Raw genomic sequence first — 72,089 nt, 5'->3', positions numbered from 1 at the left:
ATTAGAACCTCATGAGAAACTTGGAGCCAGAGGATCCAGCAGATTACTGACTCACAGACATTGTGAGATAATAAATATTTTTTGTTTTAAGCTGGGAAGTTTTGGGGTAATTTTTTATGCAGCAATAAATAAGAACTACAATGGAAATAAATTTAAATCTCTGTTTGTCCTTTCAATATTTCTCTGTCTTTTCCTGAAGTCCTATTTGGCAACCAAATCCAGGAATTCTTCCTTTTGGGATATGATTTCTGATCTGTCACATCCTTCTACTGAGGCAAAGTATATCACAATTCTTGAGTTGAGGTGAGGGGAAGAAGCATGGGACTTATAAATTAGGAAAGAAAAAGGGTTAGTATTTAAAAAATACCATTACATCTTGCACTATCATTCTAGAAGATAGTTGCTATTATATCCATTTTGTAAGTGAGAAAATTAAAGCTTCAGAGATGTTATGTAATTTCCCAAAGGTCACGCAATCAGGTTATCAATCATTGACTTCCGTTTCTCTTCATTATATTTCAATACCACTAGAAAAAAGTTGTAGCCAATATTAGAAAAAAGTAAACCTTGCTATTTAAATCTGGCATGCAAGTTTCTATATATGAAGCTGTATACTAAATAAGAAAGATTAATTTAGTGTAATTTGAAGTAACAGTATAACAAGGATACAAGTTGACTTTGGACTTGCTTGACTCTACTTCCTTTTGAAGAGCTAAAACAGAGTGTGGTAATTTTTGCAAATTATGAGGAAAAACACAGGAAAAATTCAGATACTAGACCAACATTTTCACCTTCTTAAGTTGTCACACTTATTCAATTCCTATCCTACATAGTCCTTTGGAGAGACATGATTTAATATTGCTTTCACCTATGAAACCATTCATAACATTTGGTTCTCATCATATTTTTGTTCTCATATATAATGAGTATTCATGATGACATCTCTCTTCATAAAGCCTACAGAATTGATATCAAAGGCAAGAAAATATATTCTTTCACTACACTGATGTATTGAATCTATGACCACATTGGCAATGCAACAAAAATTAGTGTGTTCTGTACATAAATATGTATTTCTTCATACATTGATTCTGTATTAAACACAGTTAGATTGTTTATGTTCCTTATCCATTCCATTATGTGGAGAATTTATTCAGCTGTAACTTTCTTCACTACAACCTGAAGAATGCAGACCGCTCTAAGATATTTAATTAATGGAAACTCCTTCTTTGCAGTCAGATGCTCTACCACTGAGCTATGCCCGCTCTGGAAACTCCTTCTTAAATACAGAGGTAGGAAGAGAAGTGAGGCATAGTTAGATGCTTCTGAGCTTTCTATAAAAGGAGGCCCTGAAAGGTGTTTAAAACATTTACTTATTATATTCATGTAACAAACACATATCGAATTTACTCGGTACCTCATACTATTCTAAAAATTTTGTAAATATTAATTCATTTAATTTTCATGACAGCCCAATAAAGTAGGCACTCTATTTATATTATTTGTAAAATTGAGGAAAACAAGGCACAAAGATTTTAAATAAATTGCCCAAGTTTAGACAGCTAATAAGCAGCAGAGTCAGGAGTCAAAATTTGGTCTTCTGCCTGGAAGGTCTATGCCCTCAACCATTACACTATGCCATGTAGAGAAAGTGAATCATTCTAAAGATGTTTGAGAAATCACATGAATTCCTTTAGTAGCATATCAATAAAAGTGCATAAATATTTTATATCCATATATATTATGCATATCCCATACATATGTGATTAATACTACTGAACAGTCCTGATGGTGACCTCTCATAGGCAGAAAAGCATAGATAAATAACATCTAAATATGGGTATAATGGACAAAAGGTTTGCTTTATTATCAGAAGATGTTATCTTGAGTCTTGACCGTGACTCATGAATTATGACTTCAGGAAAGTAAATTGATTTATATCAGCTTTAGTTTATGTTTTACTCATTATTGTATTATCCATAGTTCCTTGCATACTATGCTTGGGAATGTGTAAATCCCCAACAATTATTTTTGTCTATTTGAATTGATGACAGGTAATACTTGATTATTTGGGGATTATCTGTCATGTGACCTGATGAATTATGTAGCAGTGAATGCTCCCCCATGTTTAACCAAGAGCTAGATAGTCCTTGCTTAGTTTGTCATATCAAAAAGGATATATTGTATAGAGGAACCAGAAAGAAACAAGTTTTACAGGAAAGGTAAATGCATATCATGTCATATATTAGATTCTACATGTTGTATTCTTGAGTTTGTGAATATTAGACCAGCCCATTCTGTGCTGGAGATAAAATATTTTATGACTGCCCAGGAAATTGAAATAGAAAAGGGTAAAACAACCAACTGGGTCAAATTATTACCTTGGAAAGTTTGAAGATTGGGCCTACAGTTCCAAAATACTATGTTCTGGAAGAATTCTAGTACTTTCTTCATCAAAGAATCAAAAAGAAGAAAAAGAGTTCTTTTATTTCCCTTTTAAGATGCTTGTGTTTTTCTTCTGCTATCTGATCTTACCTCCATTTCCAGATAGTTTTTGTCACAACTATAGACATTTACTGTTGGTTTCAAGCAGTGTTTTTTTAAAGTTTTTTAATCACGTTTAATTTTTACATTTAAAATTAACATCTTAGTTCTTATAAGTTTATGATTGCAGTCTTTATTTAATTGTAATTATTTTTAAGTCGTTTGCCTATTACTTTATTATTATTACTATTAATTTTTATTGAGGCAACACTGGTTTATAACATTCTATAAATTTCACATGTACATCATTATATTTTGATTTCTGTGTAGACTGCATCATGTTCACCACCCAAAGACTAATTACCATCTATCACCATACACATGTGCCCAGTCAACCCTTTAACCCTCCTCCCCAAACCTTTTCCCCTCCAGTACCAGGAATCTAATCTCCATATCTATGTGCTTGTTTGTTGTTGTTGTTGTTATCATCTATTTATGAGTGAGATCATGTGGTATTTGACTTTCTCCCTCTTAACGTATTTCAATTAGCATAATACCCTCAAGATCCATCCATGTTGTCGTAAATGGCAAGATTTAATTTTTTTTTAATAGCTGAGTAGTATTCCATTGTGTATCTCTAACACATCTTCTTTATCCATTCATCCCTTGATGGGCATTTAGGCTGTTTCCGAGTCTTGGCTATTATGAATAATCCCGCAGTGAACATAAGGGTGCATAAATCTCTTTGGATTGTTGATTTCAAGTTGTTTGGATAAACCAAGTAGTGGGATAGCTGGATTGTACGATGCTTTAATTTTTAATTTTTTGAGCAATCTCCATACTGTTTTCCAGAGTAGCTGCATCAATATACATTCCCACCAGCAGGGTATGAGAGTTCCCTTTTCTCCACATCCTCTCCAACACTTGTTGTTTCCTGTCTTGTGAGTTATAGCCATTCTGACATGAGTGAGGTGATATCTCATTGTAGTTTTGATTTGCATTTCCCTAATAATTAGCGATGTTGAACATCTTTTCACGTGCCTAGAGGGCGTCTGTATTTCTTCTTTGGATAAATGTATGTTCAGATCTTTTTCCCGTTTTTTAGTTGGTGTGTTTCTTTTCTTGTTGTTGGGATGCACTAGTTCTTTATATATTTTAAATATTAACCCCTAATCAGATATATTGTTTGTTAATTTTTGTGTATGGTGTAGATAATGTCTACTTTCATTCTTTTGCATGTGGCTGACCAGTTTTTCCAACACCGTTTATTGAAGAGACTTTCCTACTTTCCTTTCTCCACATATGTTCTTGGCTCCCTTATCAAAAATTAGCTGTCTACAGATGTGTAGGTTTACTTCTGGGCTCTCGAGTCTGTTCTATTGATATGTGCATCTGTTTTTCTATCAGTACCATGCTGTTTTGATTCCTATAGCTTTGTGGTATATTTTGAAGTCAGGGATTGTGATGCCTCCATCTTTGTTCTTTTTTCTCAGGATTGCTTTGGCTTTTCGGGGTCTTTTGTTGTTCCATATAAATTTTAGGATTCTTTGTTCTATTTCTGTGAAAAAATGTCACTGAGACTTTGATATTGATTGCATTGAATTTGATATTGATTGAATCTGTAGATTGCTTTAGGGAGTATGGACATTTTAACTATGTTAATTCTTCCAATCCAAGAACACAGGATATCTGTACATTTCTTTATGTCTTCTTCAATTTCTTTCAAAAAAGTTTTACAGTTTTCAGTGTACAGGTCTTTCATCTCTTTGGCTAAACTTATTCCTAGGTATTTTATACTTTTTATTGCAACTGTAGATGGGATTGTGTTCTTGATTTCTCTTTCTGCTACTTTTTTGTTAGTGTATAGAAACACAAAGTTTTCATGACTTGGAAGCGATCTTGTCTTAATATTCCCTTTCATTTTTGTAGACATTTCAAGGGGTAAATATTTTAAAAATATTTATACAGGAAGTGCATTTTCTGGTCAAACCCAAGCCCAAGTTAACAAAGGGACACTGTCATGGAAACAATTCTGGTTTCCTGTTGTTGTTGCTGCTGCTTTTGTTGTTGTTGCTGTCTTCCTCCTCCTCCTCCTTCTTCGTCTTCCAACTGAGAATCTAAACTTATAAAGTCAATAAAGCTAACCTAAGCTAAACTTGAAAAATTGATACAGGGTCTCTTGAAATGTCTAAAAAGATCTGAAAATATTTAGAAAATGTTACTTCCAAATCATGACAAGTTTGTTGGAAGCTTTAATATGGATGAAAGTCCTTGCTCTCACATTCAGATAGACTGTAAAGTCTACTTTAACTAGGATTTAATTAATTAAAGAATATTTAACAATTTGAACTCAGGTCCAATTGAAGTTTATTTTACATTTCATATGTTTGCCAATAAGAAACTTAACAAAACTACAAAATTGTTTTCAAGCATTTTAAAGTCACCTATTTTCATACAAACTACTGGGATGCTTATTGCCAGTCATTACAGCTCTTCCTAACTTTAGCCAAACTTTACTAACCTAGATTTCATTTGTTTGCAAAAGAGAAAAAAATAACAATTGCATTTCTTTCAAGTTCTCCAAAATTTGAAATCTTTCTCCCTCTCCAAATAGTTTCAACATTGTTTAGAGAAGTGCCCTTACTTGCATTTGTTTCTTTTGATCATTCGTTGTAGTATTGGAATTGTCCTCAAACTTATTTTCTTCTTCTTCAATTTAGAATTTTCTTCAAAAACCCAAGCTTGTGAAAGCTTCTAAATATATTGTTGTTGGAGATGGCAAAGTTTCCAAGGTTCTAAATTATTTATTTCTGAATAAACATCTACACTATAATAAATATGGCTTACATAAGAAAATTAAAAAGAAAATCTTATGGGATTTTCCATATTTCCCAAAAGTTGTTTGACTTTTCATGTTCTCATTATTCACATGAACATTCCCACTCTACAGAACAATTTCTCTTTAAAAGGAGGGAGAATTGGTAAGGAATTCTACAAATCGCTTAGACGCAGTTATCATAACTCACTCATGTATGGATTAAATGAGAATATTAGAGCGAAGATCATCTCATTTTCAAGGTCTTTTCTTATAGTAAATTTAAGGAAACATGAATTAGATTTCCCTATGATAAGGCTGAAAATACAGACCTGCTTTTTTCCCTGAAACTTATTTTTTTCTTCTTAAGTAAATGTTCAAAATGTACCTGGGTTTGTCTCTTTAACAGATTCCTCATAATGGCTCAATGGAAAGGTTAATCTGATTTATTTCCCGTTTTTTACTATTAGTGTCAGTGCTACTGACAATGTGTTTAATGCTGCTATATGTATGCGACCAACATTGGACTGCAAACTCAAATAGCTGATGATATAAAACATATGTCACTTTGGCATAATGATTTTTGGTTCTTAATAAAAAATCAATTTAAAATGTTAATTAACAATATTACTTTGAGTTTATTGACTAAGATCACCAAAAATATGAATGAGCCTCCTTTGCTTCTTCCTGACCTATTCAGAACTCCAAAGTTTTGAATTATTTTACAGTGTAGAGTAGTATACACTGTGACATCATTTTAAATGACCATCTCTAAAATACTGAATGTTTATTGAAATGAATTATATTTGAAAGAGGTGACATATATTAGATGCATGGGATGGTAGATTAGACATTTATATTTGAGGTCTGATAAAACCAACACCTTTCATCAGCTAAACATAAAATTAAAGATTCAACATTCATTAAAAAAGTAGAGAGGTTTTTGACAAGGGTATCAAGACTATTCAAATGGGAAAAAGACAGTCTTTTCAACAAATAGTGGTGGGAAAACTAGATATCACATTCAAAATAATGAAGTTAGACCCTTACCCTATATCACATACAAAAATTAACTCAAAATGGATCCACGACCTAAATTTAAGAGCTAACTCTTAGAAAAACATAGAAGAAAAGCTTCATGACACTGGGTTTGGTGACAATTTCTTGGATGTGACTCCAAAAATACAGGTACCAAAAAAAGAATCGGAGAAATTGGACCATACCAAAACAAAAACTTTTGTACATCAAAGCACAATATCAACAGCGTAAAAAAAATCCCGTTCAATGGGGAAAATATTTGAAAATTATATATATGATAAGACATTAATATCCAGTATAAAAATAAAAGAACACCAACAATTCAATACCAGCAACAAAACGTGATTATGAAATGGGCAAATGACTTGAATAGACATTTCTCCAAGGAAGATATACATGTGGCCAATAAGCACAGGAAAAGATGTTCAACATCACTAATCATTAGGGAGATGCAAACCAAAACCACAATGAGGGGGGTGATATCAGCAAAATGGAGGAATGGGAAGTCTCCAGCTCATGTCCCCCAACAAAAACAACGGTTTGACAGCCATCCATGTACAAAAGTGCCATTGTGAGAGCTTTGGAATCCAGGTAGAAAGCTAAAAAACCCCAGTGAACCCCAAGACTGAAGATGGCTGCTTTGCAAACCCAAACCAACTTCCTGGTTCCCCTATGGACTTGGAACCAACCCTACTTGGTGGCCATCCTGCAACGAGCCCCATCTTCCATGGGACACAGGAGAAGTCATGTCCATCCATACCCCCTGTTACAGTCCCACTGGTCATGGACCTGACTGCAAGTCCTGAAGCTGCCCTGTAACTTGGCTATAGCCCAGTCCAGAAACATTTCTGCCTGCACGAGCACCCACTAGGAGCCATGCCTATCTGTGCCCCTAATAACAGGCACTCACGCCACGATCCTGTAGCCCAGCTCCAGTCCTGCCTGCCCAGAGACCTAGAGATGCCTATCTCTGACATTGGTAGCAGGCCCACTGAACTCAGTACCAGCTGTGGACCCTGAAGTCAGTCCTGGCTGTGGACCTTGAAGTGGCCCAGAGACTCACTTCCAGCCCTACTCTGCCACGGTCTGGGGGATGTCCTATCCATCCAGGGAACTGGCAGAAGTCACGCCTGTCCAAGTCCCTGGTGGCAGGCCTGCTGACCTCATTCCTGTGTACAGACCCTGAAGCAGCTCTGTGACCTAGCTCCAGCTCCACCCTATCATGGTCCTGGAGGCAGTCCTGTCCACCCGGGCACATACCCGGAGACCATATAGGAGTGCTCTCAGAGACCTAGTAGGAGCCAAAACCATCTGTGTACCTGGTAACAGGCCCATTATCTGTGGACTTCACTGCAGACCTGGAAGTGGCCTTTGAACTGGCTGCAGCTCTGTTCAAGCATGGCCTAAAAGCAGTCTTGTCCAACCAGCGATCCGGCAGGAATCACACAATCTTGCACCCCAGGTAAAAGGCCTTCCATGTGCAAACCCAACAACAGTCGTGTAACTCGGCTCCAACCCCACTTGATTGAGAACCCAGAGGGAGTCCTATTAGTCTAGGAACCCAGCACTGGTAAAGGTAAGTAATATATACAGTCAGCCCTCACCCTCTGTATCAGGGGATCGGGGAGGAGGTCCTGCATCCTCAGATTCAATCAACCACAGATCGAAAGGCCTGGATGGTTGCATTTGTACTGAACGTGTACAAATGTTTTTATTGTCATTATTCCTGAAATAATATAATATAACAACTACTTACATAACATTTGCGTTGTATTACTTATTTTAAGTAATCTAGAGATGATTTAAAGTGTATAGGAGGATGTGTGCAGGTTATATGCAAATATTACACCATTTTGTACAAGGAACTTGAGCATCCACAGATTTGGGTATCCATGGGGGTCCTGGAACCAATCACTCATGGATACCAGGGATGACTGTCGTCAAATTCAGAATACTCTAATACTGTGGTGGTGGAGTGTAAATCACTTTTAACTCTAGTATAAAGGTTAAAAGATAAAAGTATTAAAATAACTATAGCTATCGTAATTTGTTAATGGATACACAATATAAATTGTGACATAAAACAAAAAATGTGTGTGTGGGGGAGAAAAAGTGTAGAATTTTTATACGCAATTGAAATGAGGTTGTTATTAGCTTCAAATAGACTGCTATAACTATAAAATATTTTATGTAAACCTTCAAGGCATATAGGTGCTGCTAATAAAGAGATATTCGCGTGAAGAAATTTCTATGTGTTTTCTTTTTCTTTTTTAATTCCAAAGTACCATTTTCTGTCAAAGGATTATTTAGTGCTAGGTAGCAAGTTTATATCCCTATGTGAATGTAACCTTCCCATCTAAAACTCTGAAATCATTTAGTTTATATTAGTTTTGATCAAGTCAGGAGACAGAAAAAGATGAGAAAATGATTTCAAACAATAATCCTACTTTATTCCTAAGATTGGGATATTTTATGGATGACATCTAAATTAAATTGGAGTAAGAATTGCTCACAGTGATGAATGCCACTGTTTATTCATAGTAACTAGAAATGAGAAAGAAAGTAATTTTTCTTTAAAGGGAAAATCAATAGGCTGAAGGAATGATCAATTACTGAAGACAAAATCCTGAGAAAACTCATCAAGAGCTTCAGCTTCATTATCCTCTTTGAGCTCATAAGGCCTTTGCCCAGAGTGTCGCTAAAACATTCTTCGGAAACCCCTGTCCCACTCACTACTAAATTTGACCCTGAAGGCAGCTAGGAAAGCATGAGTGTGCCTGTCACTCACTGGTGAGCTACAGGTTGTGATTCTCTTTCCCGTGGCCCTTAACAGATAATACCTGACAAGCTATTCATTCATTTATTCATTCATTTAAGAAGTGCCTTGTGAGCATGCACTATGAGTTAAGCAATACGGTAAGAGAATGTAATCAAAAATAAAAGGATTTAAAGAACACCAAGGCAAACAACACCCAACCTAATTCAAGCTGCACCCACTGTGTGCTGGGGATGAGTGAATACCAATGCCTTAGGTTTTTGGCAGCCCTCCTATGTCTACATACTACCCTATCACTGCTCACCAAGAATCAGAGGTACTTATGGCTTTGTGCAAGTCTTCTTCCTCATTTGTCTGTTGTCTTGGCCCCACACCATCAGGCAGAAAGCAAAACCTATAAATATGAACTAGCTCTCATGCAGCTAAGAAAATCTACAATGGAGACGACGGTGCTAATAATGATAAATTTTCTTTTCCCTCTGATTCATAAAATAATTTTATTTTAAAAGACGAGTTTTCTTTTTTTTTCTTTTTAACACTGAACAGATTATAGGTCACAGATTTTGGTTACCCACAAAAGGTATATGTCATTCACTTTATTAGTGTCTGCTTTTGTGGAAAAAAAAAACTCAGTAATATTAGAGGATTTTTTTATAAGAAAGGTAATATATGTAGAATTATTCCATGAAAGGGATGTCATAAAGCATGCATTCACAGACCTTTTTTTTCTAAATAAGTGTATTGCTACCATTATATATGTTTGTATGTAATTATTTGGAAGGCCACAGTTCACTCAATAATGAGAAGAATAAGATAAAATCGTAGTGTGAGGGTAGCCATGGCTTCAAGGAACAACTGGAATACAGTTCTTTTTTTTTTTTCTAGACTACTGATATGTACAAATAAACATATGTAATGGTCTCAATATATACCTTTAAAATTAAATAATAAGAACTAATTTATTCTTATAAGTCAATTTCTGCAACATTTATGTATGGAATTTATTAACATGTAGTCCGATGTGTAGAAATTAGAGAGAGAAGTTTTGGCTTCAGTTTATTCATTTCAACTTTAAAAATTTCAAAAAAATTTTTAATCGTCAAAATTATTCAAATATATGATGGCCTGCATCAAGATAACAGATTATGTCATAATATACTATTGGATGAAATGAAGGCATGGAGTATTTCATAAATGTCATCTTGAGTATGGAGAAAGAAGTGCTTTGTTACCTCCTAAAATGTTTCAAGCATCAGCAAATATTTGGATACATATATTTGGGGCTAAAGTTACTATGGAAGAGTGTTTTGATTAAATACTGTATAAGTAAAGACAATAATAACACTACATAACTCATATATTCCAGTTAATAACTGGAGTACCCCGGTTAATAATAACCCATAGGTGTATGGATTAGCAACTCTGAAACTACTGTATGCACGCCTCAGAGTTGAAGAAATAAGTAAATATGCTGTAGAAAATGAGAATCAAATTCCACTGTCAGAGAAATAATCTACAAACAAGGAAAGGGCAAAGTCCAGAACGAACCTTGTGGTGTTGGCTTGGAATTGGAGCTATCAGTACGAACTCGTGTTTTAGTTAACATATACATATACATGGATAGTTGATAGATCGCAGTATAGATAGATAGAGATATAAATAAATGAATAAATGTAGATGTGTTTGTAGGCATGGGTTATTATACATACATATGTTTCCAAGCTCTACTTACTGAGGAGAACTAGAAGCAGTGATACTCCAGAAGAAATGAGCATACCTTGTACACAGATATTGGTTTCCAAACAACATTCTCCAGTAGAAGGAATCGCAAGTGCTTGGAAAAGTGGATGATTCTAGGACTGGGATAGAGAAAATATAAAATACTTCTGAAACATTTTGCAGTACCAAAAATTAAGGAAATGCTCAGAAAAGGAGGCACATGGAAAGGGCAGAGACAATAACTTGAAAGAATTCCCAATGGATAAAACAGAAACAATTTAAAGAACAAAATAAGTAATTATGGTACTGGACTGAAGCCTATAGAATAGAATATATATCCATGAGGAGCACATAGTGAGATAAATAAATAATTGAATAAATCAATAAATGCAGGAGAAGGAATAGGTCTTTCTTAGTGAAGAATTCCAATTAATAAATGTAGAAGGAATTAAGGAAACAGAAAATCACCACTATAACTCTAACTAATAATTATTGCAAGCAAGATCCACCAATGGATGCTAAAGCTGGTGAGTAAAAATTTGAAAAGAAACAGGATGTTTGCATAGTCTCAAAGTATCACCCCCAAGATATTTTGCAATTAAAAAGGGAATAATTTTAACTTTAACGTGGAGAAATCCATCAGACATCACCTTAACGAAGTGATCAAGGTTAACATCAACAGAAATAAGACTTATCCACTTCACGTATCCCCTGATTTGTTACACCTCTGTAGCATTCCTGCTAAAAATCCATAACCGCAGTCTAATCTCAAGAAAACATCAGATATACCTAAATTGAAGGATATTCTATAAAACAACTGACCATTAATTTTCAAAACTGTTAGTCGAAAAGACTACAAAGGACTCATGAATTGTCACAGATTGTAGGAGACTAAGGAGACATGACAACTAAATTAAATGTAGTATCTTGCAATGACTCCTGGAACAGAAAAAGGACATTAGGGGGAAAGCTAGTGAAATCCAAATTAATTCTGTAGGTTAGTTAATAGCAATGCTCTAATGTTAATTTCTCGGTTTTGTTAACTGTACTATGGTTACGTAAGATGTTAACATTACGGAAAACTCAGTGAAGCACAGGTATATGGGGGAACTTAGTACTATTTTTGCAACTTTTCTATGATTCTAAAATTATTTCAAAATAAAAAGTTCTAAAAATAAGTATAAACAATAGATCTAACACCATATCAGTTGGAGCCTGGTAGTGTCGAAATGAGAATTTGACACAAACCTTTTCATGTCATTAGTTGTGTTATTTCTTTTCCATCTCCTTAGATACCACTTGTTTGTACATAATTTTCAAGTAGATATGAAAAGAATTTCACTTCTTATAAAACATTAAAGTAAATACAAGAAACAGTTTATTTAAAATAGGAGCAAGTTAACTCATACCTATATAGCATATAACATCTCAGAATTACTTTAATTCTTAGCTTGATTATCAGAGCTATATTTTGGAAATGAAGATGGATAACATGGGAAGTTATGCGATTCATCTTTAAAAAGATGAGGTGTTTCATTTTAGTCTATATTTTAAGTACAGCAATAGATATATCTCTTAATTAAGCTCTTTAAAAATTGGCTACTGCAGAGGGCTTACATTTTGTAATGTGACCAGAGAAGGCAATCATGACCTATGTAGTTTAAACAATGATAACAATAACATAGTAATATCAACAAATGGATTGTGCCAGGTACTTTGACATATGATCTACATGTACTATTTAATTTATTGATAATAGTCAAAATTATGAATTGCTCATAGATATTGAATGTACTCTATGTGCCAGATTCTGCTGAATACTTTACAAAACATTTAATTCATCCTCATCACAAATCTGAGGTAACATTGCCCTCCTTCTTACTATACAGATGAAAAAACTGAAGTTTAGTAAGGTTAAGTAATTTACACAAATGACACATATATGACATGGTAGACTGGAAGCTCCAACCTAAACGGTCAAAATTCAAAATGTGTACTCTTAAACCTTATAAAACATTGCCTCCTTATAGTTAACAAGGCTTATCACAGGAGTAGGGGCATGATCTAAGAAGCAGCCCCCTATCTCTAGAACACAGGTTCTCAAACTTGGCTGTGCATTAGAATCACCTGGGGGAGTTGCTGAGTCTCTCAAAACCCAGGCCACACCATGTACCAATTCAGTCAGAATCTCTAGGTGTGATACCCAGGCAATAAATTTCTTTATAAAGATTTCTTTAAATCTTTCCCAAGTGATTCCAATGTGCTGCCAAGTTTAAGAATCCATGCGCTAGAAATTGATTATTGCATAATTTTACAAAATGCCAGTGGGAAAGGACACGGTTAGGCAAGCTAAGCACACAGTATAGAAACTGGAAGTTAATGATACTCATGTTATCTTACAGAAGTTATGATTACTAAAGAGAAAATTTTGTTTTTGCTTGTCTCAACATATTGGTAAACATATATTCCTCTGATGAAGAAATAGAATGCACATTCCATTATGACAATATTATTCTACAATCTTTTAAGAATGAAAAAGAATTAGAGCAAAAATAATTAGAAAGAAGAATTATTGAGGTTGCTAATTATGCAAGTATTTGACCCCTGTTGTCTTTCATCTGCTGTTTATTCTCCACTTGGTAGTCAGTAAATTGAATTACATTATTGTTCTCCTTTACATTTGTTTTCCTCTAAAGCATCTAAATATCACTAAATAAACTATAAATTATTTTCTTCTTTGGCTTGTATACTGGTGTGCTCTTATTATCGTTATGTGTCTCTACAATAATTTATTATCATAATTATTTTTAAAACAGTCTATTTCTGAGCAGTTTAGTGAAAAGTTGAAATGATTATCAAAATCATTTGAGGAAAAGAAAACGGAATTTTAACCAAAATTCACTGTATTCAGCCCAGGCATGCACTTGAATTCTGGAAATAAACTCCTTCAAATCCCTCATCAATATATCTAGACGGAGTATGCATTCATTCTGCAAATGCCTATGGCAAGTATGTCCATTATGGTTTTTACACAAGAAGATACATGTTGATGGAGATAGGAAATGCAAATATTAAGTGTTCTTGTGGTTACGTAAATTGTTGTGATAAATCAATTTGAAGGATTTGAAGGGGCAATATTCCTGAGATAATCTGTGAGACTCTGAATTTGAGCAATGTCGCTTCAGGGCCCAGGTGACAAAAATGAGACAGCAAACCAAAGCAAGGGCAAATCTTCCCAGCTCTGCAGATTCAAGTGCCACTCAGGCTTCTGGTGAACACTGAGATAAAGCATTCTTGGAACTGATGATGTCCCTAGAAAGACACTTTGATATTGGCAGCACTTTGTTTCTTTAAGTGATGTCCTAAATAGTGGCCACTGGCTAGGAGTCATGAGAACAGGAAAGGAGGAGCCCACAGATCGGCTGTGAACATATGCATGATAATTCTTTGTAGTTCACCAGAAACAATTGGCTACTTTGGGGGATTCCTATGTTGGAGTCAGTAGAGGCTCTTGTAAATTGAGGATTAAAATTTAATAAGGAAAGAAGGCCACTGTGACCTCATTTTATACTCACAGACTAGCGAAGCTTAGATATGCAAATTATAACATAAAACAAATCTGGTGAATGCACCTGGGGATACTGTGTTGATTGAAACCTCTCTACGCCTAACTTCTGCCGCCTAACTTCCCAGCACATGAAGCAAGAGCTGCACCATACTTTATGGAAGTTTCAGAGAATAAATTAACCCAAATATGTTCATCACATATTTGTGGAATAGCAATTGTTTAGAAGGCATTACTCTGGAAAGATGTTACAGAATGATTGTGACACTCTCCAGTCTGCAAGATATTCATGTGAATAGTGTATAAGTGAGGTCTCAAAAATGTTGCTTCTGCTTTAACCAAACAATACACTCTTAATAAACCCCTACTATGCAGTGGGCATTGTGCCTGAGGATGAATGCTCACACCCAGAAATTGAGAGGCATGAGAGAACTCAGTCTGCAGCTTGCAATGACCAGCCACAACTTCCACAATGCCAGAATAATGCATAAGCACCCTCTTTCCCTATTACTTAGAAACTTAGATCACAGGAAGGAGAAGGGCAGACAAAGGGAGGAAAGTAAATCAGTAAGAACTGAGGGTTTACCCAGAATGATTAAGGTATGAAACAGTCACAGAGGTTACATTACTTGATTTTGGCTTACAAATTACTGAATTATATTGAGTATGCTGGGAAAGTGTTGATCTATCTATCTGTTTGCTCTGTGCAAATGTGGAACACGAAAGCCATATTGAGTTGCATTATCTGTATATGTAAGTTACATTTTTGCATGCCCTGGTTTGTAAATATTCGATTTGTTACTAGCCAAATTACTTCCAAAATAGCTTGTTATTTGATTGAATTAATCAATTTTTTTCTAACAGAGTGTATCTAAATTATTAGATTATTCAAATGGGATGCATAAAACTAGAATCTTGCCCAATTGTCATGTTATCCTGAAAATTCAGGCATTAGAATAAGAGGTGGGAGAGATGTTACTCATAGGTACACGCTTGCAACTGGAAGTTGAATAATTTCTGGAGATCTAATGCACAGCATAGTGATTATAGTCAACAATACTGGAATATACACTTCAAAGTTGCTAGGAGACGAGATCTTAAATGTTCTCACCACAAAAAAAGAAATGATAATTATGTGACGTGATAGACATGTTAGCTAATGCTAAGGTGGTAATCATATTACAATATATAAATATATCAAATCAACACATTGTACACTTTAAACTTACACAGTGTTATATGTCAATTATATATCAATTAAAAAAAAAGAATAGAATTGAGTGAGCCTCTGCAGCCACTTAGCTGCCTGTAGTAGTGTCCTAACTAGTTTCCCCACCTCTACTTCTATCCTTTTTTTTTTTAAAGATTTTATTTTTACCTTTCTTTCTCCCCAAAGCCCCCCAGTACATAGTTGTATATTCTTTGTTGTGGGTCCTTCTAGTTGTGGCATGCGGGACGCCGCCTCAGCGTGGCTTAATGAGCAGTGTCATGTCCGCGCCCAGGATTCGAACCAACGAAACACTGGGCCGCCTGCAGCGGAGCGCGCGAACTTAACCACTCGGCCACGGGGCCAGCCCCTGCTTCTATCCTTTTTAATGTGTTTTCCACAACTGTTTACCAGTTTCAAAAAAATACAAAAGAAACCTTTGCATGGCATCTACCTGCTTAAAACTCCTCTGTAGTTCTCAATTACTCTTTTGATTAAAAACACAATGTCTACCATAGCCCTGTGTACTCATAGGGCTTATGTGAGCAGAGAATTGGGACCTACCAAACTCTCCTATCTCATGTTATTCCACTCTCTTCATTGTCCCCTTACTTCAACTGTGCTGGTTTTATTTCACTTCCTCAACCAGGTACGTTCCTTACAATCTCAAAGCTTTCTGACAAATCATTCCGCCTGCATTATATACTCTCCAACTGCTCCTCCCACTCCAGATACACCACACTTTGGCCTATTTAATTGCTATCCATTCTTCAGGTCTCAAGTCCCTAATTTCATAGATTATATTGGGTTCTTCTGTGTAGACTTCCCTATGTAGCATTTATCACAGTTTGTAATTACACGCTTGAGTGAGTCTGTGTCAGCATGTCTATATCCATGTTGCTCACCATCATATCCACAATAGTTAGCATACTGCTTGCTCATAAAACATCCTCAATAAATATTAGTTGAATGAATGAATGAATGAATTAGTGTATGAAAAATGGCATAGCCAAATGGCTGGGCCATTCCTGGGAAAGCCAATCACGGAAAATAGGCATGGGCAGATTACCAATAACCACAGGCTTACAAGAAAGTGTTTAGTGGTTTGGTGCGTGACCTTTGGTTCACAACTCAGCTTGACCACATAACAAATGTGTGACCTTAAGCAAGATATTTCTCCATTTCCATATCTCTATTTCCTCATCCTAAAAATAGGGCCAAGGATAGTTTTCTACCTCATAGGGTCATGATAGGGTTAAATTAAATATCATATATAAAGTGCTTAGCACAGTGCCTGTTGCTTAGCAAGTGCTCATTAATGAGAATAACTATTGTCCTTATCATTGTTTCACTGTTAAGTTTCTTTAAGAGATGTATCAAAGATAGACATATGTCTCAGCAGGGATATTTAACCAGAGGCCAGCAGTTCTAGAGATGAGAAGATTCTGCCACAAGGCTAAAATGTAAATCCCAAAGGGAGGTCTAAACAAAGCACCTACCTAGGGAAGAAGCATCAAGTGATGGGCTAATGTTTAGATAGTTTGCATTAGTGGAAAGGAAACTGGAGGAAAAATGATCCTCAGATTTCTTGCATAATTTTTGAGTGATTGAGATTTTGGAATAGAAACTCCAGCAACAGAAGACTAGAACCCAATCCCTGGTGATTGGTAATAGACCCATCTTTACTGTAGCAATGCTGTTAATACTGTTGAAGAGGGTCCGGGCCAGTGGCGCAGCAGTTGTTTGCACATTCCACTTCTCCGCAGCCCAGCGTTTGCCGGTTCGGATCCTGGGTGCAGACATGGCACTGCTTGGCAAAAGCCATGCTGTGGTAGGCGTCCCACATATAAAGTAGAGGAAGAAGGGCATGGATGTTAGCTCAGGGCTGGTCTTCCTCAACAAAAAGAGGAGGATTGGCAGTAGTTAGCTCAGGGCTAATCTTCCTCAAAAAAAAAAAAATACTGTTGAAGAGTGTCATCTTTTCAAGGCCTCTTTTGAAAAATTTATCTCAGTCCTAGTAATAGTTATGCCACTCTTGGGATTGAAACATATAAGTAATCATAGTTCTTGTTTACTTTGCCTAGTAGGAAGCTCAGAGGCAAATATAGGGCTCACAAATAGCAACCTGTGGTATTCAATTAATCAATCAATGAAAAACGTAGCTTTCAAACCAAACAAGCTATTTCTCTTATCATATGTTTGCATAATTACACATTCCTCAATATTACTTGTGGCATATGTACGTTTTTGTTTATAGTGTGATTATTTGATTAACATCTTCCCTTTCACTAGAGAGTAAGCTCTTTGAAGACAGGAAAAGTATTTATCTTCTTTAACTCTATACCCTCCAGTTCCTAGCACAGTTCCTAGCAAATGGTTGATGGACAAAAATATGTGTCAAATGAATGAATGCAGATTTAGAGTAACTTGTGGAATTTATTTTATTTACTAGCCTCAACCCTGGCTTCATCTTATGTTTTCCTTCTTTAATTTTTCTTTGCACTGATTTTTCACTTCTTTTTAAAAGTCCATCGTGTTTTCATTATTATAAAAGTAATAACCGTTCATTGCATAAAAAAGTATAAAATATAGAAAAATAGGTGTAAAAATAACTCTTAATCCTTCTAACTAAAGACAACTTCTAATAAGGGATACTACCTTCCAGAACTTTCATTAAATATATATGTAGGTATGCATGCATATATATGTGAATTTTTTTCACACCTGTAGTGTATTAATTTATAGCAAAACTAATTAATTTGCAAGGTTTAACTTGTTTTGTATATACTGTTTTAAAATTCTATAAATTCTTTTGGGAACAAGTGTGGCTATACCTACGTAAGTGCTTGGAATTGGGGTAAGCAGGTCCGTGTGGGTCAGACACAAAATGGACTAGACACTTATCTACTAGGCTTCTGACCTCGACTGTTTTTATCCCTCTGCCCTCAGCCTAGGGTCAATCCATGATCCTGGAGTACAATCTGGGGTCAAGTAGGCTCAAATTTCAGGGTCAGTGAGATATGGGAGGGATTCACACTGTGTTTTCTGGGCTAAGTGACAGCTCAAGGATGGCTCGTTAAGGACGTCTTAGGTGACACACTGACATTAAGAATACTGGCCATGGACACAATCTTTCTCCCGCACCTCTTCACCCACCAAATCTTGAAATGACATCATTTTAAAAGTCAGCAAAACATGTTGTAGTTTTATTTTTATGTTTCTGTATACCCTGCCTCTGGTCAAAGTTCTCGCTCAACCCTAAGGTTACAGAAAAAGAAGCAAGAGAAAAGTGAGGACGATTATTTCTTTTTCACCTCTGCATGGTACTCATGATTAAACACATGGAAATCAGATATTTTCTGTTTCGAAACTTAACACGAACATTAATATCACCAAAGAGTTGGATTTTCCTTTGTATACTGAATGTCATATTATACAGTAAATAAGATTGCTGCAGAAAGTGAGTTTAAAAGTGATGTGACTATGGATATCTTAACAGATTCACAGATTGCTCCCCAAATGCAAGACTTTCTGTGATGCCTGCTTCTATAGAATGCCAGGGAACCATTACTTCAGAACTAAACAACTAAAATGTTCTATAGTATTTCAAATATTTGAAATGACCCAAATCCATTTCACCACGACTCCTTTCAATTGATTGCTCAGGCAGTTTTTAAAAGGCTGACTTATCTCCTAAATGCAGTGATGAGTAGGATTCAGCCTAAAGTGACGGTGCAGTGAAGTCTGGTGGATACAGGGTAATGTGGAGTTCTCACTGGAATATGTGGAAATTCCAGCCTCTCATCATCCCATTCCCCTAGCCAAGCCTAACCAGAAGGGGTGCCAGGTTTTTGGTGGTGAAACCCAGAAAGCCTAGATTTTTTGTTTTCTGTTCAGGAAAATTAAAATGCACACACACACACAGCGAAATTGGACTTCTTATCCTGTGCAGTCTCTCTGAGCTAAAGATTTTTTTCTTCTTCAGAATGAAAACTATTGTAAAACCTGCGAGTCAAGCTATTTGTAAAAATTATCTTTTGGAACATATGAATTTCTTAAAAATTAAACTTTTTATCCCTTCCCCTATGACATTGTGGAGCACATTTAACAATTATAAGAACATGGGCAAATCTTCCAAGTTATTTTCTGGGTAAAGAAGCCCTGATCTACTGAATGGTGTGCCAGTAGCTCAAGAATAGTGGTGAATGAAGAAAAGAAGAGAGCCGGGACTCCAAAGTATAGTAAGGTGGAGAATAAAAGAGAAGCCTGGGGCTGAACAGAATGTTTAGCAATAGACTTTGACTTCTAGATCTGAAGTCCAAGATATTCTAGGCCAATGATAAGGTGTGAAAAGAGGTGTTTCCATGTCATGCCAGTGTGCCAAGTTCAAACTCCTGAGCATGGGAACAAGGTCCTTTGTAACTTGTCAATTGCCTACCTCTCCAATCATTCCTAATGTTTCCTCCCCCAACTCTCTATGTTTCAAGAATTCACCAAATTTCTTACTTGAGCACTGTCCATGTGCTGTTTCTCCCACCTCAAATGTCATTCACACCCTCTGTTTATCTAAATAAGCTGCATTTAATCTTCAGACTCAGTTAAAAGTGTCACCTCCTCTGGGAAAGCATCCCTGACATGACTCCCGGCTGCCTACTGAATTCCTTGCTTCCCTAATCCTGCCATAGACAGTGGATATGGATGCTTCCTCTCCCACCTCAATAGACTGTGAGCTCATATATGTCTTCATCCCTAGTCCTAGCATAGTAGATTCTCAGTTACATGTTTGTTTAAGTAATGACAAAATGAATGTAGTCAAATAGGTAACAGATTTGTGATTGTAGGTGATCAACCTATTTGGAGCAGGACTCCCAGAAAGCAACTAGTGATGTCAGGGACTAGGCCTGCTATCCAGGGAAAAGACGTTTACAAGAGCCAGCTAGGGCTCCAGCAAAGCAGTCTAAGTTTCTGAATAGGACTCTACATAAGCACTGAGAGACCAGCTTTTCAAACTAGTCCAACCTAACGAAGGTCACAGTGAAAGCTGAAGCTTGGTAGGAATATGAATGACTATGACATTGGCCAGGTCACATGAAAGAACAAGCAGTTTCAGAAACTTCTTGCTGATGGGGTTCAGGCACCTAATGGGTTTGAAAAAGGGGAACGAAGACATCTGTTAACTGGTGGAGCTAAACTCGGAGGCCAGGCTTTGTGACTAAAGAACAAAAGCAGACAATGAGGGTGAGTGCAGTACCAAGCATGTCTCAGGTAGAGTCCTGAAGAGAAACTAGAACAGATCAAAAGTGATATCAGTTATTTGAGCTTTACTTTCCTCATCCAAAAAATGGGAACGAATTATCACCTCTCAGCACAGTTTGTCACTACTAAGCAATATATGTATAAATAGTTAGCATAGTTTCCAGTGCCCAATAGATAGTCAACCAATAAATGCTATTTTCCCTGATTTTTTTTCTTCTTCTTTATAAAAATCAAATCCATATACATTGAGCACTGAATTTACTCAATGTTTAACCTTTTAAATGTTCAAAACATGGGCCCTTTCATAGTATCTAGAAAGAAAATGGCATAATTTTTTGAGCATAAAATTAAGATATCTCTCAGTGATAGTGGCTGTATGAATAAAGTTAGTTTTATCCTCTTATCATTTCGATAGGGTGAAAGCTTAAGGTAAAAGGTATTTTCAAAGAAAAAATATACTTTAATTTATTTCCTATGGCCCCCAAGGGAATAACTAGGACTAGTGTGTAGAAGTCACAGAGCAATAGGTTTTTATTTAATTTAAGGCCATTTTAATGGATAGCTGGCCAATGATGGAATGAGCTACTTTAAGAGTTAACAAGTTTTCAGTCACTACAACTGTTCAAGAAGTGCCTGCGTGAACACTCCTTGGGGCTACTGCAGAGGAGCACCCTGCATGTTCTCTAAGACCTATATTTAATCTGACATACTACAAGTTTATTAGTATCATTATTATATATATTTTCAGGAAACTGAATTCTATTTGTTCTCGAACAAATCTGTCATCTATTAGCCCTTTTAAAGCATGTATCATGTCATTTATCTTTGCTTGACAGTAACAGATGCCCAATAAATGGCTATTAAATTTGTAGACCACTTACGCTATGCCTAGCATTATTTTTATTTTTTCAAGAGCATATTTCCTGCGTTTTGGATAGCATAAGCCGATTGAAAATGAGTTGATTCCATCAAACAGCATTATTTCAATAAAAATAGCTGACACTGGCTATGCCAATAATCTCTAACTACAGAAACCCAAAATACAGTAAGTAATAAGAATTATAAAAGAACAAATAAACTAAGATTGACTATTTCTCCAATATTCACCTGTGCATGTGCATGCATGTGCATGTGTATGTGTGTACATGTGCACACATTCATAGAAAAGCAGACTATATAACATATGTGAAAGCCCTCATAACAAGCAGAAAGAGTAGTATATCCTATTATGTCTTTGCTTTATGATAATAGATTTCTGATAATGTTATAGGAAAATGTGAGGTATCAAATGGAAAAGGTCCCAAATACATAGGGTAATCTTTGAAGGTTATTCACAAGAGATATTCTCATTTTTTCTGGTATAGTTACTTAGAATGCAACCGTTATTTTATTTCCTTCCGTAAGATTTCTGAATATCTGAACCAGGAGGACACATGTAGAAAGCAATGAATGAAGTTGATGGACATTGACTGTCATTCTTTCAGCATTGAGAGAAATAAAACTAGATGGAATAAAAATAATTTTATAGCTAGAATCCTAGTAGCAAAAGCAAACATGCTCACTGTTATTTGCTTGCTGGAATATTTATACACAGTAAGCAAAAAAGGATCTTTAGTGAGTCTGAAGAGAGAAATAGGATGTCCACATTCTTGCTGCTAACACTCGTGCTTTATAAGTATTGTGAATCTCTTGCTAAAGGATTTCTAGGAGTCTCTGCAAGCATATATTCTTAAATAATCGAAAGAGTCAGCTGAGACAGTTTCAAATAAAAGCGACGTGTTCTGGGCATTCCACTAAGCAAGAACTTGGAATATCTTTGGTTTGTTAATTAATTTTTTAATTTAAAAATGGTGAAATAATCTCTCTTCTATGAAGTCCAAATGAGAAACTGAACCCCCAATGCACAAGGCCCATTTTCAGCTTCATCAGCTGTAGAACAGAAGTAAAACTCCTGTTATGAATAAGGGCTACGGAACTAATTCACCATGCAGACCATTGAAAACTGCCTCTGGTGTTAGGAAATAGCCTTTGAGTTACGCATGACTGCCATGCTTTATTTTTCAATACAATCTAATTTGATATTGTAACACAGCATCCACACATTAAAAATTTTCTCTCAGGACATGGCTGTCCCAACATTTTTTTGAAAATGAATGAGCTGTTAGTAAACATAGGTGAGGAGAGGATTGACAGTTACCCTTGAGAAGCTGTAAATTTCTTTCAGGTAATATGAGAACAATGAAACGAAATGACCATTCCTCGTGTCTCTTACGTATCACTCTCAATTTTTATAAACACATTTACTTATAATAAAATGAACCTAATTCGACTGTACCTTCTAATGTTTTTTCAACTGTAAGTACTTTAAAAAATTTACAATGGTGTAAAATCACGCCATTGTCAAAGTCTAGAAAATTTCCATCACCCCAGAAAGTTCCTTCATGCCCCATTTAATTCGATCACTAACATCTCCAGTCCTGGGCAACCCCTAATCTGCTTCATGGTACTTTAGATTAGTCTTGTCTCTTCTAGAATTTTGTTTAAATGTGATCATATAGTATGTACCCTTTGGTGCCTGACTTCTTTCACTCAGTGTGTTTTTGAGATTCGTTGATGTAGTTGTGCATATCAATAGTTAGTTCCTTTTTCTTTGTTGGTAGTGCTCAACTGTATAGATATACTAAAATTTGTTTAAATATTCATCTGTTAATGGACATTTGAGTTGCTTCTAGGTTTGGCTATTATGAATAAAGCTACTATGAAGAAGTATTTTTAAGCCTTTTTATGGACATATATTTCCTTTTTTCTTGAATACACACATAGTAGTAGAACAATGGATCATATGCTAGGTATATTTTTAACTTTTTAAGAAAGTGCCAAACTGTTTTCAAAGTGATTATACAATTTTACACTACCACCAGGAGGGTATGAGTGTTCCTGTTGCTCTTAGCCAACATTTTCACTCATTTTAATTTTAGCCATTCTACTGGATGTGAAGCGGCAAATCATTGTGATTTTAACCTACATTTCCCTGATTAGTAGCTATTAACATGTTACCCAATCATGTATTTCTTTTTGTAGAGATGCTGTTCAAATTTTTTCCAATATTTTTGGTCTGTTTTTCTTATTATTGATATGTAAGAGTTATTTAATATTCTAGACACAAGTCCTTTATCAGATATAGATACTGCTAATATTTTTCCCCAGTCTGTGGCTTGCTTTTTCTTTTACTGAACTGCATATTGACAGAAGAAGTTATACTTTTGAGGAAGCCAAACTTGCCATGTTTTTACAGTTAATGTTTCTTGGTCTTAAGAAATTTTTGCCTAACCCATGATCACAAAAATTTCCTAATGTTTTTCTCTACAAATTTTGCAGTATATCTTTGATGTTTTGGTGTGTACGATCTACTTAAAGTTAGTTTTTCTTAATGGTTTAAAAAAGTATTGATGTTTATTTTTTTCCTTTTGGGTATTCAGTTATTCTAGTACCAGTTATTGAAAAAGACTGTCCTTTCCCCACTAAACGACCTTGTTACCCCTGTGAAAACATGATCAATTGGCCATATGTGCATGAGTCTATTTCTAGGCTTCTATTCATCTCCATTTATCTATGTCTACACTCTGCCTAATACCACATTGTCCTGCTTGTTGCAACTTTATAGTAAATCTGGAAATAATCTGGTAGAAGGCCTGACAAATTTATCATCTTTTTCAGAATTGTTTTGGCTATTCTAGTTCCTTTGTATTTCCATATAAATTTTAGAGTCTACAACTCTACAAATGAGCCTGTTGGGATTTTCATTGAAATTCTATTTAATCTATAGACTAATATGGAGAATTCGTACTTTAACAATTATGATTCCAATCCATCAATTTAGTGTAGCTTTCCATGTGTGTAAGTCTTTAATTTTTCTCAGAAATATTTTGTGGTTTGCAGTGTAGAAGTCTTCATATATTTGTTAAATGTATCTCTACATATTTCATGTTTGTGCTATTATAAAAGATTATTTAAAAGATTTCATTTTCCAATTTTTGTTGCTAATATATAGAAATATACTGATTTTTGTGCATTGATCTTGTATCCTTCAACCTTGTGAACTTTACTTATTCGTTCTAGTAGTTTTTAAAACATCTTCTGGAATTTTATATGTACATGATGATGTCATTGAATAAAGGTGGTATTATTTCTTCCTTTCTAATTTGCAAGCCCTCCATTTACCTAATTATTTATTTTCAGCTTGCTACTCTGGCTAGGACATCTAGCATAATGCTGAACAGAAGTTGTGAGAATGATATCAAGAAGACAGCAAAATAGGAGATCCCTCACATTTATATACTTACAGTGAGAAAATTTGGCAGGCATGCACAAAGTGCCTCTGTGGGAGCTTTGGGATCCAGGTAGAAGCTTGTGAGATCCCACTGGAGCCAAAGACTGAGGAATGCCATTTTGAGAAGGCGGGCCCATGCCCATGTGTTCGGCTCATCAACCACAGTCCCGGCAACAGATTCAGAAATAGCCCTGTCCCCTTATGGACTTGGCTACAGCCCTGTTTGGCATTGGTTCTCCTATTCTCATTATCCACCAAGGGACATGAGAGGAGTCATGCTTACCCATTCCCTGGGTAACAGGCTTACCTAGCTAAGTCCTGGTTGTGGACCCTGAAACGGCCCATGATCCAGCTCCCACCAGTCTCAGCAATAGTCCAATAGCTGGCTTGCCTACCCAGGGACCTGGCATGGGACACATTCATTCATGCCCCCAAAGGTAGACCTGTTGACTTCAGTCTGACTGCAGATCTGGAAATAGTCCTATGACCCATCTTCAGCTCCACTCACTCATGGTCTGGGGACAGTCATTCTTGCCCAGGCACCCAGTTGGAGACACCTCCATCCATCCAAGTCAGTGGAGGCAGGCACACTGACCTTGGTCTTATTGCAGATCCTAAAGATCAGCTCAGCTCCAGTTCCTCTTAGCCACAGTTTAGGAGTAGTCCGGCCTGGCCAGGGATCCAGTGGGAAACATAATTATCAATGCCACTAGAGGAAGCTTCTCAGGACTCTGTCCAACTGCAGATCCAGAGCAGCCCTTTGAACCATCTCCAGTTCCCCCCTGATGTAGTCCAGGGGAAGTCCTGCCTGCCCAGGAACTTAGCAGAAGCCATGCTCATCTGTACCCCCAGAGTTAGGTTTGCAGATCTTGGTCTTAGCTTAGACCCAAAGCAGCCTTGCGACTCAGTTCCAGTCCCTCCCAGCTATGGACTTGGGCCAATCCCCCAAGGACCCTCTCAGTGACCTGGTGGGAACCCTTCCATATACCTGGCAGGAACCATACCTGCTGACACACCTGAACACAGGCCAGCTGTCTACAGAATTAACTATGGACCTTGAAGTGGACCTTTGTCTCAGAGGCCCACTAACCAATGTCCTGGAGGCAGTCTTGTCTGCCTAGGGCCCAGGAAAGATAAATGCATACTTGAGCTACCAGTAAAAGACATATGCCAAATGTAGACCCCACTGTGGACCTGGAAGCAACCAGGTGACCTGGCTCTAACTCCACATGACTGTGACTCAGAGGCAATTCCATCAGCCTGGGCACCCAAAACGAAAAAGTCTGTATGTGCTGAAACCAGTCTGTAAAGTTTGGAAGAGGTGTTTGATCCTTACAATGAACAGACACGAAATCAAGCCTACATGAATCATAAAGAATCAGGAAAATGTGAGATCACATAAAAAAAAGTAATATTGCTCCAGTAACCAACCCTGAAGAAATGTATGTCTACAGATTGCTTGACAAAGAATTTACGATAACCATCTTAAAGAAGCTCAATGAGATGCAAGAGAACACAGATAACTAAAGAAAATCAGGAAAACAATACTTAAAAGGAGAAGTTTAATAATTAAATAGAAATCTTATAAAAAAGGAACCAAACTGAAACCCTGGAACTAAAGAATAAAATTAATGAATTGAAAGATCCAATAGAAAGATGGAACAGGAAATAATCCCATTTAAAATAGCATCAAAACAACAAAATACCTAGTAATAAATTTTACCAAGTGGGTGAAAAATCTCTACACTGAAAACTGTATGACATTGATGAAAGAAATTGAAGAAGACACTAATAAATGGAAAGATATCCTGTGTTCATGGATTGCAAGAATTAATATTGTTAAAATCTCCATACTACCCAAAGAGCTTACAGATTCAGTGCAAGACCAATCAAAACTCCAATGACATCTTTTACAGAAATAGAAAACAAATCCTAATGTTCATATGTAACCACAAATACTCCATATAGCCAAAGCGATCTTGAGAAAACAGAACAAAGCTGGAGGCATCACATTGCCTTGTTTCAGAATATATTAAAAAGCTATAGTAATAAAAACAGTTTGGTACTGGCATTAAGAACAGGTGCATAGACCAACGGAAAAGAATATGGAGCTCGGAAATAAATCCATGCCAGGAATACACAATGGGGAAAGGATAATTTCTTCAATAAATGATACCGAATAACCTATATATTCACATTCAAAAGAATTAAATTGGACCCTTATCACACACCATACACAAAAGTTAACTCAAATTGATGAAAGACAGAAATGTAAGACCCAAACCCATAAAAGACCTAGAAGAAAACAGAGGGATGAGCTCCTTGACATTGGTCTTGATGATGATATTTTTGATATGACACCAAAAGTGCAAGAAGAGGGAAAAATAAACAAGTGGAACTATGACAAACTGAAAACTCTGCACAGCAAAGGAACCAACAATATGAAAAGGCAACCTACTGAATGGGAAAAAATATTCACAAACCATATATCTGATAAGGGGATAATATCCAAAATATGTAAGGAACTCATACAACTCAATAGCAAAAACCAAAGTAACTTGATTAAAAAATGACATATGTGTGTGTGTGTGTGTGTGCGCGTGTGTTTTGTTCTTAAGTATGCCTACCTCACGGTATTGGAGGATAAAATGTGATCATGTATAGTATGCTTAATATTGGCTAAAATATGAGGAAACCAACAAGTTATGGTGAATTTATATTATTACTAATATTAGTACTATATAATAATTTGGCACTGTTAGATTTTTAGTCTGTTTCCATTTTTTTCTTATTATAAAAAAGGTTACAGTGGACATTTTTCTGTAGAAAGCATTGTCCTCATTTGGGGATATTATTTTAAGAAAAGTCCCAAAAAGTAGAATTGTAAAGGTCAATATATGCAAAAAATGTGAAGGCACTTGATATATATTGTCAAATTAATTCCTAAAAAAGTTTAACGAATTTATATTTACATTAACAGAGTTTTAATATAAGTATAGAAGAATTGAGAAGAAATTCCATAGTATCCATTCAAATGTGTATGCTCTTAAATGCTAAATCAATAGAAACCTTAATACACTTTCTAGAAGTAGGGAATTTATAAGAAAGGCATAGATTAGTGACTGTGTTTAATTTTGCTGTAAATTCAATACTTAAGGTCCTTAAGTGTTAAACAGTTTCAGAGGGTACTGATATTAGACTTAAGACTATGTTACATATTGTTAATTATGCAAAAGTGTCTGAGGATAACAGCCATGGTTAAGTAATGGAAAATAATGACACTTGGAAAGTGTAAAAGACATTTCATGCAAGATAAAAAGTAGTCTAAATCAATGCCTTTCAAATATGTCTGATTATAGAAATCACCTAAAGATACTTGTCCAAAATTCATATTCTCAAGCAGCTTCTTTTAGAATTTCTGATTCAGAGGTCTGAGGTGAGCTTTATATGATGATGATTATAAAGAATTAAATTTTAGAAACACTGTCCTAAATGATAGTAATAATGGTAGTTCCTCATCTCTTTAGCATTTGCTATACTTTATTTTACTTAATCCATACAGCAATCTGATAAGGTAGACAAACTGATAATATCTTGTTTTCTTAAAGAAGGTGAGGTTCTGTTGGTCTAAATGAATTATTCAACATCAAACAGTTTCTCTAGATTTATCAACTCATCTTTCCCTAAGCATGGGGGAAGGAAATGCTATACAGACTCACTAGATATAACAGCATACACTCCAGTGATGACAAAAGAAGCACTACTAAATACCCACCAGAATGTGTGAAAGAAGAGAATAGACAAAACCAAGTGTTGGCAGGAATCTGGAGCAACCAGTAACCTCATACACAGTTGATCGGGAAGTAAACTGGTACAAATACTTTGAAAAACACTGTTTGGCAGTATCTAATAAATCTGAACATCTGTATACTCTATAATCCAAAAATTCCATTTCTAGGTATATGTCCAAAAAGAAATAAGGACTGATCATCACCAAAAAGCATATAAAATAATGTCCATAGTAGCACCATTTGTAGTCCTTCCCAAACTTGAAGTCAAGAGTAAAAAGGATAGGGGTCAGCCCGGTGGCATAGTGTTTAAGTTTGTGAACTCTGCTTAGGCAGCCAGGGTTCACCAGTTTGGATAACGGGCACAGACCTATGCATTGCTTATCAAGCCATGCTGTGGCGGGCAGCCCACATAAAAGAGAGAAAGATGGCCATGGATGTTAGCTTAGGGGTAATCATCCTATAAATAAATAAATAAAGAGTAGAAAGGATAAACATATTTTTACATGATCATACAATGGAACGTCACACAGCAATGAGAATACATGGCTTATAATTACATAGACCAATATGGATGAATCTCACAAACATGTTGAGAAAGAGATGCCGTATACAATAGTACATACTCTTTTTATCCCGTTGACCTAAGACACACATTCCAAACTTATGCTGTTAGGAATCAGGGTTTCATTTTGCCTTGAGGAAGGACAAGGGTGAGTAGTGACTAGAAGAGGGCATAAAGGACACCTCTGGGATGCTGGCAATGTTATGTTTTTATATATGGGTGCTGGCTGTGTAGGTGGGGTCATTTTGAAAAATTTTATTAATCTGTACAATTGTGATTTGTGTACTTCTTGTTATTTATTCTATAACTAACCAAAAGACTTTTTAAAGAATATAGCCCTTCTGATGTCACTTTGCTGTCGGGTGAGAACAAAGAATGGACATGGAATGAATGTGGAGAATAATTCTCTCTGTATATAAACTTCACATTTTTCCCTGTATCACTACAACATAATATGAGGGGTGGCAGAAGATTTGTTGCGATCCCACATACCTGCAGTACAATTCCTCACTTGTATGCAATGTTTATATTTCTCTCCCATGTAGGATTAAATGCATACTTATCTGTAGAGCAGCTCTATTGATTTCCACACAAACATTTTAAACCTCATTTGCTACCATGCTGACCTTAATTTCTCATTTCAAATAGATTTTGGAACTTTACTTTCCAATTTGAGTTGAAATATTCATTTGATTTTACAGTGTGACTTGTTCCCTTAATAGGGTACATATTGGTGTTTCATAGAGTGGGCACTTAATGATCCATTTCTCCAAAGAAAAACAGATTGATAAATTGTACAGAATAGTCTTTTCATAAAGAAACATTTCAACTTTCATTTTGCCCCAGTGAGAGAAAAATCTACAATTGTTGAGCAATTATAGATTTTGTTAAATTTCATGTAGTGTTAAGAGCAAATATTTTTAAAACACAATTTGGAAACAGAAATATATATTTTTATACTAAAATATACTTTTTATCTTATCCACTGAGATCAAGGGAAGACCTAAGACAGGAGATCAAATCACTAAAATTGTGGATGCATTCAGTATTCACATTAAAGCTTTGAACTATCATTTCATAATCTATACAGTACTGTTATATGCTAAATCATTGCTTTACTCATTTTGTAGATAAAGAAATTGAAGTAACAGAAGTGACAGCACCGAGGCAATGTGGTGTGGTTGAAACAATATGGACATAATAAATGTTTGACCTTAAACAAGTCATTTGACTTCCTTGATTCTCAGATTCCTCAGATAAAATAGAGATAATAATATTTTATAGGGTTGCTGTGAGCTCTTAATGAGAAAATTATATTTAAAGTGCCTTTCTAAAGTGCCTAGTATATAGCAAATGGCCGATAGTAGTGATTTTCTGTTCATCTTTTATTATAATCAAGGGAATAATTGAGTTGGTGAGTATGCTCTAGACAGAGAGGAAGCAATTGAGTTTTTAAATACGCAATGCTTCATAGGGAAGGCTCCTACCTGAAATCATGGTTAATCCCAAAGTAGAAATTTAATACCAGACTTCTTACCCATTCTCAGACCCTGTTCTTGTTTTCCTGATAAGAAGTTTGCATGAACAATTTATTGTTTCACAACAGCTGACATTAGCAGGTATTAGAAAATATTCTGAAAGAATGCATTACTGAAGAAAGGTGTGGCAAAATTTAAAATCATTAACTACACAAGTGATGTTCTCTCAGGGGAATGATATAATTTGTGAACTCATCCAAATCACTGAACAAATTAGTGAATATCTATTTTGGAAAAATAGATTAAAAATAATATATTTGGTTCAGAGTTAACACATAGGCAAATTAACTAGTTTCATCCTTTCTTGTTTCTACTACTGTTCAAATTAATTCACTTGTTCATTATTAATAATGATGTCCATCGTTTATTAACTGGCTTCAATAGACCAGGACTCTAATAGGAGCTATATCCATTAACTTTTTAATATATTTTAAACCATAAAGAAAATTTGCGGGGCCAGCATGGTGGTGCAGTGGTTAAGTGTGCAAGTTCCGCTTCAGTGGCCCGGGCTTCGCCGGTTCGGATCCTAGGTTCGGACATGGCACCACGTGGCAAGCCATCCTGTGGTAGGCGTCCAACACATAAAGTAGAGGAAGATGGGAATGAATGTTAGCTCAGGGCCAGTCTTCCTCAGCAAAAAGAGGAGGATTAACAGCAGTTAGCTCAGGGCTAATCTTTCTTAAAAAAAAAAAAAGAGGAAAGAAAAAAGAAAAGTTGCAAGAATAGTACAAAAAACTCTTCTTGTTATACACTTTACCAAGATTTACCAATCCTTTACATTTTCACACCAAGTGCTTTATCATCTTCGCACCCTCTCTTTCTCTGCACCTCTGTCATTATGTCCCTCTTACCACTCTATATGAATCATTTGACATTAAACTATAGATATTGTGCCCATGTACCCCTAAATATCTCAGTGTATATTTTCTAAGAACAATGGCATTATCTTATATAATGAGAGTACAATTGCTAAAATCAGGAAACTTAAAATTACATTATTATGCAATTGACATTAGAAATTCAGATTTTGGGGCTGGCCCCGTGGCCGAGTGGATAAGTTCGCACGCTCCGCTGCAGGCGGCCCAGTGTTTTGTTGGTTCGAATCCTGGGTGCAGACATGGCACTGCTCATCAAACCACGCTGGGGCGGAATCCCACATACCACAACTAGAACGACCCACAACGAAGAATATACAACTATGTACTGGGGGGCTTTGGGGAGAAAAAGGGAAAGATAAAATCTTTAAAAAAAGAAATTCAGATTTCATCTTTGCTTTGTTTCTAATCCAAGGAAAATGTATTTGGTCTTTTACCATTAGGAATAGTTCCAATTTGTTGGGAAAACTGGACAGCCACATGCAAAAGAATGAAACTAGACCACTTTCTTACACCATACACAAAAATTTACTCAAAATTTATTAAAGTCTTGAATGTAACACCTGAAACCCCAAAACTACTAGAAGAAAACATAGGTGGTAAGCTCCTTGATATCACTCTTGGTGTTGACTTTTTGGATCTGACTCCAAAAGCAAAGGCAACAAAAGCAAAATGAATAAGTGATGCTAAATCAAACTATAAAGTTTCTGCACAGTAAAGGAAACTGTCAACAGAAACAAAAAGGAACCTAATAAATGGGAGAAAATATTTGCAAGTCATATATTTGATAAAAGGTTAATGTCCAAAGTCATAAAGAACTCAAACAACTCAATAGCAAAACCCCCAAACAATCCAATTAAAAAATGAGCAGAGGACCTGACTGGATATTTTCCCAAAGAAGACATACAGATGACTAACAGGTACATGAAAAGATGCTCAACATCACTAATCTTCAGGGAAATGCAAAACCACCATGAGATATCACCTCATACCTGTTAGAATGGCTACTATCAAAAAGACAAGAAACAACAAGTGTCGGAGAGGTTGTGGAAAAAAGGGAACCCTTGTACACTGTTGGAGGGAATGTAAACTGGTGCAACCACTATTGAAAACAGAATGCAGGTTCCTCAAAAATTCAAAGTAGAACTACCATACGATCCAGCTATTCTATTTCTGGTATTTATCTGAAAAGAATGAAAACACTAATTTGAACAGATATATGCACTCCTATGTTCATTGCAGCATTATTTACAATAGACAAGTTATGGGAAAAATACAAGTGGCTATTGATGGATGATTGGATAAAAAAGATGTGGTATATGTATACAATGGAATACTACTCAGCCATGAAAAAGAAGAAAATCTTGCCATTTGCAACAATGTGGGTGGAACTTAAGGGTATTATGCTAAGGGAAATAAGTCAGACAGAGGAAAATGAGTACCATATGACTTCACTTATGTATGGAATCTAAAAAACGAAGCAAATGAATAAACAAAACAAAACAAAACAAAACGAAAACTCATAGACACAGAGAACAGATTGGTGGTTATAAGAGGGGAAGGAGGTTCAGGGCTGGGCGAAATGGGTGAAGGGGCTCAATTGTATGGTGACGGATGGTAACTACTTATTGTGATGGTCATTTTGTAGTCTACACAAATATCAAGTTATGTTTTGTATTTGAAGTGATATACTATGCTTTATACCAATTTTACCTTGATAAAAAGAAAGAATGATTGTGACTGTAGTATTTTGCTTATCTTTTGTAGATGCTATTTGTCAATCTGAGTTGATTCCATTCTATTCCTAGTTTGCTGGAAGTTTTTGTCATGAACAAAATTGAATTTAGTCGAATTCTGTTTTTCACATATATGTAGATGATCAAGTGACTTTCTCCTTTATTCTTCTAATATAGATAATCACATTTATTTCTTTAAGTATAAAACCAATTGAGAATGTGTGTAGATAAACAATATTGGGCCATAAAATACTATCGTTTTAATATATTTCTGGGTTTGATTTTCTTGTGGTTTTCTTTTTGCACTATATTCAGGTGATATTATTTGGTAATTTTTTTTATTGTAATTTTTAGTTCACTTCTGGTGTCACGGTTATACTGGCCTTGTAAAATGAGTTGGCAAGTATTTTCTCCTCTATTTTCTGAATATGTTTGTGTAAGATGTATTATTTCTGCCTTATGTGTTAGAATTCAACAGTGAAACCATCTGTGCCTGTTGTATTCTTTGTGGGAAGATTTTCAACAAATGATGTCATTTATTTAATAGATATAGAGGTATTGAAGTCTGTGTCATTTTTAAAATTTTTAATATGTTGTGTGTTTCAAGAAATGTTCTCATTTCATCTAAGTTGTCAAAATAATTGGCATCAACTTGCTTAGAATATTTCTTTATCACATTTTTAATACATATAGGACATATAGTGATATCCCCTCATTCACTCTGGATATTGAAAATTTCGGCTTTCTCTCTTTTTCTTCTAAATCAGTCTTGCTAGGAGGTATAAATTTTATTGATCAGAAGGAAACAAATTTTGTTAATTTTTTTCGCTTCTTTTTACTTCATTATGTCCTTCCTTCTACTTTGGATTTATGTGATCTACTTTATCTGAATTATTATGGTGAAAGCGTAGATTTTTTAATTTGTTTCTAATACAGACAATCAAACTATCAAATTTCTCCATTGCCATTGATTTACCCACAACCATACACTTCAAGGTTGTATTTTCCTTTTTACTCAGTATAACATATATTGTAATATCTCTTTTGATTTCTTCTTTGACCGAAGAGTTATTTAGAAGTATGTTTTTTTTGTTAATGTGCAATTATCTCAGGATATTTTAGATATATTATTATTATTGATTTTTTATTTTATTCTATTATGGTCAGAAGACATATTGTGTGTCATTGTAATACTCTGAAATTTATTGATACTTATGTTATGGCTCATTATGATGATGGTCTATCTTGGCGAATATTCCATGCATACTTGAACTGTGCTCATTCCGCTATTGTTTGGCATAGGGTTCTGTAAAGGTCAAGTTTTCTTGAAGTCTGCTATGTCTTATGTGAATATAATCACTCTATCTTTTTTGTTCTTACTTTTTGCATGGTACATCTTTTTTAAATATTTTTTACTTTTGACCTGTGTTTTTATATTTAAAGTCCATCTGTCTTAGAAAATACATAGTTGGATATTGTTCTTTAATCAAGTCTCACGGTCTCTGAATTTTAATTGAAGTGTTAAATCCACGTACATTTAATATATATGGATATGCTTAGACTTTTGTCTACCACTTTGCTATTTGTTTCTACTTGTCATGTGTACTTTTTGTTGTTTTGTTATTCCCGGCCTGCCTTCCATGGGGTCAGGTAATATACACTTTTTTAATTTTTAATTTTTTAGGCTTATGAAAATATGGTAATTACAGTCCAAAGTTTAACAATGTACGCATTACCCAGATTCATCTATTCTAACATCTTGGAAAGTCACAGTACAGTTATCAAAATCAAAAAGATTCCACTATTACAAGCTATAATAACATTTACAAACAGTATTCAAATTTCAGCAATTATCCTGCTAGTATCTCTCTTTCTAGTCCAGAATTTAATCCAGGATCAGATTTCTATTTCATTTTCACGGCTCCTTAGTTTTCTTTATTCTTAAATAGGTCCTCAGGCTTTATTTGTATTTAATGACCTTGACATATTTGAAGAGTACCAGCCAGCTATTTTGTAGAAAGCCCCACATTTCGGGTTTATGTGAGGTTTCCTCATGATTACATTCATTTAATGAATTCTCAGCAGGACTACCACAGAAATGATGTTATGTCTTTCTCAGTGCCTCATATCAGGAAGCACATGATGTTGACTTATCTCATTAGTGGTGATGTTAAATTTGGTTGTTTGGTTAAGGTACTGTCTGTTACGTTTCTCCACCATAAAGTTCCTATTTTTAACTTTACAATTAATAAGCATCTTGGGGCAGATACTCCAAGCCTATATAATTATCCTGTTTCTCATCATACATTGCCTACTAATTTTAGCATCCTTTGCTGATTCTTGTCTGAAACAATTAGCGCTTTGGTGCTTGTGAATTATAATTTTTTTATTTCCATCATTCTTTTTATTTTTATTAGTTGGAGCAATAGTATAAGGAAGAACTTTCTTTTCTCCTCCATTTATATTCTTAATTATTTATTTACTATTTCTGTAGGAACTTATAGAATTTTATTTTATAGAATATAATTCCTCATTGTCATTATGTATTTTGTTGCCTACATTATCCCAGATTTGGCTGTTGGGAACCCCTTCATGTTGACTCCTTTGTCCATTGCACGTGTTTTCATCATTTTTTGTGCAGTCCCTTATTATTTGGTACTGAAAGATGTTTCAGGCTCATGTTTTACTTTTCCTGCCCAAGCTCTAGAATCAACCAGTAATCACTGGTTCCTTTTGCTGGTTAATGGTAATTAGAAGCCAAGACCTGGGTGCTAATTGTGTTCACTGACACTTGGGTGTCATTGTTAGTAGGCTGTCTCAATGGTCAAAGATAGGATATGTATGTATTTATTCATACACGTCTATCAATTTATATATCTCTCTGTATATTTATTAAACGCCATGAGGTCATACTGGAAAAACCACTTCTACTTGAATATCACAGGATTCATTCTAGTCATCCTTCTTTCTTTATTTATAATTCCTTTCTTGACAGTGAGAAATGCCTCACTCTTTGTACAAAATATTTTTATTTATTTGCTCAATTCTAGAATATATTTAAAGTAGTTTTAAAATTGAAAATATATAGTCCTATGAAAAACAAACCTATTAGCTACAGTAAAATGTTTGTGTATGGGTATTTTTAACTTTTCCCCCAAAAATATAGCCATAGTATTTTTTCCAAAGTTATGAAGTTTACGTGATTCACTTATAACACAACTATGATTATTGGATACTGTTTCTATTTCATTCTGAGTCTTAATCTCTGTATTTGCAGATTTTCATTATTAATGTTATTATTGTTGAGTGTAAGAAATATTAACCAACTTTTAAAAATCAGCACTATATAAAAAATTATACTTAGAGAAATGTCACTCCTCATCTTTACTTTCACATTCTAATTGCCCCAACATTTTCGATATGTTTTGACTCACTCTTTCTCTATAAATGATTTCATTAGTTTTGATTTATTCTTCCTGTCTGTCTTTTTGTCAAATGACTATGTGTGTATGTGCATATGTGTCTGTGTATAATTTTCTTATTCACCTTTCTTATGCAAAACATAGCATATTACATCTAATCTTTTGCACATTTTTACTTTGACTTAAGAACCTGTATTTGGAAATCTATTCTATCACACTGGTCTTTTTATTTATATGTCTGTACTATTCCATTTTATTTAATGAGGTTTTATAGTATGTATTATTGTCTGATAGGGTTAGTCCCCCCTTGCAGTTTTCCTTTTTCTGTTATCCTGGCTCTACTTCCATGATTGTTTTTCATATAGGCTTTATTATCAACTTGTCTTTCTTATCAGTTTGTCAAGATACAATTTAAAGGTGAATACGTATTTTTATTAGAATCATTTTAAATTTATAAATTAGCAGATATAATGAGCATCTTTATGATGTTGATTTCTCCTATCCAAGAACGAGGCATATCTTTCGACATGTCCAGTTTTACTTGTGTGTCTTTCAAGAGTGTTTTAACATTTTATTCATATAAGTTTTGAATTTCTCACTTTCATTTTATTGCTAAGAAAGTCATCTTCTCTGATGCTATTATAAATGATATTTTTCTCTACTATTATTTCCCCTAACTAGCAATTGTTTTTGTATACAAAAGCTAATAATTTCCATACATTAATTTTATGCCCTGCTATCTTACTGAATGCTTTTTATTGTTTCAATTAGTTTTATCATTGTATCTTTAGACATTTTTAGATATGCTATCACAGTATCTGAAAACAGAGATAGCTTCACTTCTTTACCAGTTATTGTGCCTGGAATTGATTTTTCTTTCCTTGCCTCCTTTTATGGACTAATACCTCCAGTACAATGTTAAATAGTGATGAAGAATCTGAGCAGACAACTCACTAAAAAAGAAATGCTGATAGTAAATAGGCATATGAAAAGATGTTCCACACCATATGTCATCAGGAAAATGCAAATTAAAACAACCATGAGATACCACTACACACCTATTAGAATGGCCAAAACCCAAAACACTGACAACAACAAATGCTGATGAGGATGTGAAACAACAGAATTATCATTCACTGCTGGTAGGTATAGCAAAATGGTACCGCTTCTCTGGAAGACAGCTTGACCATTTCTTACAAAATAAACATACTCTTACCATATGATGAGACAATCACACCCCTTGGTATTTACCCAAATAAATTGAACACTTATGCCCACATGAAAAGCTGCACACGATGTTCATAGCAGCTTCATTCATGATTGCCAAAACTTGGAAGCAACCTAGATATCCTTTAATAGGTGAATGGATAAATAAAATGTGATAAATCTATACGAAGGAATATTATTCAGTGTTAAAAAGGAATGAGCTATAAAGCCATTAAAAGATGTGAAGGAAACATAAATGCATGTTACTAAGTAAAAGATGCCAGTGTGAAAAGGCTACAAACTACGATTCCATCTATGACATTTTGGAAAAGGCAAAACTATGGAGAGAGCTAAAAGATCAGTAGTTGACAGGGGTTTAGAGGGAAGGAAGGATGAGTAAGTGGAGCACAGGGGATTTTTAGGACAATGAAACTATTCTGTATAACCTCATAATGATGTATACGTATCATCATACATTTATCCAAACCCATGGAAAGTACAACACCAAGAGTGAACCAGAGGCAGATGCCTGGACCAGATGAACTCCTGGAGGCATGTTCTACTCCCCAACTCTCTGATGGGCTGATCCTGGGGTCAGGTATCCTCCCCCTCCGATCACAAGTAGCACGGGGATCTTCAGGTGCACTGTGAAGGCTGCAGGATCTAATCATTCTCATAGTTTCCTGGGTGGGGCCTGTGTCTTGCCAGACTGGGACTGCTACTTTGTCATAGCTTATAAGATTTGGAAATTAATATTCTACCCTCTACCCAACTTTTGTTTTAGTTATGTATCACCAATCCTTTTTCCTGAAATTTTCCCAGTGATCACTCTCAAGAATGATTTATGGTTAAAGAATACTCTCATCTTCTTGCATATATAAAGCTGGCTTTCTAAAGCCCTGATAATTGAAGGACAGCTTAAATAAATATAAAATCCTTGGTAACACTTTCTTTCATTAAAATTTTTGAGAATGTTTCTACATTGTTGCCTTGCTTGCTATGTTTTTGGGAAGTCTCATATCAGTTTAATTCTTTTGCTATTATAACTTATTTAAATTTATCATACTTAGTGTTTGCTTAGTTTCTTGAATTTATAAGTTGATATTTTCAAACAAATTTGGGAAAACTTAAGCCATTATTTGTTCAAATAATTTTTCTACTTCACTCTCTGTTTCCTTCCAGGACTTCAATTACCTATGTTCATGATTTGACATTTTCCCACAGGTCACTGTGGCTCTGTTGATTTCTTTTCAATCATGAATTTTTCTCTATTCTGCAATTGAATAGGTTCTAATAATTTGCCTTCAAGTAATTGATCCTCTACTTTCCTGTGTCCAGTTTCCTACTGAGCTCATTCAGTAAATTTCTAATTTCAGGTGACTTTTTTTCATGTCTCTTTTTCCACCGTTTTTTACAGTTTTAATTTTATCATTAGTGTATCTTTTCTCTTCACTTATTATGGCAGTATTTTAACACTTTGGACATATCCATATTAGTTTAACTTAAATCTCTTGTACCCCAATTTTGTCATCTCAGACATCTAGGTATTGGCTTCTATTAACTGCCTTTTTCTTTATTGTTTTCTTATTTACTCACATGTGGAGTAATTTTTAGTTGGAAACTGAATATTATCGTTGATGCATTGCATATTGTAGGACATCTTGATTCTGTCCTCTTTCTTTGAAGAATGCTAATGTTGATCCTAGGAGAGAGTAATGTCCAAATTGTCCCACCTCTCCCCTACAGTGGAATGTACCTGGAATCTGATTCATTCTTTCAGACTTCCAGCTGTTACTTTGTGGTAGCTCTCACTCAAATGCAGCTCAGGGATTAGAGGGATTTGAGTGAAGTTTACGTACAGATTTTGGGGGCTCTCCACTCTGTGGCTCCTTCCCCTGTTGTTTCCCCACTCAATTTGCAGCTACTCTAACAGCCCCAACCTCCGTCTTCTGTCTGCACAAGCCAATATAACTGCAGCTTTCTTCTTCTCATATGGCTTTCCTGTGCAGCATGGACTGGAGTTTGCCTTTAGACTTAAAACCATATAAATGTGAAGCCCACTCCCTTGAGTTCCTTCCATTAAAAGGTTGAACTCTCTTCATTTCTCTCTGCTTTTAATGACTTTCATGGGCCTTGTGTGGTAGGCAGAATGGTCCCCCAAAGATGTACATGATCTAATCACTGGAACCTGGAATATGGCAAAGAGGTATTAAAGATACATATGGAATTAAGTTTGTTAATCAGCTGACCTTGGCCTGGCGGGCCCAATGTAAACACAAGGGTCCTTACATATGGAAGAGGAAGGCAGAGGAGTCATAACTAGAGAGAAAGCATCTTTAGAAACACTTGACCAACCATTGCTGGCTTTGAATTCAGAATATGGCCATCGACCAAGGAATATGAGCAGTCTCTAGAAGCTGAAAAAGGCCTCCATAAGGGACCAGCCCTTTCACCTTGATTTTAGCCTAGTGAAATCCATTTCAGATTTCTGACCTCCTAAATTATAAGATAAAAAATATATTCTAGGGAGCCAGCCCCGTGGCCAAGTGGTTAAGTTTGCGTGCTCTGCTTCAGTGGCCCAGGGTTCACTGGTTTGGATCCTGGGTGTGGACCTAGCACTGCTCATCAAGCCATGCTGAGGTGGTGTCCCACATAGCAGAGCCAGAAGGACCTACAACTAGAATATACAACTATGTACTGGGGGGCTTTGGGGAGAAGAAGGAAAAAAAAAAGATTGGCAACCAATGTTAGCTCAGGACAAGTCTTTAAATGTATATCTTAATATTTTAAACACTATTTTACAATGTTAATAATTATTAACTCTGTGAGGATTAGTATGATAGAAGCTCCTCTGCCAGAACTGGAAACTTAGGGCTTTAAATGTATTATTTCATGCAAATATTTATAAATTAATCATTATTTTCAAAGAATCATCTTCAATATCATTCAAATCATATAATTTGTGAAATATTAGCAGAGGTTCTGTCTATTTTCTTTCTTTTATACCCTAACTTGCTTGTTTAAGAAAGAGAGTTCAGCACCTGTATATTAGTGAAAACGACCACAGGACTTGGAGTCAGAAGTTCCAGTGTGTTCTAACTCTCTCGGTTCCCTCCTCCTTAAAATGGGAAAACTAATCCTTTCAATGTCTCACTTGTTTGTGAACACAAATGAGATACTGAATGTGAATGTTCTGCAAAGCACTCTAGAAGTGTAAGGCGTGATTGATGTGTTGAGTTTGTGTCCTATGAGTTAGATGAAGAAGCCAAACAAAATGTTGAATATGGAGAAATATGAATAAATTAGGAGATTTAATTAATTTTAACAGAAATAAAGACATCATGGACAATTCATAGTGCAAAATATGTTTTTTCCTTGTTCAGTATGAAATCCTAAGCAAAGGCCAAGGATGTCTAACTAGGCAGCAAATAGAAAAATGCACCAATCCTAAAATATCAGTGTCTGTTAACCCAGGAACAACTCTATAATTTCTTTGGAACCATAAAGCTATATACATCACTTAATTCTACCACACTTTTATACTACCCTCTGTTCATCTAACATTTTCCATAATCTCACCCTATCTTGCTTTGCCTTTTATTGTTCTTGACTTGTATATTCATTGTCAGCATCACTGCCAAACTTTTCTAACTGAATCACTGGAATGTGTGTTCCTTGGTAAGCAAATTGCCTTTTACCTTACACTACACTGCACTGCACTAGTATAGATAGATGAATAGATATAAAATTAGATATAGATGTATAAATACATAGATATAGTCTATGCATTTATAGAGTACAAATAGAATATATATATGTTTATATATCCACTTATACTATATATAATCTCCCTCTAGTGTCTCTATATATGTAGACATATATACTACGTAGATATTCTGTATATACAAAATATGTTCTGTAAATATATATATATATATATGTACATGTATACACACACACATACACTTACAGGCAGAATGCTTTTCTTATCTCTTTATAGTAACAGACACCTGGCTCTCTCTTGGGGATTCAAATTTCCCCGCAGTTCGTCAAAGGGTACTCATTTTACAAGGTCCTACACTATAAGAGTTAGAAATAGTTTCACTTCCCATTGCTAATTTTAGGCCCAATATTCTCTTTCTTTATGTAAAACATTTTCATTGGACTTCATTCTCTTTGCTATACTACATTTTAGCCTCTGTGATTTAGTTATTTGCAGATATACTCCAGGAAAGGCCTTTTATATTCATTGGAAACTTTGCTGCTGAATTACTTAACTTCACAACTGTCTCTAGTTCCATCATTCATAGGATTTTTAATATCAAACTTGGATGACCCACACCAAAACCTAGTACTTCATTCTCGTCACCTCCTAAACTCCAATGACCCTATTCCATTTCAGCCATCCACTCCAAAGTTCATAATGTACATTTGTTTTCAGTTATACATTCTGTTAGTCTGGATTTTCAAACATACAGGTGGTAATATGGATTAAATTTGAAAGAATTTTATTAAAGGAAAAGCTGTGTGAAAGAAAATATGGAGAGGATGGGAAGTCTGAGAAAGCTGTCTAATTTCCATGCTAAGTCTGACCTCAATTGATGGATAAATGGAAAGAAGGTTGGGTGAATGTGACTTAGACTGCAGCACATTTTAAGAAAGGTTTGGCAAAGCCATGGAGCGTTCCTTGAAACTCAAGTCAGCTAACACAGGAACCCCATATCTTCCAGGAATGAGTCTCCCTTGGTAGCTTCCCTAGTATTCAAACAGTAGGAGAAGTCCATGGGGAGTGGACCTCGATACAAACACAAAGATGGATTTCAGACTGAAGCAGCTGAAGCCGGTGAATAATTATGCTCCCTGTAGTATGAGCTCTGTCAGGTGCATTATTATGGCTGCTACCATCCACCTCTTGGGCTATGCAGATCTACTTCTCCACATGGTTTTGTGGATAAGCTTCTGTGTAGTTCCCATGGACATTTTTTTATGAAGGAAAGGTTAGAATCTGGTTAGTGGGATGGACTATAATCCCAATTATTACGGTTAATCCTGGGGCCACAAGAAGTACTCATCCTTTCCCTTCTCCACTATCCATTCTAAATTCACTTCACCCTCATCTCTCTCCTCAGCAGGTCTTGATCCTTACCTGGTATGACCCAAACCTTCACTCTTGAGTGGTTTGAGTCCTCTGTCTGGGTTGCTGTACTTATCCATTCACAGTTACAATGGAGCAAGGGAGTAACAGGAGGTATCCACGTGGATCACCTGGGATTCACACATAATTTTTCCCTGCTGCCATTGAGTAAAAGCTGCCCTGCCTCTTCCAGAACACCAAGATTAATTGTCCTTGTCAGGACAGTGACTCCTCCTCTCACCTTCTTGTCCCTGGGCACAAGGAATCCAAAGAGCCTTGGAATCAGCTCTGACTTGTAGTTAATTTGGAACCTTGCCGTGTCCCCTGTAAAGAGTGTGCTCCTTTTGAGAGATAGGACCTCCAACCTTGCAGAGCCCAGGGTTGAGGGTCCAAAAAGCAGAAGTCCCTCAGTGGGTCATTAGCAGTAACTGTAATTGGGGTCACTCTTGCTTCCAACCCTAGGTTCCAGGATTCATGTATCTTTAATATTGGGGTACAGCCCCATAAAGGGGTCAGTGATTTAACAAATACACTATACTTTCAAGGTTTGCCCTCTCTTTTCATGGTGTTTCTTATAAGCTGACACTTCAGTTGTACCATTAGAAGGCTGTTCCGTTGGTCTTTGAGACCAGCTGCCTCTGCAAGTTGTGGGATGTTATATGGCCAGTGGCCCTAGGGTTGTTTGGCCCACACCTGCACCTCCTTTTTTGCAAGGGGGTAGTCTGGTCAAATGTTATGCTATGTGAGATGTCAGGCCCATGGATCAGGAATTCCGTAAGGTGACAGATCGTGGTGCTGGCTGAGGCTCTATAAGCAGGAAATGTAAACTAATGCCTGAATAATTATCTCCCCCTGTGAGGATCAACTACTGGCTCTTCGAGGATGACAGGGCCAAATATAGCCAAGTTGGCCAGTAGGTAACTTCAGGGAATACTGCTATACTGGGGGCTCAGTACTGATCTATGTTGCAGGTAATTTTGATATTGAGAGGCAGCAGTAACTAGATCACCCTCTTTAAGTGGGATTATATGCTGTAGGGTCCATATGTAGTCTCATCTCTGCCACCATGGATGTTCTGTTTAAGTGCCCATTGTGCCAGTTTTGGAATTCCCAGTGATGAAAGCTGACTAAGGTCAGTTGGCTGAGTTATTTTGTCAACTTGGTTGTACAGTGCTTCTTCCAAGATATATGCTTTCTGGTGCATGTTTACTTGTCACGCAAACATCTTCACAATTTGTCCTCTCTCCCATATGTCTATCCACATGCTTCCACCACTAAACTCATTGCCTTATGTATTCATCTTTCTTCTTCCAGGCTAACAAACATGTGACTAGGCCATTGGTCAGTGCCATGTACCTCAGGCCTTATCAGTATGCTCTAATAGTGATATTATAAATGGCACAGCAGCTACAATCATGGCTTATAATTGCTTAAGTTTTGGTAGTCTACAGTCATTCTCCAGGATCAAGTTTCTATAGGAACAAGCTTAGTGAATTAATTATAGATATAATATGGGCCACCATATCATTTATGTGGCCTTAATAATTGCCATAATCTTTATCTCCAATACAATATATACATATTGTTAAATTTAATATCTTGTCTTGGTGAGTGGGGAGCACTTTCAGTGGTTCCTATTTGATCTTCACCACTATATCTCTTACTCCAAGCCAAAGACCCAAGTTCGGGATTACTCCAAATGACAAGTATATCCATCCTAATTATACACTTAGCATCTGGGCAAATGACCGCTGTGCCCACTGTGAGCCAGACCTTAGCCAGGGCTCTTTTACTTGGTCTCCATTGAGCCCTACCACACAGGGGAACTGCAATTATTCTTTGGGCCTATGGATATCAATATCAACTCACATCCTGTGTCTATAGTCCTTGAAATGTCTAGTTATTCATATTTTATAAGTCACTTGAATAAATGGCCATAGATCACTTTAGGCAAGGACTGGAGGAATTGTCATGGCATAAATTTACTATGGAGTTGTGGAGTCCTTCCCCTTAGAGACCTAGATACATCTTCAGTCAATGGATTCTAGAACCTAAAATTAGCTCAGGCCTGGGAACTGAAAAAGAGATTGTGACTTTTTATTGGGGTGACTTTACTCAGCCTTCTGCTCCTCCATTCTTACCCTTTTTCTGGTTGTAAATATTAAGCAGAACCCTTGTTGTCCACCCTCTATCTTATCCCAGTTACACTGTGATCTATTAACCTCTACAGCTCCCTGTGGGTCAAAGTCTTTCAGTTGCTCCTCCAATCTTGCTGGTCATTCTGGTAAATGTGGCCTTTCGACTTCTGGTAATTAAGCACTGCTATATACCCTCTATTATATCATGGATCCATCATCACTATGGCCATTAATGAGACCAGCTCTGCAAGTATCTTTCTTAGTTTTAACCCCAGCTTAAAGAGGAAAGCCACCACTGTAATTGTTAGTGATGTCTGCGCCCCTGTCACAAGTACAGTCCTGAGGACCTTGATGAATGGTACAGACTCTGGCTCCTCTCAGGGAATATAAATCTGTTGTAGGGTTTTGGCCTTAAAATATCCATTCCAAGATGTCCGCTTCCCTAATATTCTTTGTTTTCTCTTTTTCTATCTTCCAGGGAAATGTATGCATATCTCCTTTGCTGAGCATTGGCCATTTTTTCAAGGCCTCTAAGAGCCATCCTAATACCAAGTTTGCCCGATTCCATGCAGTCCTTGTAAGAATGTTAAATCTTACGCCCCAACAAAATGCACCCAAGTCAATGAATGCTTACTTACCTAGCCTTGCTTCTGACCCCATCAAACACCCTTAAAACCCAGTCCTTGGAGTACTCCCCTGGTTCCTGTTGGTATATTTTGGATAGTTCTCGCAAGGGAATTTGACACTCTTTATAAGCCTAGTGGCCAGGAGAGTAGATGGGAGAAACTCCTAAAGGGGCACCAATTGCTTTTGGAGAGAAAGGCTCCTGCACCCTTTTGAATTACAGCAAAAGTGCTATTACATGAGAAGGGTGGGCCACATACACATGCCTAGTGTGTCTGTGTTTGCGGAGTGTGGGAGGGCTGTAGAATCAATATACTCAGAACAGCCATCTAGATGTGCCCTTTCAAGTTTTTAGGATACGAGGTTTTCCCTACCAGGGCACTGAGCTTCACATAACAGACCTGCTTTGGTGTCTCTGGAGCTCTGCAACTCTCACAATTAGTTTGTCAGCCTGCTCTTTGATTGTGGCTGGCCTTCTGCTGCAGGTAATGAGGGCTTCTTTATATACTACTACTAAGACACTCTAGTCTTGCACTTAGCTATTAACTGCTTGTTAACAGCTCTAAGTCTCTCATTAACTGTATGCAGTGTGTCAACGCAGCTTAGCGTTAATAAGCCAATTCCACTGTCTTTGTAGGCACTCTTCTCATATATTCCAAATGCCTGCTTCACTGCCCCTGCTACAGCATCCGCCTCTGCTGAGATATTTTCCAAAGTTACTACAGGTGAAATATTTAGTAATTGAATAACTATTTTGTGCTACAGACTAGCCACAGTACAGATGAAGTTTGTATCCTCTTCACCTTTAGTATGAGGTGAGGTGGAGTGGAACTGGAATACTGTGTGAAGAAGTTAGAAATATTTATGTTATTGACTATTGCTTTGGACCATTCTGGGTACCACTTATTTTAGCCTGGATCATGCAAGAAACAGACACTAGGAGGAGATTGAATGCATAAGGATTTTATTAGGGAGAACGCCTATGAGAAGGAATATAGAGGGAGATGCGGAAGATGGAGGAGCTGTCAAATCTCCTGACATCTAGAGAAGAAGAGAGGGAGAGAAGGTTGGGTGGAAGTAATCTAAACTGTAGTACACTCTAAAGAAGTTTAGGCAAAGTCATCAGGGAGTCTTTGAACCAAAGTAGACCAAGAAAGGAGTCTTTTGTCTCCCAGCAACATGTCCACCTTACTATCATTCATTCATTGGCAGGGAGCAGTGCATGGGAGGCATGACCTCAACACAAACTTTAGATAGAATTCAGTGCAAAGCAGTAGCTGGGACCTTTGCTCAATTACATTTTCTATCATAAAAAGCCCCAAGGAACGTTCTCATCAATTCCATACTAAGAAATACCCAGCCCGCCCATCCCCATTCTTAAAATCTAAGATGATGAGTGACCATATAATTTATTGTCCAAACTGCAATACTTTTGAGGATGAAAGTGGGGGGATCTGTTAGGAATCAGCAAAATTGTCCCAGGCACACTGTATGGTCATGGTATCCTCTGTTTTCAAAATCCTTCTCTATGCCTTTAGCTTTCTTATTTTCTTATATCTTACCACTTACAATTCTTGAATCTTACTGATTTCTCCCAATATATCTAACTCCCTCAATCAATTTTCACATAAACTTACCAATCAAAACTATACTTCATTGTCCATTAAATGATATTTTTTTATTACCACTAAAGTCTTTTGTCCTCTTGTCCTTCATCCACCTCATATGGAAAAATCCCAACTCTGATTCCATTGAAATTGCTACTTACACTTCAGTGCACATTTGTATCACTATAAATTCATGACCTTCAAAATCATCTTTAACATTGGCATAGCTCCTATTTCACCAAGAAAATCCATTTAGTAAGATTCCCTGTAATATATTCAATGTTTTCTATGAATATTTTCATCCTATTAACAACTATACTTAACTCCTTCCCTTTGGTTTCAAAGAAGATTCCCCTTCCTCCGGTGAAGTGCTGGAACTCGTTCCTTCTAGAATTTTATTCCATTATTCATTTTGTATTCTGCATTGTCAACCTCCTCCATGCTTCTAAATTTCCCCTTAATATATGAACATTATTGTCGCTCCAATCCAAACATTAAAAGAAAATTTCTTTGACCCTGTATCTTTTATCTCCCACAATTTCACTCTCTTTCTCTTCACAGACACATTTCTTGAAAGTAGTTATATATGCAGTTTCCACATCTTTACCTCCATTTCACTCTCCAGCCCTTTAAAACCTACCCTCCTTACTCCATTTTTCCAATTAAATTATTTCACTACGGTCACTGTAGTAGATTAAAGGTCACAATTTCTTTCCAGCTTCTCTCATAAACAGGTGACTTTCCCCACCTCTTTGATCTGTGCTGGTATTATGATTTTCTTTGGCGAATAAAATGTGGCAGAAGTGACATACTACTTCTGATCTTAAACCTCATGATGTCTCTCAGCTCCCATTTTAGCCCTTTTCATGCGAACAATGCAAGGGAGCCTGAGCTAGCTTGATGAACAAGGCACATGGGAGAAAACCAAGTCATCCTGGCCAACAACCTGACTACCACCAGGTATTTGAGTGAGGCTGTCTTATACAAACCAGGCCCTGTTGCTCTCCCAATTGATGCCGCCAAGTGGGTGAGCCCAAGCAAGACCAGCAGAAGAGTCATACAGCTGAACCCAGCCTATATTCCTGACCCTCATAACCATGATTTCATAAATTATTGATACTTTGAGCAATTAAGTTTCAGGGTAATTTGTTACACAGCAAAACTTAATTGAAAAAAATCCCAACGGTACCACATGCCAAATATTACATGTATTAATTGATCTAAACCTCAAAATAACTCTGGTAAGTAAGTGCTATTTTCTCTACTTTTAACAATGAAATACTGAAGCTCAAAGGAATGAGCAATTTGACTAAGATATTGCAGCTTCCATGGAACAGCCAGTATCTCTCATAAAGCACTACATTTGACTTAAACTCTCATTAGAATCTGAGAGTTATGAGCACTCTATTTGTCTTCAAATCTATCTCTGTTGGCAATCATAGTTGTGAGATATTAATTCTATTTAATTCTATATGTCTCTTTAATATGTAGATAATTCAAATGGTTTTCTTTGCTGCTCATCAAACACAAGGGTGAACAAATCTGTGCTAATCTAAAATCTAATTGTGTTGCCTGAGTAACAGTCTTCTGTCTTCACTTTTTCTTCCAAATAAATATTGAGTTTGAGTAAAATTATTTTTTGATGGGTTCTCTGGAGATGTATAGAATTAAACTATATTCTGGTGTGTGTGTGTGTATATATATATATGTACACAAATCTGTGGCAAATACACTCTGGTTGTAGTATTTAATTGTAAAAATGTCATGCTAGTCAATAGCACAGATCAAATGTTTAATTTGGGTAGGCACATTTGGTTTTTGTCTTCTTTTAGTTTGATCTAATAACCATTAATAAAGATTGCAGTACCATGGGACACCACAGCGCTCATGTAGTCTCTCTAGATTTCACTCTATCTCCTCATCTAATTTGATGTACTTGACTATTCACTTCAATCCAAAATATTGAAGCTTTTTGAATTCAATTGAAGACAAGTGATTCATAACCTAATTAGTGTTCCAGAGTAGTACAATCAATAGTTTCAACAATGCCAAGAATATTTAGTAAGATATGCTGTGTTTTCCCTGTCTTACTACTCAGACTTCAGTCTTAGTCTCAGAAAAAAATGGCACTTAGAAAATGACATAATCAATTACTTGCACAGATATGCCTGGACATATGTTTAAAATGTGCTCATACAACCTTTGACTTAGAAAGGACCTACTTAAGTGAGAGCCCAAATAACCCCTATCCTGTGATATATAGCCAGCCTTGACCATGTGTGAGGCACTGTTTTAGTGCTAGGGACAGAAAGGAAAATAAGAAGAATAAGTTCTGCCACTCTTAGTTAGCATTTTTTATGAATTTACAGAACAAACAGTTAATAAATGAAAAATAATACTGTAAGATAAATGCTATGAAGAGAATAAAATAGAGTTGAAGTCAAAGGGAGTGCCTGTATGTGTGTGTGCATGTGCACATGTGTATGTGTGTGTGTGCATAATTGGAGGAAGGTCATTCAAAACGTGTGGTCAGGAAATGATTCTCAGAGGAGCTGACATTTGAGCTGAGGCATACATGCCAAGAAAAATCCATTCATCCAGAAAACGTTGGGGTGAACCTATTAAAGCAAAAGGAACAACAATTTACAAGGTCACAGAGAGGATGAGATTGGCTAATTTGAGAATTATGAAGAAGGCCAGTGTGGTTAGGGGTAGATGAGCAAGGAAAACAGTGGTAAGGGATTTTAATAACATATATAGAATGGAGATTTGGGTATAATAAGAGTTTAGGTTTTATTTTATGTGTAAATGAATACCTTTGGAGAATTTAGTGAGGGAAAAGACAAGATTTTGCTTATATTGAGAAAATAGTATGTTGGTGCTATGTGGAGAATGGAGTGTGGAAACAAAAATGGAAGCACAGGGATCAGTTTAGAGGTTATTATAACAGTCAAAACTAGAGAGAATAGTGGCTTGGATAGCAGTGCAGAGGAAGAATAGTTAAAAGATGTAAGATATTTTGGAGGTACAGAGAATAGGACTGGTTGAACTTAGTCTGAAGTTGAGAGAGAGAGAACTCAAAAGTGAATCCTTGTACTTTTGTGGGAGACCAAATGATGACATTTGCTGAAATGGAGAAAGATTGAGAGGGAAGTAGAGTGGAAGTGGTACTCAAGAAATCTATCTTGGACTTACAGAGTTAGTAAGTCCATGACATGCCTATTGGAGATCCATGTACACAATTTGTGTGCACATGCACGCACGCACACACACACACACACACGGAAAAAATCATCAGAAGTGAAGAGTTCAGAGAACTGAAAGGCAAGATTATTGGATGGATTACGACTCCGCATGCATAACCCACGAAGATCGTTGGCAAGAGTTTTGAGGAGAACACAGTATGCCCAGTGCCAAAGTTATCAATGGATAAAGTTGATGAACTTGAATTCCGAAGACGGAAACTACAAAGAAGAGTATTAGGTGTTATCATCTGAGGTCATATCCTTTATTGGAGTAGGAGATTTTAAAGTATGTATTCATAGAATGAAGAAGTAATAATTCATATAAATTGTCTAGAAGTAAAAAGGAAGTAAAGATGGCATTTACCCTAATTCCTGGTCAGGATTAGGTACATAGATATGAGATACAAAAGATGAAAGAAAGGATAATAGCTATCATTTGGCTGGTCTGCAGAGGAAGTCCTAATATGAGCAATCCATTTCCAGGTAAGTCAGGAGAAGAGAGGGACCCTGGTGTAAAGCTGAAGTGAGTTCCTGACATCCTTGAAGCAATCATAGAAATGAACCACCAGGCAATAAGTGCAAACAGAAGCACCCTCCAGAAAACAGAAATCTGATCCTGTGGAAGGTAGGACGACATTTACACTGCCTGCTATATACAGACTCCTAAGTCAACACCTAACATTAAAATCAAAAGATCAAGAATTACGATCGAACCTGGGCTGATATAAAGAAAAGTACAAAGTGCATTAGGGAGAAAAAAATCACAGTGAAAGACAGTTAACTAAGAGGCGACAAGTCAAAGAGGCATACCTAAGTATTTAGAGATAATAGAACACACTGAAAGGGAGTTAAAATATGTATACTAAGATATTTCAAAGAAACTAACTATAAAATGAATGAGAGATTATTAAATGAGAAAATAATGTTTTGAAAAGACAAAAGAGAAATATTAGGAATGCAAAAAGACTATACACAGCTAAAAAGAGAATTGTTGAAATTTAAAAAAATGATTGTCAAGAAACCACAAAATATTCAGCCCAATCATATAGATGGAAAATATTAAAAAGAAGTTAGGAAAAATGAGGCATAGAATTAAAGGCTTGATGGAACATATTTGTGAAATTATTTATATATGTATCTCTCCTATATATGTGTATATAACCTATGTATGTTTTGTATATGTGCATTATACCCAACATATAGAAATATGTTTCCTCTTTAAGCATAAGTGAAATACGTATATGTATTTCTATGTCGATGTATGTTTATGTGTCTGTGTGTGCATTTATTCAATATACTGTGGCACTATTAGCCCTCAAAATATACCTTGGAAAATACTGAAACATTGGTCTCATACGGACCATATTATTTTAATAAATTGCAATAAAATTAGAAGTTAATAGTACAAATACAATGTAAAACTTAAATCTTTGTACCCTAAAATATATACTCCTAAATAATCCATAAAATAATGAAAATGTAATGAAAAATTGGGACTATTTAGAGTTAAAATGCAAGAAAAGAATACTTATTGTCTAAAGCATTTGGGTAGTGTGATTTAGATTATATGGGGTTAGTGAATAAGGAAATAGTTTTATTTTAGAGGAAGATGAGTTATGTTAGTACATACTGTATTTTCCACAACATATTAATAATGTTATACCACTTTCTAATAGCAAAGCACTATGGCCCAGATTAGCAGAGTAAGCCTTGGAAGAAGACGGTGCACATAAAATACTCCTTCTCTTTACCTTTTTCTTGGCATAGTTAGACCATGAGGTCTATCTTGTAAGAGCTTATAATGTTGTTCTTCCAGATCTTTTGCTTATCTGAACTTTTTTGTTCCATAACTCAGCTACCTCCACTCTTTCTTAAAAACTCTGTCATCAAGCTAGCTTTATATTTTTTAAAATTAACTTTCTATATTTACCATAGTATATATAAGTTATAAACTCAGGATTTTAGAAAGGGAAGAAGAGAGTAAATTGATAAATAGCAGAACAGAGTAAATTGAAGAAAAGTAAAGGAAAATATAATAAAGTGATGATAAGAGCACAAAGTTACAAAATTTTAAAAAACCTAAAATGAAATTCATATGGTCTACTAAATAAAAAAAAATGTAAAGTATACAATTCTCTAGCAATACTATTTAACGTTTAAAATATACAACATTAGGAATAAAATTAAAGTAGACGCAAATATTGGTAGAGGAAAGATTGACATATAAAAGAAAAAATATTAAAGAAGAAATTTATGCAAATGCATTTGCAAACTTAAATAAAGTAAATAGTTTTCTAGAAAAAGACAGATTTCCATTATTGACTAAAGAAGAAATTGAAGTCTTTAAAGAACCAGTAATTAGATATTGAATTAAATGTTAAAAAATTCTCTCCTTCATCTGTTCCACAAAATTACCAGGCTTAAAAGCTCTCACAGGCCAATTTTATACATTACTTATGAAATATATAAACACAATCTTATCGAAATATTTCAGGTACAAGAAAAGAAAGGAAAACTAACTCATTTCACAAGTGAAGTATAATCTGGGTCTTAAAATAAGATCTGTTCAGTAAGTATAAGAAAAGAAAATTTGAAACCAAAATCACTTAAGAATATAGATGTAAAGATCGTAAATGAAATGCTAGCAAATCAAATCTAACACTTTAAAAAACACCTTCACATAATCAAGGCAAGTATGATTGCACATCAGAAACTCTACTGATGAGATTCACCATATACGTGAATCGATGGACATTCAAAAACTGATTCTAAGAATCATACCTAAAGTAAGCGTTCAAGAACAAGCAAAACACTTCTGAAAATAAGAACAAAGCAGGAAAACTTATATCAACTTTCAAAACTTATTTTAAAGTTATTTGTGCAAATGTAGATTTTTAAAATTGAAGAGAATAGAGTCTTTATGCAAATGAAGCTGCATAGCATATGAGTGTGCTGGCATTACAAACTAGAGTAGAAAACATGGATTATTCAATAAATAGTTTTGGGACAAGTAGTTGTCATATGAAAACGTTATAATTAAAGTCCTACCTCTTACTATATACCAAAGTAAGTTCCAAATGTGTTTTAGAGATAAATGTGAGAAACACAAATTTAAATGTATTAGAAATAAAATGACAGATTGTTTTCATGAGTTCAGGTTAGGGAGGGATTTTCAAACACCGGAAACAACATAGAAAAAAGAGAAATAGGTTTTTTTACATATAACCAAGCCATATTACATGTTTATAAGAAAAATGTTAAAAAAAGTATAGATTATGAGAGAGTCTTTGCAGTACAAATAACAGAAAAATAATTGATATCCAGGATATATAAATAATTTCTCACAAACAACAAAGGAACAAAAGTGTAGGAGGAAAAAATGAGCCAAAAGAATGAAGTCAAGGGGCCAGCCTGGTGGCATAGTGGTTAAGTTTGTGGGTCCCACTTCAGTGGCCCAGGATTCACAGATTCAGATCCCAGATCTTGATAAGTTTGGTTGCAAGCATCCCAAAGGTCAGGCAGAAAAGGCCTTTTCTCTTATAAAGAAGAGTAAACAAAGTCAGAAATCACATGGTTTGAGGGAGTGGGTGATGTGATGGAATGACAGTAGGTCAGGGAATGTTTTTCCCTGTGGTCAGTCTCATATTGGGAGGGACAGTAAGGCAGAATGTTGTATCCTGGCTGATCTGAGGGTGGGTCAAATTTCAAGGCCCTGATGGAAGGAGACAAACTTACCTAAAGTTTGGTCAGGTCGGGTACTTTGTCCAGATTGGTCAGTCGGTACAAACAGACCATCTAATCATTCAAGAGGCAAAGAACTGGAACTTGATTGATCCATGTCTGGCCTTGTCATACGTAATCAAGGGGGCCATCCTTGAGTATTACCTAAGTCATATGGTGAAGGGTGGTTCTTTGCAGTAAGTTGATTCTCAGAACACAAAAGGGGGTGAGATTTTTCTACCACAGCTGTTTTCTGGGATCTCAGGGCTCCTGTAAAATTCAGGACTGTCAGAAGAAAGAGGTCGTTATTTTAAAGAGGGTTGTAGGAGGTGGCCACACTGAGAAAGTTACATTTGAGCAGAGACCTAAACCTGAAGACATAAAAGACATCAGAGAAGGTACTCTAGGCAGAAAAAATAGCAATGCAAAACCTAAAGAGTTATTGGGCCTCATATGTTGGAGGAACACCAAGGAGTTCAGTGTGGCTGGAGAGGAATGAGATTAGAGAAGATAGTAACAGACAATGAGGTCAGAAAGAAAATGAGGCCTGATTGTGAAGGGCCTTGTAGCTCTTTGGGAGACCTTTGGCCTTTACTTGGAGTGAGATGGGAAAATGTTGTATGGTTTAAAATAGAGGAGTTACCTTTTCTGGCCTGTGTTTTAGTAGGATCAGGCTGTTGTATTGAGAAGGTAATTGCCAGAGTCAAGTCCTCCAGCAAGTGAGAAGAGACAGGATTCATGGCACAGGAGGAAGGATGGAACTAAGGTTCATCAACAGAAACAAGAGGAAAGGCAGAGTACATACGTAAGGCATAGACACAATAAGTAGGTACATACGGTGAGATGAGCCAGTGGAATTTCTCTTTTGATTGATTTTATTCTCCTAATGAAATAAGAAGCAAGGTTATTAGCTGACAGTGGGAATGGGAGAGTGGCAAGAGAAGATAGAAAAAGGTATGGAAAGTTAGCTGGATAGAAAAGGATGAACTAGGAAAATATTAATTTTGGCAGATAGAATTAAGGATGCTGTTGAGATTAGTGATCATGAATTTACAATGAGAATATTGAACACAGATTTGAGAGCTTTATGCAGCTAAATTCAACTGCACTTGTGCAAGTGAGGAGTACGAGAGAGTTTATTTTATTCAGAATTAGGGTTTTTCCAGGAGAGAAAAAATGAGGTGAGAAAGGGTCAAAACAGTTGAGGTTATATGCAATGAGTAATAATGATGGTCTATGATATTTAAGCTAGATAAGGAAGAAAATGAGGGAATAAAGAAGGCAAGGGGCAATAAAACATGGTTGGATCATTCAATTGGAATTTTCAATGAAATCTAAAAATTTTTGGAGTTGAGGAACTAGAAAAATTAACTGGAATGATAGGATAGGTGGTCAGCGATTGAGATGTTTGACATTGAAGGACTCAAAGAGTTGCAATTATTTAACGATGGTAGGTTCTAGGGTATGGCCATGTGAGTGGGGGTTAGCTAAGAAAGGAGGATGGAAATGACCATGGGAAGGGAGGAGGCAAAGTAACAGAGAGCCCAGGATACTGAAAGGGTGATCTAAGTGCATTCAGAAATGACAAGTAATTATGACAGAAGGAGTTATGTTGGAGAGGGCCACAGGGAGCAAGGATTGAAAGTCTTAGGGAATGAGTGGGAATAACCCTAAAGTTTTCAGATGACTGCAGCACTAAATGATGATTATTGATATGACCTGATGACATGCTATTCAAGTATATACATATAAATATATATATATATATATACACACAAATACATATATATTCAAATATATATACACGCACACACTTTAGGGAGAAAAGAAAGAAGAATATTGAAGACAACTCTTCTACCTTCAAGGTCTTTGTACTTATATATAATTTTTAGATTAAAAAATAACTAAACAGAAAAAACAACAAATTAATCTTCAGTAACCATATAGAAACAAAAATATATATAAAATAGAAAAATTCATTAATAATTGCAGCACCTTGTTTTCTAAGAAAACTAGTAATATAGGTAATTCAATAGCCATCTCTGTAGGTAAGAAAAAAAAAGTGAGACAGGAGAAGAAATGCAAATACAAAAAATTTAGAAGTGAGGATAGGGGAAAGCCAGGATAAAAGTTTTAAAATTCTAGGAAACTAGAAGTTACTAAATTGACCTCAGAACAGGTAGAATATTTAAAACTGCCTATGTCCACAAAAGAACTTTTTCAACTTTTACCATGCTACTCCTAAAAATGCATATCATGCTTAGATTGTTCCACAGGTAACTCCAATATTACTTAAATTGTTCTGTGGCATAAACACAATAAAAAAGCTTGAAAATTAGAATTTTATGAATATAGTATAATTTTATAGGAACTCCCCAAAATACCATAAGATAAAAACGAACCATACTCATGAATAATAAGCAAAATTCCTAGATAAAGCATGTGCAAATAGAATCTAGGCACACATTAATAACATAACAGCTAACATTTATTGAGTGTTTACAATCTGCCAGGCACTTTTCTATGAGCTTTACATGTGTTTACACATTTAATTCTCACGACAGTTCTACGAGGTATGTACCTGAATCACCTCCCCATTTAATAGATAGAGAAACTGAAGCACAGAAAGGTAAGGTCAATCAACTATTTATTAAGTGACAGAACTGGACTCAAACCTAGGCAGTCTCTTCCAGAGCTCAAACTCTTAATCATTGCACTATATTATCTTTTGAGAGGATAATTCACAATGAACAAATAAGGTTGTTGCCGGGATGTGAGAAAGATACACTTATAAGAATTCTACATGTATCATTTCTACCATTTCAATAGATAAAAGGAGAAAAATCACATATCAACTCTACAGCTTCTTAAATGTTTGGGGGGGAAATAAAATATAAATACTTAAATATATTTTATGTATATTAGTAAAATATAAAATTTAAATATATTTTGCAAAGAATGGAGTAAAGGAAGACTTTATATAATTTTACACATATCAAGCCGAAAAGCAGGAGCAATCTTAATGGAGAAACACAAAAAACATTCCCATCAAATGCAAAAGCAAAGGAAAAATATCCACCATAATTTTGACCATTTAATTTTGCTCTGAATTTAGTAGCCAATCCAATGAGGCTAAGTGAGGAAATTGATGTGTAAGAATCAGAAAGGAGAAAGAAAAATATTATTGGTTTATAATGATACGATACATATAAAATACACAAGGGAATCAATGGAAAACTATTAAAACTTCCAATTTTAAAATAGCACAGTAAAGAGAATAATTTTCTCAATGTCTTTCAGGAAATCCTATACTTTAAAGTAATAAAGAGACTGTTTAAAAATAATGCAAACTTCATCTTCAACAAAATTTGAAAATATCTATATTCTCAAAGCATACTATACAAAAAAAGCCTTCCAAGTGGAGTCAAGGTGAAAACGATCTGAGACACTGATGTGGGAGTCTCGTGACAAAAGATTTCAGGTCAGTCATAAAGCACAGTTCTACATGGCCGCCACTAATGGGAAGAACAACGATCAGTTGATTACAGAAACAAATACAAAGGCTGATGAAGGAAGCTACTCTGAACCCAGCATGACAGGAAGTTTTGATAAATAGGGAGAGTGGGGCTGAATAAAGAAACAAATAGGCAAGAGTGTTTGCAGAGTGGAAGAGAAAAACTTCAAATGGGTAGTTCTACAGTGCTGACATCAGTCTACTGGGGAGAAGAAAGGACCGAAGAACTCACTCATACACACAACTCTGAATCATAGGAGAATTCTTGCTTGCTAGCATGCAACATGGTCTTGGCCCCTCCTTCAGATCCATGTCCTGAAAATAGCAAGTCCAGGAAGAACTTACTTCAACATAATACTTTTTTTAAAGGAAAGAGTCTATGTATGCTTTAACCAAGCAAGCAGCTTCTAGAAATTTATCTTATAGAAGTAGTCCCATAGATGTACAACAATATATGGATAAATATTTTTAGAGTAGATAACAGCTTAAAGGACCATAAATTGGGGAATGATTAAATAAATTATGGTACATCCATATAAAAGAATGAGTAATTACCATATGAATTTATAGGGAAAACAATTTAAGTGAAAAAAGCTGTGTACAATATGTTGATTTGTATATATATATATATATATATATATATATCCATATATAAATATATAAATATTTATAAATATAAATATATATATTCTTTCTATCTGTTATACTATATCTGGAAGCATATACAAGAAACTGATCAAAATGTTTGCTTCTCGAGAGGGATTTTAAAACTAATAGAAATCATAGAAAGATTTCATAACGTGATCAGTTACAAAATTAAAATATAAGAAATAATAACTATTCAAGATACAAAAAGAATAGAGATGGAAGAAAGGGTCAACTTACAATGGAAATACAGAACATTAAACTAAAAATTGTTCAATACTCATGTGAAGAAAAGTTTGAATTATCAGAGGACTTCAGAAAAAACATGGATACATAAGACAACATAACTTGACTTTCACAATAAGGGTGAATATTATAAAGGCAAGCTAATTCTAAAGAGCAAATAAAAATTAAACCTTTAAGATTGCCAGCTAAATTCTGAAAGATAATGACAGAGCACTAGCTCTATCAAAGTTTTAAATATTACAAAGACACAATCATTAAATCTCATTGACATTGGTGCACTAATTGATTAATAAAATGAATGAACAGTATAGATCCAAAATGGAATAAAACTAAAAATGTGAGTTATTACATGTTAAATGTAATATTTTAAATTTGGGGGGTTTATTCATTAAATGGTGTTGGGGAAATTGGCTAGTCACCTATATATAAAGCTATATCACTACCTTACTCATTGCACTAAAATTTCAGATTTAACCAAATGTTTAGAAATCAAAATCAAAATCATAATGCATCAGTAAAAAAGTGATAATTATTTAAGGAACATTATAGTGGCTCTTCTAAGCAAAGGCAAAATCAGAGAAGCCATAAAAGAAAAATATGATAAATTTATTTATATAAGACTTGATTTTCTTGCATAGCAACATGTTATAATAAACAAAAACATGACTGACAAACTCAGAAAAATATTTACAGCACATTTGTCAAAGGACGCAACATTTTAAAAAAAGTAGAATTCTTAAAAACAAGAAAAAATACTGGAGATCAACTAGGAAATCAAAATAGACATGAAAAACTAGTTAATACAAATAAAATAACTATAATCATGTTAAATAAATTTAATCTCTAGCATAATTCAAGAAATGCAAATAAAATACAATTTTCTCCCATTAGAGTGGCAAATATCGGGAAAGTCACCCAGTGGGTAAGAGTGCACACTCTCTCAATGACTATTTAACATTGTACTAGAAATCTTAGCCAGTGCAATAAGGAAAATGTGTGTGTGTGTGTGTGGGGGGGTGGGTGTATACATGTTTTAAGGGAAGAAAATAAAATGCCATCATTTTTTCATTATATGATTATTCACCTGGAATATCCACAAAAATCAATGTATAAAATTAGATATAGTAGGAGTCCTGAAAGATAAGCACAAAATGTGGGGAAACAGGCATTGGGACTCTCAAATTTGTTTGTGGAAGAATAAATTTTGACTTTCTGGCAAGCAAAATTTACCTATCTTTATCTGTGTATCTATCTTTCTATCTATCTATCAATAATACATGCTTTTTGACCAGTGAGTCAGAAATTCCACTACCAGAAATGGAATTTATATTCCACAGGTATTATAAGTTATGTGCAAATATTTATTTACAAAATATGCAATGCATTCCTGTCTATTGTAAGAAAAGATTAGAAACAATCTTAGCATCCATCATTGGGGAAGTAATTAAAAATTTTTTTTATCTTATTATAAGGTGTGGTTGAGTAAATAATGGACCTACATGATGTCTCCTTTCTAATCCTCAGACCCTGTGAATATGTTACCTTATATAGCAAAAAAAAAGTGTCTTTGAAGATGCAATTAAGTTATGGATTTTGAGAAGGGAAATTACCCTGGATCTTCCAAGTGGGCCCAATGAAATCACTAATGCCCTTCTCAGAAGGAGGCAGAGAGAGAGACTACTACAGAAAAAAAGGCGATGTGACAGTGGAAACAGAGGTTAGAGTGATATGCTTTGACGATGGAGGAAGGGGCAACAAACCCAAGGAATAAAGGCAGTCACTACAAGCTGACAAAGACAAGAAAGTGGATTCTCCTCATAGAACTTCCAGAAAGAACCAGCGCTGCCAATACTTTGAATTTAGTCCAGTGAAACTGATTTCATACTTATGACCCCAACCCCCAGCACTTAAGAAAATAAGTGTGTGTTGTTTTAAGCCATTAAGTTTGTGGTAATTTTTTACAGCAACAATAAAAAACGAACAAGTACTAGAGTACTACATAGCCGTTAAAGCTGGGGCAGATATATACGTATTGATACAATTTAACTCCAAAATACACTCAGTAAAAATATTAGAAAAAGAGAAAAGCATGTGCAGATATTATGCTAAGATTTTTATAGAAAAGATTGTATTTAGATGCACATAAACAAATACATGTACACTTATATAGACTGTCTCTGGTAGAACACACAAAAGACATAAACAGTGGTTATCCGCGGAGGTGAATTGGGAGGACTGAGTTTGAGAGTTGAAGACTTATGTTTTTCTTTGTACCCTTTTGTGCTGTTTTATTTTTTCTTTAATATCAATATTTTTCCATTTTTTGCTGTAATATTCACATGTTAATTTTTCACAAATAAATAAATGGACCTATAATTTAAAACAAAATTGAAAATTACAAAAAACCTGTTAAGTTCCTGATTGTGATATTTTGAATTTATAGATTAATGTGCATGAGAACTGATGCCTTTTACAACGTTGATTCTTTTCCTCCTGAAATATGTGTCTCCATTTATTCAGATGATCTCTTAAGCCCTTCAGAAAAATGTTTTTATTTTCTTCATGTACAATTTCCTGTTAGTAATAACATTAAGTATTTATCAATTTATTAATTTTGTAACTGGAATCTAACTTTAAAAATAAAACTATATCTTTCTAATTCCTTTATTCTTACTGATTTTGGTTTACTTATTGTTAGCTAGGAATTTTAGTGGGATGTGGAAAGAAGCAACAAAGGTGACTGTTCATGTCTTGCTCTGACGTAAAAGCTAAAGGCTGTCACTTTGTGTGCTTGTTGCAGATTTTTGGTAGATATATTTTATAAATTTGAGGAATATCTAAATTGCCAAGAATTTTTATTACAAACATGTTTGATTTATTGAATGCCTTTTTCTGCTTTCATTTATATGATCATGTAGTTTTTCTCCTTTGATCTCTTAAATGTGAATTAGTCGATTTGTTTTATGTTATGGCAACTTTTCCTTCCTGGAAAATACTACTTAGTCATGGCATACATATCCTATACCACTAGATTCAGTTTGTAATGTCATTTAAGATTTTTGCATCTATGCTTATAAGAATGCAATGGTTCCTTCTCATGCTAATCTTTGGCAAATTTCACAGTCTTCTAGATTAATAAAATAAGTTTTCCTTTCTTTTATTTTAACGAAATAAGTATTTTTTCTTTTAATTTTAACAGAAACAGTTGCAATAAGAATGGATTTTCTGTTCCTTACTTGTGTTTTCTATTTCTTCTTGAGTCATTTTTGATAGTTTACACGGTCCATTTCAAGTTTTCTCAAATTTATTAGGACAAAACTATTCATAATATCTTTAGTTCTTAAAAAATTCTATTATGTTTAATTATGTCTCTTCTCATTCCTAGATTTATTTTCTCCTGCATAATCTTGCAGGCAGTTTGCCCATTTTATTAATTTTCAAACAACTAGTGTTAGTGTGTTGAAGCTCCCTATTGTTTGCTATTCGTTAATTCCTACTGTTAACTTCCCTCTATTTTTCTAGCTTTCTTCTTTACTCTTTTTCTAACTTCTAGAGTAAAACAACTAACCCATTAATTTTTTATCTTTTTTCATCTTATAATATATGCATATATTTACCCATACGTTTTTCCACTAGGTATTATTTTAGTAGTCTAAAGGAATTTTTATATGTAATGTTCTCCTTTCCTTTCAGTTCTAAATATTTTATAATTTCCTTCATAGTTTCTTATTTGATGCATTGGTATTTATTTTTTGCAAAGTATTTTTTTCTATTATACATATAAGTATCCATGATTGATTTTTTATTTTATTACACTGTACTCAGGGATTGTGGTCTGTATATTTTAGATTCTTCAATATTGAGAATTCCTTTGAGACAGAATAGACAATAATTTTTTAACATTTCACATGTGCTTGAAATAAATATATTTATATATGTTGCTTACAACAAACTTGCTAATTCTGTGGTTCATCTGCAACATCCCTAGTAATTTTGTGTCTTCCTGATTTGTCAGTAAGTCATTTATCTAAGAGAAGTGAGTTAAGACCTCACTCGTTTAATATGGATTTGTTCATTATCCTAGAGACATATGGGCAGTCACTTCATGTCTTGTTTCTTTGTCTGTGAAGCAATTTACTTGGTTGAAGGCAAATTTTATGGAGTATAACTGTGTAACACATTTCATAACTTCTGTATTACAGGCTAAATATGTCCCCCCCAAATGCACATGCTGAAGCCTTAAACCATCTGATGAAACCAAACTTACCAACACCTTGATCATGGACCTCTAGGCTCCAGAACTGTAAGAAAATAAATTTCCATTGTTCAAGCCACCCAGTCTGTGTCATTTTGTGATGCTAGCCCTGGCAAACTAATGCATTGTCTAAGAGAAAGAACAGGCGTGGATAGCAAATCCAAATTAAAATCCATGTTTATGGACAAAGTCTCATCCCCTCCACAACGGAAAGGGTTCAATATAATCCACCCACGACCTATGACCAGGTAGTTCCTTAATTCTTAATCATATAACCAAGATTGGTTTCTGATGCTGGAATATTGGTTAACCAATGGTGGTACTTACCATGTCTGCTTAGGTGAAGGAAATTCCATGTTGTTGAGATTATATTTATCCTCTAATCTAACCAGTATTGTTACTTTTCCTGTCATATCCGTGAATTAGATGAGGAAAACACATATAAAATATTAACAAATATCATTTGTTTGTTATATCCAAAAGACATTCTCGGTATGTTCTTGTTTATTTTCCTAGAAGCAAAGATGGTCTATTATAAGATTCTACATTGATCGTAAAGTAGCAGACATTGTTCTTATTGGGTGATCATGGACTTGGAAGGAAAAAAGTTGATGGATTAATGACAAGAAAGGCTGAGAAATGGATTATGCAGATGAACATTCAGTAATAGGTCCCGACCCAGAGAAAATTCTTTTCTAATATTACTGTTCTCCCGGTTAGACTGCTCTAAATTCTGCCCACTGGGATTTCCATTCTCTATTGTCCTTCAGGGTAATTTCAGACTGGAGCAATAACATCCTAGAGTTCAACTTTAAGTAATGTTGGAATATTGCACAAAACATCTGTGAGCTAGGCTCAAATGTTTGTTTTTAATTATCAGTGAACCGGTCATAAGAAATTCCTCATGACACCACAGGTGTCAGTTGAGAGAGAAAAATAACTGTAGTATAAGTAAGATTAGGAGTTAAGACATTCTTATGAAATTTATGACTTCAGGATCTACCATTTCCACTTGATGACAAAATACTCCTTGGCATGCCAAACATTATGTTTAGTTGTCTCATATAAAATGCAATTCATGATGGGTACGTGAATGTCATGGACAATTATTGTTTCATGATCTTGTTCACAATATTTAGCAGCAGCCAATAGGGATTCATCAATTGCTTCTTGAAAGTTGTTTTTAAAAGGTAGTGTGGCTTTGCTCCAAAATTTTAATGGTTTCCAATATAACATGCCCTATCTAAGTTTACTATAGGCTCCATAGAGCATGCAAATATATTACTGAGACTTTAATCATATTTGGACACGACATGTCATAATGGCAACTGGAAGCAGCTAGAGAGATTTCTCTTCTCTGGCACCCGTGAAAATCTGGCGGAATAAAAATGCAGTGTTAACCCCAAGGAACAATGAAGCTTCACGCATTGGTTTACCTCTTTCTTAGGGTCACAAGATCCTTCTTCACCAGGAAGGAGATGTCCTGACATGCCTTTAGGTTAGTCGTTTCCGGGGAATTTTGCTCTCTTTACTTGAGATTTATTTTCCACTTCTTTGCACATTTTTCCAAAGCATCCAGGGAAACTGCTAGTGTCTGTTCCCCAGGTCCTCTCAGCAAGATGTTATCAATGTAACAGACCAAAATCACTGTCCTGTAGGATGGTTAGGCAGTTAAGATTCATTTGAACTAGGCATAAATACAGAAAGTTCCATTAGCACTTCTGATTTGCTCTAGTTAGGAGACCACACCTTGAAATGCAGCTGCAAAGCCTCTATTTGATTAACTTTACCAGTATCCAATACCATTCTCCAAGACTTATTGGATTATTTATTGGCCAAATGAGAGAACTAAATAATGCTATTATAAGAATCAATAGGCTTAAACCTTTCAAGTCATTCATGGTGGCAAACTACTCTGCAGTTTTCCAAAGGGAATACACTGTTTGATAGGTCGCCCTTACTTAGCTCAGTAGTCAGGGAGCCAAAATGGGATCCTTCCCTTTGTTGAGGGTATATATCCTAAATAAACTCAGAAATAAGAGAAAAAATTTACAGTATGAGTTTGTTGTTATATGGTCAAATATGAGCATATTCAACTGAGAATTCTACTTATCATATGACCCCATATGGCCCCATTCTGACAATTAATTAAAATTGTGTGGTAGGTCCTCAAGAGGTAGTGGCAGCTCATTTACCATATATAATCCCCCAGGAGATTTATTCATTTTATCTACGATGTTATACTAATTAGTCTGCATGAACAAAAAGTAGCTAGCATATTGAAAATCTTGATCTTATCACAAACTCTAAAGAGTGAGAGACACATCCAAGAATTTTAAGAAGTTGGACATATCAGTAAAAATTGAGATGTCCAGTGGTCAAGGACATTCCAGTTGATCCAATCTTATATGGCTGAATTGTGTATCCCCCACTGCCCCTATCCTGGCCCCCTGCTAAATTCATATGTTGAAGCACTAAACCCTAGCTACCTCAGACTATGACTGTATTTGGAGTTAGGGCCTTAAAAGAGGTGATTAAGTTAAAATGAGGCCATTAGGATGGACCTTAATCCAATCTTACAGCTATCCTTATAAGAAGAGGAAATTTGGACACACAGACAGACACCAGGAGTGTGCATGCACACAGGAAAGACCATGTGAAGAGACAGCAAGAAGGTGGCCATCTTCAAGCCAAGGAGAGAGGCCTCAGAAAAAACAAACAAACAAAATGTCTGATACCTGTCTTGTATTTTTAGCCTCCAGAACTGTCAGAATTAAATTTCTGTTTTCTATGTCATCGAGTCTTTGCTATTTTATTATGGCAGCACTAGAATACTAATAAACCATCCAAAATAAAGGACAAATTATTGTAACTTGCATCTTCTATTAATCAGGAAGTGCAATTCCTGACAGGTCTTGTTGTGTTGTCTTAGCAGTATATTCTACACCTGGGAAAACTGTTCCAACTCATATGCCAGGTGACCTTAAAGATAGCTAGCTTTGAGTTGGGCCCAGAACAGGAAAACAGCCTATTCCATGTCCAGGCTGTGATGCAAGTGCATCTACCACTTGGGACATATGAACTGGCAGACATATGGTGTTGGAGATACGCTGGTGAAAAGATGCCAAGTGGAGTTTGTTGAAAGACCCTGAAGGAGAATCACAAAACAGGCCCTGGGGATTCTGGAACAGAATTCAGCTGCATGAGAGTCCATATAACATTGAATCCAATCAGAAGACTTACTTTACAGCAAAAGAGCAGGAGTGGTCACCCTCCAAAAGCTGCTGTCCTCCCAAACATCAGAACAACCTCTTAAAAATACAGCTTAAATACCAATTCAGAGGCGATGCTATGTAAGAATAAGGAGCCATTTGCAGGATACCGTTTGTACTTGAATCAGACGTTTATATGATGCTAGTCCTCTGTAGGAAACAAAGAAGTTCTTATCACCACTCCCAGTGATTCACTTGTAAAATATATACATCTGATCCCTACAACTCTGGGTTTTGCAGATTGAGAGGTCTTCAGTTCCAAATGAGGAACACTTCTGCCAGGGGACACAGTAAAAGTAACATTGAATCACAAGATGTTACTGTTCCCTTGGCACTCCAGGCTCTTGATGCAAACTAAACAGCAGAAGAGGAGTCAATAACCTGCCAGGGATAATTGACTGTGATCATTGGAAGAACATAGGGCTAGTGATATACCATGGGGACAGGGAGGAATATGTGTGGCCCCAAGCGATCCTCTAGTGTGCCTTTGGTACTTGTTTTCCCATTGTAATATCAAATACAGCAATCTAGGCCTGAGAGAGAATGATGACAAAGGGCTGAAACTCCTCATGAATCATGGTTTACATCATGCCGCAAGGTAAGTCCTCAACTCCAGCAGAATTACTATTTCAAAGCAAGAGGAATCTAGAGTGGAGGGTGGAGGAGGAAACAATGAGTATCAGCTGTTAGCTTGAGATCAGCTAGAGCATTGGGAGTTGTTCATCTCACTGATCTTCTTCTTCTCAGCTTCCTCCAGAAAGAGAGGTCCACCAGAATCCTGGAGGAGCTGCATCTGGAACACTTATGAAGTGAATCTAAGCAGCACATGGGGTGGACTACGATGGACACATAGATGCAGTCCCAGATCCCTTTTTCATGAAGGACTTGTTGATCCAGCTACTATATTAGCAAACATCCATCAGCCATCAACCCCTTCAGAGATTCCTTAGCTGCAGAGATCGACCTCACCTGGGGCCATGTCCCTTCCCGGGATAGACCATATTCAATGACTGATTAATACAGAGCTATGACGGTCTGGTCATCTTGGCACAACTTGGCACAATCTGAATGGATATTCTAGCTCTGGAACTCCTGATGGGGTTGGCTAAGATTTGGCATGCATCACAGCTTGACTTCTTCCTCTGCGCAGTCTTGCTTCCTCTCTTTTCTGCAGGTGTTGATCCAAAGGTCGCTCTTTAACAAACATTCTGCATACTGATCTCAAAGTCTGTTTCCTGGAGAACCCAGCCTCCAATATTTGTCTAGCAGTAGTGAGGGGAAAGGCATTTAAGGGAAATATTAGGATTTATTTGCAAGATAAAACATCTTTAGGGCATGTAAAGTATGCTTGTAAGAATTTCTGAGCATTTTTTGAGTTATCTCTGTTTTCGGTATCCAATAATATATCACCATTAAAATTATTAGGATCTTACTCTCTCCTAATCACTGTGATAACTTGGTCATTTAAGTGGCCCAAGCAATAGTTATAATTCAAATTCTGCATCAATGCTTGTGTTTGGTTCACAGCAATTTCAGCTCCAATATTGAAAGAAAGAAGTCAGGCAAAGGAGTCAGATAACAGTCCTAAGTTTTATTACATGCCTTGAGGGAAGAATTTGTGATTTCAGCTTTAACTGATTTTATCAAAAACAATCATCTTAGCCCACCCCATTTAAATTAGTTTCTAGCAGCAGTTACCTGGCCTCCCAGAGCTTCACCTTCAGTGGACTCATTGCCCGAGGATACCTCAAGCATACTTCTTTGGGTTCTTCTGTACTCCATGACATAGTCTCCTAGTTTACCTTTCTGAAATTTGAATGGGCATCTTACTGACTTTCTTCTTATCTTAGCTCAATAAACTATTGCAGATATATTTTCTTGAGAGTCTGTTTCCTGGAGATATGATATTAAGCTATAAATATTAACCATGACTAATTTAAAGAGAACAAAAGGAATTTATTGGAAAACCAGAGTAGTTCAAATACTTGGGAGAAGAAGAAAGTAAACTAGCCTCAGGAAAGACAAAATCGAAAGCAGTTCTATATGATATCAGTAACAGGAATTCATGAACTATCTTGAAATATTTCCTAAGAATCTCCTCTGGTGATTTGAGTTAGTAAATCTGGGACATGACTTAGGAATTCATGGTTTTTACAAGGACCTACTTAGAGTACTACCCACAGCAACTTAGCCCCAACCACGTTCTGTCTCTTTGTGTCTATACCTATGTTTAAAAATTCCAGACTACATCAAGCTAGAAAGCTTCTGAGCAGCAAAGGAAATCATCAACAAAATACAAGGGCAACGCACACATAATGGGAGAAAATATTTGCAAATTATATATCTGATAAGTGATTAAAATCTGAAATGTATAAAGAACTCATACAACCCAGTAGCAAAGAAACAATCTGATTAAAAAAATGGGCAGAGCATCTGAATAAACATTTTTCCAAAGAAGATGGAAAGCAGGCACATAGGTGGCCAACAAGTACATGAAAAGTTGCTCAACATTACTTATCATGAGGGAAATGCAAATCAAAACCACAATGTACTATTACCTCACAACTGTTAGAATGACTATCAAAAGGACAAGAAACAAGTGTTGGCGAGGATGTGGAGAAGAGGGAATACTCGCATACTGTTGGTGGGAATGTAAACTGGTGCGGCCATTATGGAAAACAGTGCAGAAGTTCCTTAAAAGAATAAAAATAAAACTACCATATGATCCAGCAATTCTGTTTCTGGGAATTTATGCAAAGGAAATAAAAACACTAATTCATAAAGATATCTGCACCATCATATTCATCGCAGCATAATTTACAATTGTCAATACATGGAAACAACCCAAAGTTCCATCAATGGATGAATGGATAAAGAAAATGCGATACATGTGTGTTGTGTGCTGCATAATATTTTGATCAATGGTGGACTGCATATACTAGAGTGGTCTCATAAGATTAGTACCATATAGCCTAGGTGTGTAGTATACTATACCATCTAGGTTTGTGCAAGTACCCTCTATGATGTTTGCTCAAGGATGAAATTGCCCAAGAACACATTTCTCAGAATGTATGCCCATTGTTAAGCAACACGTGACACACATACTGCACTATTACTCAGCCATAAAAAAGATGGAAGTCCTGCCATTTTCAACATGGATGGACCTTGAGGGCATTATGCTAAATGAAATAAGTTAGACAGAAAAAGACAAATACTGTATGATTTCACTTCTTATATGTGGAATCTAAAAGAAACAAACAAACTCATAGACAGAGAACAGATTGGTGGTTGCCAGAGGCGAAAGTTCAGTGGTGGGTAAAATGAGTGAAGGTACTCAAAAGGTACAAGCTTTGAGTTATGAAATAAATAAGTCCTGGGGATATAGTGTACAACATGATGACTATAATTAATAGTACCGTGTTACATATTTAAAAGTTGCTAAGAGAATAAATCTTAAAAGTTCTCATCACAAGGAAAAAAAATTTGTAACTATGTGTGGTGATAGATGTTAACTGAACTAATTGTGGTGATCACTTTACAATATATACATATAACAAATCATGTGTTATACACATGAAACTAGTATAATGCTATGTGCCAATTATATCTCAAAAAAAAAAGATTTGAACAAGGGAAAAAAAGAGAAATCAATAGAGAAAATCAATGAGACCAAAAGCTGGGCTTTTGAAAAGGTCAAAAAAATCAATGAGTCTCTAGCCAGGCTAAGAAAAAATGAGAGAGTACACAAATTACTAATATCAGAAATGAAAAAGGGGATATCACTACAGCTGTCATGGGCATTAAAAGAATAAGAAACTAATAACAAGAATAACTCTATGCCCACAAATTTGATAACCTAGATTAAATGAACGAATTCCTTGAAATACGCAATCTGCCAAAACTCAAACAAGAAGAAATAGATGATCTGAATAGGCTTGTGTCTATTAAAGTAATTGAATCAATAATTAATGACCTTCCCAAACGGAAAGCACCATGCCCAGATGGGTTCACTGGTAAATACTACCAAACAATTAAGGAAGAAATTATTCCAATTCTCGATAGTCTGTTTCAGAGGATAGAAACTGAGAGAATACTTCCTAATCCTTCTAAGGCCAGCATTACCCTAATAACAAAATCAGACAAAGACATTACAAAAAACTACAGCTCAAAACCTTTCATTAACATAGATGCAAAAATCCTCAACAAAATATTAGCAAATTGAAGCCAACAATGTATAGATGAAACAATACACCACAATCAAGGGGCTTGAGGATTTATCCCAGATATGCAAGTTTGGTTCAACATTTGGAAATCAATTAATATAATCCATTGCATCAAAAAACTAAAAAATAAAAATTACCTGACCATATTAATAGGTGTAGAAAAAGCACTTGACAAATACAATACCCATTCAAGGTAAAAACTCTCAGTCAACTAGCAATAGAGGGGAAGATCCTTAACTTGACGAAGAATATCTACAAAATCTTACAGCTAATATTATACTCAGTGGTGAGAAACTCAAAGCTTTCCCTCTAAGAGCAGGTAAAAGTCAAGGGTGTCTCTTCTCACCACTCCTTTTCAACAGCATACTGGAAGTTCTAGATAATGCAATAACACACACACACACACACACACACACACACACAAGAAATAAATGGTATGCAAATTATGGAAAACAAAGAAAACTGTCTTTGTTTACAGATGACGTGATAATCTATGTAGGAAATCCGAAATAATCAACAAAAAGAAACCCTCCTGGAAATAATAAGTGAGATTTCAGGATACAAATTTAATATACAAAAATACATTTGTTAACATACAAAATATAGGTATAAATTCCTAGATACTTGCAATGAACAAGTGAAATTTGGAATTAAAAACACAATACAATTTACATTAGGAACCAAACCAAAAAAATACTAGGGTATAAATTTCACAAAATACATACAAGGCCTATATTAGGAAAATTAAGCAAATCTGATGAAAGAAATCAAAATGAAAACCAAAGAAGGGGCCAGCCCGGTGGTGCAGCGGTTAAGCTGGCATGTTCTGCTTCTCGGTGGCCCAGGGTTCTCCAGTTCAGATCCCAGGTGCAGACATGACATCGCAAGGCAAAAGCCATGCTGTGGTAGGTGTCCCACATATAAAGTAGTGGAGGATGGGCATGCATGTTAGCTCAGGGCTAGGCTTCCTCAGCAAAAAGGGGAGGATTGGCAGTAGTTAGCTCAGGGCTAATCATCCTCAAATAAATAAATAAATAAATAAATAAATAAATGGAATGAAATGCCATGTTCATGGACAAGGAGATGTGATATTGTCAAGATGTCAGTTCTTCCTAATTGTATATACACATTCAAATACAATTATAA

The sequence above is a fragment of the Equus caballus genome, chromosome X (assembly GCF_041296265.1).
Source record: "Equus caballus isolate H_3958 breed thoroughbred chromosome X, TB-T2T, whole genome shotgun sequence".
Lineage (NCBI taxonomy): Eukaryota > Metazoa > Chordata > Mammalia > Perissodactyla > Equidae > Equus > Equus caballus.
This window is presented reverse-complemented; position numbering follows the sequence as displayed.